Raw genomic sequence first — 71,008 nt, forward strand, 5'->3', positions numbered from 1 at the left:
ACAACAAACACAACCATGACAACCACCACAGCCAGCACAACCATCACAACCAGCACAACCAACACAACCAGCACAACCAACACAAACAACACAACCACCACAACAAACACAACCATGACAACCACCACAGCCAACACAACCATCACAACCACCACAACCAACACAACCACCACAAACAGCACAACCACCACAAACAGCACAACCAACACAACCTACACAACCAGCACAACGAATACAGCCCTCACAACCGCCACAACCAACATGCATGTGTAGTGGTTCTGGTGTCGTTCAGATTGTGACGGTTGTATTTGTTGCAATTACGCTAGCTTTGTTGGTTGTGGTGTTTGTGTTTTGAGGGTTAAGTGTTTGTGAGGGTTTTGCTGGTGTTTACATTGCTGGTTGTGATGCCACAAATACCTACGCTTGAGCCTTAAAATTTCCTGGTTGTGGAGAGTGTGTACAACCAGAACCACGACCTCTTCAAGTCTATCAAGAAATGGCCAGGTATAGCACTCGTTCTTGTTCCTCTAAGCAAGAGCGACCGGTTGGTGGTAATAGGAACAAATACATGCTGTTAGAAAAACGGGCACCGAGCGACTGTTTTCTGTAAATTATCTGTTCGGGGAAGCAAATATTGCCTAGGAGAATTTTCTATTGCTTGAGGAGGGCTAAACATTTCTAGATGACCGCTCCATTCAGGTACAATTTTAGAAGCTTATCTACTAAATCTCCTACGATTTTCTGAACTTTAATTTCTCACATTTTACTCTCCATGTTATGCTAATTGTCGTAGAAAAAGGAAACCTAAAATTTCCCTATTAAAACATGTGACCGAGAGAGGAATACGAAAAATTCCACTTTCATAAAAATTACATCTAAAATTTTCGGGAAAATAATTCTGAAGCCCTTGCAATTTCGAAAAGATTCAACTTCCCCTAGGATGACCGAACAGATACAAATTTCATTGAGCCGCTTAGAATGCTTCATGAAATGTAAAAGCACTCTGGATAGCCTAAAAAGTGTTTTCAATGTATTTAGGAGGAAACCGTCGTTCGGTGCCCCTGGAAAGAGACGTCGGCCCTTTCCATGATGCACCGCCTTCAAGTTACGTTATCCATGAAGTTACAGTGAGTTGTCACATCTTCAGGAACACAACTTCGTACAATAAAATGACTGAGCCCGATTCAAAACAATATATAACAGTCTCAATTTCTCTTTCGAAGACAGATAAATATCACCGTGCAATAATCTGTCTGAATCTATTAGCAGGGAACACCTTTATCAGCAATTCGTAAATCTTCAAGCATGGCGAGAAGTGCAATCACAGCTTCGAAAGAAGGCGAAGGCACATCAGCTGCTGAGGAGACACTGCACTTTGATGATGACAATTTAAGAGGTGAGGAACAACATGCTGTTTACTTATCATGTCGACAGCGAATTTAGTTCGCCCGGCTAACGCCCTTAGCTATCTATTTTTACGGATGTGAGGGTAATAATATTGAGTTTAGGCCATTTTATTCAATATTCGTAAAAGATATTCTTACGGTGTCTTTTAATTTCATCTCAGCAGTTGCAGAAGTTAAAGAAGGAATGATATAAACACAGAAAAATAGACCATTTTCATTTTTTTAAAAAATTGTACTTGGCTCCGAGGCTTGGGGGAATAAAACAAGAGAAATGAATAATTCATTACCGAGCCTCGAGATGATTTCTTTTGTTTTTTTTGGAATTGGTCTATCTCAAGTGAAACAAACACGACTTAATATCACGCAAGTTCAAAAGTTAGAAATACACTGACTAAAATCATTGTAATTTGGTATGTTATATTCTTCGGTTTGCCTAACAGTCTTATCTTAAAGCTCCAGGGAACTCAAAACGCATGTGCTCGCCTGGTATATTCAGTGCCTGAATTCTGCCACGTCACGCCAAGATTACGGGATTTGCACTGACTACCTCTGAGGCAAAACATCGATTTTAAGTGAATTTTAATTACCTTTAAGATTTTAAGTAACATGGCTCCTTCTCATCTTTCTTCTCTTATTTGTGTGATGGAACCTTACTCCGCTTTCCTCCAGAGAAATCATCAAAGACCCTTGGTAACTGCAATTTTATGTTCGCTGCCCCAAAGTTGTGGAACAACCTACCACATGACATAAGGACAAACACGAGTCTATCATGTTTTAAAACTAAACTGAAAATATTTCTATTGTCCTAAGTTTTTTCATGACAGGGTTCTTTATTTTTACTCGTATGCACTTATGTAATTATTACTATTATTATTGATATTTTTAGAACTTCTGTGAAGCTAGACTGCGAGCAGTTCCTTATTTTTCTTTTGAGCCCTGAGTAGTCAATCGATAAAAATCGGTAGCAATCAAGTCGAAGGGGCCGGTGTCTGATCTAAATTCAGGTTACCCCAGATAGATTTTCACCTTTTTCCGTTATCAATCGATAAAAATCACTTGATTACTAACGACTTTCATCGATTTTGATTTTTATCTATTGGCTTCTCCGGGATGCAACTACACCCGGAACTACACCGGCGTTATTTTGAAAGGGTGGCAGGTGTAAATCGTGAAAAATTGAGCGCCTTTAAACCTGGCCAATATCAGCCATCAGGAGAAGTTTTTAAACCTAGTTTTAAGAAGCTGCGAGGAACGAGGGCGGAAGCCCGAGCGACTAAATTATAAGAGTCTTCTCTCCGCCCCAGTCTCTCCTCCTTTTTACCATTAATTTACGTAATTTCACTACTTCGCTCACCGCACGTGGCAATGAGGGAAGAAGGACGACCGCTCACGGTCTACTGTGGAGTGCAATTGAGCATTCATATGGAAATTGCGCCATGTAAGTGACAATTATTATTATTATTATTATTATTATTATTATTATTATTATTATTATTATTATTATTATTATTATTATTATTAATATTATTATTGTTATTGTAGCAATCGCTGAGGTCTACAAGAATGAGGGCAACGATGAGTACAAGAAGAAAAATTTTAACAGCGCCATTCACTTCTACACGGAAGGAATTAAAGTGAACTGTAAAGATGAAGAACTGAACGCCATACTGTACAGCAACCGGGCGGCGGCACGTTTTAATTTGGGTGAGAAGTTGCTGTTAGTTGTCTTAAATATCTTTAATTTCGTTTTGCCTATCGGATTGTTTTGGGGGCAGGGAAGAGTAACAACTGCTATAAGTATTAGCAGTGATTATGTGAGTACTGTGGTCAAATGGTCCTATCGTCTTTTTGCATTCATTCTTTCACAGGTAATTTCACTGAAACACTGGATGATGCAAAAATTGCCGTGGGCCTACGACCATCTTTCTTTAAAGCTTTTGTGCGAGGTAAGTTAGCTGTAGTCCCGTCGTCAAAATTCAGTGGCGAATCCAGGGGGGAGGGTCTTTGGGGTGTGGATCCCCCCAGTATATCCGACTGATCAAGTACTAAGCCAACTAGCTGCTATAAAACTGAAACAGTTACCCCTGCATGGTCCTGAATTGTTGCATACAACTTCCACTTCCTGGCTGAGAAACAGAACTAATGCTTTTTCATGTTGTCTTTTAACCTTGGGACTTGATCAAATTAATTAAATCTGAACAGAGAAAGTTCATCATTTAGCAATTTTAACACAAGAGGCGAATGATTTTATGAGTAGAATGTTCCGTGTTCACATGTACTGTGGTAAAAAAAAAACAGTGTGTAACGACGTAGAAGGATGGAAGTTACTGGCTTCAACTGGTGTTCAGGTTGGCCCCTCCTAAGCAAAAATACCTGGATCCGCCCCAGAAATTTCTTTCCAAGTTAGGCCCTGTTAACATGGAGTGGGGGACCCCGGCCTAGTGGGGTAGGTTTCTTTTGTTTTGTGTCCCCCAGAGCGTGAAAACAAAAGAAACCAACCCCACTAGACTGGGGTCCCTCACTCCATTAAACAGGTCCTTAATTAGCCATTGAAAAGCTTGTGGCCAACCAAACGGACTGTAACCATGGTAACCTAATGTTCATCACAATATCAAAAATTTCCGAACTTAGTAAAATATACTCCGTTGCACGTAGGTAAACTCTCCTCCAACACACCAGTCAACCTATGGAAAAGCCTCTCTTCTCTCCGAGTTGTTAACGATGTCCTCATTTCCCTCGCTTAACAACAAACGTGATGTTCTCCCAGTACTGTTTTAACGTTTAGCTGCAGCTGCATTAACTATGATTCTTTGACTCTCTGATCGGTCTGGTGTACAGTAGGTTAAGCCAGCTTATATCTCTTCTCTATCACAAGCTTCCACTAAAATTAAGCTGCTGCCGCTGTTTATAACATGATAGCGTAGGATATCATAACAAGAGTAATGTTTGTAAAACTACGCAGTTATCGCTACAAAAAAATGCTCATTAGATCGAGGCAATGTTGGCTGTGCAGTTGTGCAGTTGAAAGGATCCGTGGACTGTTCCATGCACATGATTTTTTTTCGCGTAGTTTTCTCTTGACTTTCATCACCTACACAAATTTTCAAATAGTCCTTCCCTTGGTACAACAAACAAGATAATCAGCATTGAATACAGCAAATGTGTTGGAGCTAAACTGTGCTTTGTGTATTCACAGGTGCAAGTGCCTGCGTTCAGTTGAAAAAGTTTGACGAAGCCATCACTTGGTGTGATAAGGGATTAGCAGTATCCTTTCCTAAAGTTGATAGAATAGATTTGGAGTCAATTTCCCTGACGTAACCAAGAGATCTCTTCGAATCTTGCCGCCGCCCGTTTAAGAGAAAACACCGCGCGCTTAGCGCCTGCGCCCTAGGATTCGAAGAGAACGCTCGGTTTCTAAGACTTAACGAAACTGAATCAAAACAAAGGCTTTGGTACAAAAAAGTGCATATATGTGAAAGAGTCAACCAACAACAACAACAACAACAACAAGTTTATTTCAAATTAAATATAGCTTACAAAGCTTGTGCCCGCAATTAGCGAAGGCTATTCCAGGCGGGTACAAGAGAAAAAAGAAAATTGTATAGATATATATATATATATGTTAAACGAACAATCCGAGAAGCAATCTAGTTTGTCGTGTGGTTTATAGCCAGAATGAGACAGGAAGGCAGACTGTACTTCATACGGAAGTACACCATGTTACGATTTTGAGAATTGCCCTCTAATTTCAGAAACTCTGATATAGTCGTCCTCTTTTTCCAGTATTTCAAAGAGTTTTCTCTTTAGTTGGCTTTTGAATTGATTTTTTTTTAAGTGTTTTGATAGAAAGTGGAATACTGTTCCAAATTAAAGCACCGGAAATAGAGAAGGCTCGCTTCATATTTTCAGTTCTAACTTGTTCAACATAGTAATTTTCATTAGTAAGAGATCTAGTCCGGTAACTGTGGACAGAAGACAGAAGACTAAAAACTATCTCAATGTGAGAGTGCAACTGTATAACACCAAAATTTCGCATATTTTTTGCCCAGTTCGGTAGGGATCACGGCATCACAAAAAAATGCACTTGCACTTTTATTTGAGTGTCAATGTATTTAGCACGAAAGTACTAATTGGGACACTATATTTTACATCTCCAACTGGAGACGCGACCGCCATTTTACGCGGTCATCCGAGCCACGCGAAGGTCTAGCCGCTTGCAGTGCAAAGGGAGTACCTTCATTTCTCGGTTATTTTAAGACCCTGAACCTGCCGCGGTTATCAGCAATATCTCAGCGTTCGATTAAAGCTCGGCGGCGCCGTTTCACAATACCAGTTTCGATTCAAGGACGTGCACGAAGTTGATTTTGTGTTAATTATTTGACCGAGATCTCGACATACTGTTCTAGCTCGGCTCATGAAATCAGCCCCTTTCTTACGAAAGTAATAGATTCTTACAAAAAATGACCAGTAATTAATTGCGTTCGAGGTACGAGAACGCAACCCCTAATTTGCGTTGGGTGTTCTGTGCATTATTGGGTTTCCTGTGCAGTTAATAATGGAGGTTTTTTCGAGATTGCATTTGTCGTCGTCGTCGACACACATTTGCCTCGCTTTGAGGCACTTGCTTACGTTTTGCCTCACTTGGACGAACTAACTCACGTGGTGATTAGTGCGTCCTCAAGCGTTTGTCGAGGTCTTTTATTCTGTCTTGGTAAATCTTTTAAAAGTTTGCTGAATCTTCGTATAGCGTACATATTTCAAGAGTATGCTGAAGGTCTACTATCGATCTGTCTTTGCTGAATCTTTGAAAACGTTCATCTTTAAAAAGTTTCGGCGGCCGTTGTGCCACAAAGTAAATCTACCGAGTTTTGTAGCTCGGCGGCCGTTGTGCCACAAAGTAAATCTACCGAGATGTGAAGCTCGGCGGCGCCGTTTCATCATGACTTGTGACATTTTCGGCACCGGACAAACGAACATTTTAGGTCTACGTTATTTATTCGGAAAAACTTATAAACAGCCCACAGTAGCTCCACTCAAGTCACTGAAATCAACACACTCGACCAAACTACTGCACTTACTGAGACGGAACATACGATATCACTAGCCTTCAAGGCTTTTTCATGATGATACACAGTTTAAACAGAGGTTTTGCTTTAAGCAATCCTTACGTTTAAAATATGCCATGATGAAATTAAAGCCCGGTTTCCATATGATCGCTACCATCGATGTGATCGCTGCGATCCTGAGGAAAAAAAACTTCCGGATCATAACGATCATATGAAACCATTCTCCAGCGATCTCAGCTACAACAATCGCTGAGATATAGAAAGTTCTATCTCAGCGATCGTTGTCGCTGCGATCGCTGGGGAGTGGTTCCATATGATCGCTGAACTTTTTTTTTCTCAGCGATTGCAGCGATCGTAGCGATCATATGGAAACTGGGCTTAATCTATCGCAATAACCATCCACCCTACCTGTACGCCTTACAAACATATCGAACGCACTCTTCTAAGCTCCGATTACTCCTAGTTTTAAAAGTATCTTTCATGTGTGAGGTCACGAGCAAGTATATCAATCGGCTGCTTTCCAGTTACTGTACAGATTTCCCCTTTTTTGTATTATGACTATATCCTTTTCTATCACACGAGGCGTCCTCAGGCAAGAAAATGTATCCTCTTATCAAATTAGCAAACTTAATTTTGATAATCGGGACGCTGCTATAGAAAAAGATATTATTATATTGAAAATCATTTGCAATCAGAGACACTTAATTTGGCGTTATATGACCAACGAAACGTTGCGTAATTATAAATAGTATCTTTCAAGTTGGGTAGCTTTGCAATTTGTAAAATTATATGAAAATTAACTGAACAATTTAACTACTTAAAGATTGACCCGAATAACCAGAAGTTGTTGGGAATTCGGGGCTCGTCCATGAAAGAAAAAAGCAAACTGCAAGAAAGCCACCAAGAAAAGGTAAGGAGGAAAAAAAATATTACACTCTTGGTTGTAGGCGGATACCCAGTAATCAGTTTCGGCCAGTGAAACAAAAACTTAGCAAGACGTCTGCACACGCATGCCGGGTTAGAGCGATTTTAATTCGTATGACCTTGAAATGAAACCACGCGAACATAACAAACAACAAACGAACGGAAATAGAGCGATTTGATTGGTTTATCGAACGGATACGGTTGGTCGGTTGGTTGGTTGGTTAAGCGAACCGTCGGGTAAAAAAACTTCATGTCCGAAAACGTTCAACAAATTAACCAATACTTCGCTTTGATGTCATACTGCAACACGATTGGCCAATCGAACTAGCGTGTTCTTTTTTGGCGGGAAAACAAAGAGGTCATATTTTTATCTTTTCATCCCTTGGCTGATAAAACAAATAACGAACACTTGCCGATTTCATTTTTCAAGGTCACACGAAAATCACTCTAACTGCACAAGTAGCGGTACACAGTAGGCGACAAGTCGAAGCAACGGCCTCGTCCTCAGTGTTGCAGCAACTTGTCGCTCGTCCTGTAGTGTGTTCCGACCATTATCTCTTTAGCGTTGGAATGAATGTGCGGGAATTTATGGGGAATAAGAGACAAGGTAAGGAATTTTGTATAACAAGAGAATAAATTTTGACTTAGAAAATAAAGTTTCGCCCTTTTTTATTATTAAATGGTCAATAATCCCTAACATGAAGGCTTAGAAATATTTAATATGCTCCAGAAAAACGTTTCTGTTGAATTCAGTCAAAGAATAGGCAAATAATTGTGTGATTTTCATGACGTACTGAAAAGATTATTCTCCTTGTTCAAACATATGTGTTATATGTGCAGAATTCCGATTCAGATCCAGCCTCTTCGCGAATGCGTCTCCGTTGAGAGAGTGATTTTGGTATCATTACGCCCGATTTTTCTTCACTGTCAAATACGACCACAAGTTTCAATGTTTCTATCAATGTCGCCTTGGGGAACATAGATATTCACCAGAAAAAATAATTACTGTTCCCCTTGGGTTAATTAATTATCAAGGTAATATGTAGACTTAGCCAGGGGTAAAAACAAAATATAAAATCGTGTAATGCTACGCGACGAAGGCAAAGAGAACGGTGAAAAAACAACAATTGGTCTTAAGCAAAAAAGCAACCTTGCATGTACACCAGAGTCTTTTTTGGACATTTCTTTGCCGTTGTTTTTCACGACTACAAGTGAAACTTCTAGAAACTTCCTAGTTACAGTAAAAACCCGCAACTAAGAACCTACATTTTTAGGAGTTAGGCTAAACAGGTTCTTATATAAATGGTAGTTAAAAGAATTCTAGGCTATTTAGGTTCTTAAAATGGGTTCTTATGTCTGGAGAAAAAACAATTAAAACATTTACATATTGCTTAGTATGCTTTGTAAGTCTACATATCTTGCACTCATTTTTCTTTAAAAAACATTTTTACAACAATGGCAATCTGCTTTTTTTGCTTCATATGATTCTTGCAATGCAGCTGTAATGTACTAGTATGATTTTAGAAAATAAAAACCTGTTTTACATTTCTTAGGCTAAACAGGTTCTTGTTTATAGGGGGTATAAATGACCAATTTTAGGCTAACAGGTTCTTAATTTGTAGGTTCTTAGTTGCGGGTTTTTACTGTACACGTTTTATGGAGGAAATGTCGTAAGCGTTCTTGTCCACTTTTTTTTCACTGCCGCTCATTTTTCATCATGGTGGCCGCTAACATTTCTCATTTTCTCACCGCCGCTACAAGTTTTTCATGTTGTTCTTCCAACAAAAAATGTTTCCTTTAGTAGATCAAAACAACTTTTTTTTTACTTATTGCCACAGTTATTAGGAATGTTATTAGCTTGACATTGACAGATATTAATTAGTTTTTGCAGGTGGTCGTGTTGGTGGTGTTAGAGCTGGCCTAGGTTCTTTGGTACTTGTCTTGCGGCTGTGCGTAGGCTAATCTATTCCCTTACAATAGCAAACCTGTTGCAATGTTAGCGATAAGATATACAATAGAAACTCTTCCGGTCAGCTAACCCAAACATGTCCAGCTTTGGCTATAAAAACCGCTACTATACTTGAACTAGTAAGTAGAGAAGAGTAGAAAAGTAGGAAAGGGTTACAAGAGTAGGAAAATTAAGATTGTTAGCAGAAGTCAAAGAAGAATAAAGGCCGAGATGTAAATCAGATTCCTGGTACCTCATCGTGTGGCGAGCGAGTTGCTCGAACACAACCCCACAATAGTTTGCCACGAACATCTATCCTCCATTGCATTTCTCAATTCCTCAAACTCAAGCCCTGCGTCCTCCTTAAGCACAATGTGTAGTTCTTGGGTAGCCATCCCATGTCTTTGTTACGGTGTCTAGGACTTACCAAAAGATAACAACTGCTAAGTATCTGTAGAGTTTCAGATTAAGCATCAATGATACAAAAAAATTTGGTACCCGACTTGCAATGTTTAAAACTTGCCTAAAACGGCGAACATAAGACTGAATGGGCGGCCTGTCGGAAATGGGCCTCGCAAAATCAGAGTAACGACCTACCAATAGAAGAGAATTGTGGAGTTTTAGGTCCCTACTCTACAACAATTTCAAGGCGTTCCAAAACTAGGCGTGCTATCTTATAGAAATTTGATGTTGGGTTTTTAGGCAAGCCATTTTTGCCACACTCGATTGAGAAAAAAAAAATCAGTTTAATTGTTTTACCTTTTACACATAACAACTGAAACGATTGGTCGCTTACGGGCTGCCAGTTAACTTTAACTCACACTCCCTTATAAACCCGTTCCGTCTTTACGAGTTGCAAGGCACCGAGAATGGAGTCTATAAGAATGAATAATATACACTGCTTGTCATCGATGAAACTTATTATAAACTTAATCCAATCAGAACACCGACTTGTACTGGAATGTTTATTAAACCTTCCTAAATGCCTTTCAATATCTGCCGATGTCTGTAGTATTTCTTCTTTGACTATTTGCCCTTACCACGTTAACCCTTTTGGTTGAATTTGAAAAACTAAAAAGGGGGTTTTCGGCCCAACAGGTGCCTTACAGCGTATAGTGCCGCAGTTATATCCAGGTATAGATTTTAAATTTAAAAAACCATAATGTAACATGTGATTTCATACACTTTGCGTGATTTGCTTCGCAGAGAACTGACGCGAATCCGACACACACCATTGGGAGCACTAGTAGTTCTAGTAGAATTGACAACTTTGATGGCAGATCGGAAGAAGGAAAGGCTTATGGCAACCATAGAAACACTTTTGACAGTCTGGAAGATTTTACATCTGCCAGAGACTACTATAAACGTCGCCTAAAAACTGCGAAAACATTGGGTGACAGATCGGGTGAAGGAGCGGCGTATGGCTGTCTTGGCATCTCCTGTCAAAGTCTGGGAGATTTCAAAACAGCCATAGACTACCATGAACGTCAGCTGAATATTGCAAAAGAACTCGGTGATAGAGCGGGAGAAGGGACTGCGTATGGCAACCTTGGATGCGCCCATTACGGTCTGGGAGATTTTAAAACGGCTGTAGACTACCATGAACGTTGCCTTAAAGTAGCAAGAGACTTGGGTGACAGATCAGGAGAAGGAAAGGCGTATAACAATCTTGGCAATGCCCAAGACAGTCTGGGAAATTTTAGAACAGCTATAAATTACTGTGAACGTAGCCTGAAACTTGCGAAAGAGCTGGGTGATAGATCCGCAGAAGGAGCGGCATATGGTAATCTTGGTATCTCCTATCACAGTCTTGGAGATTTCAAAACAGCCATGCACTACCATGAACGTAGTATGAAAATCGCGAAAGAATTGGGTGAAAGATCAAGGGAAGGAGAGGAATATGCCAATCTTGGCATCTCCTGTCACAGTCTGGGAGATTTTAAAACAGCCTTAGACTACCATAAACGTTGCATGAAAATTGCAAAAGAGTTGGGAGACAGATTAGCAGAAGGAAAAGCGTATAACAATCTTGGCAACACCCAATACAGTCTAGGGAATTTTAAAACAGCCATAGACTTCCATGAACAAAGTCTGAAAATTGCCAAAGAATTGGGTGACAGATCGGGAGAAGAACAAGCGTATAGCAATCTTGGCGGCGACCTCAACAGCGTGGGAAAGTTCAAAACAGCCAAAGACTACCACGAACGTAGCCTGAAAATTGCGAAAGAACTGGGTGACAGACGGGGAGAAGGAAGGGCATATGGCGATCTGGGAATCGCCCATCTCAGTCTCGGAAATTTTAAAACAGCAATAGACTATCATGAACGTCATCTGGAAATTGCGAAAGAATTAGGCAACCGATCAGGAGAGGGAATTGCATATAGCAATCTTGGCGACGCCCATAACAGGCTGGGAAGTTTCAAAACAGCCATAGACTACAATGAACGTAGCCTGAAAATTTCTAAAGAATTGGGCGACAGGTTTGGAGAAGGAGAGGAATATGGCAAACTTGGCATCTCACATAGCAGTCTGGGAAATTTCAAAACAGCCATAGAATACCACGAAAGTCATCTGAAAATTGCCAAAGAACTGGGTCATAGGTCGGGCGAACAAACTGCGTATATCAATCTTGGATCCGCCCATGAACGTTTAGGAGATTTTAAAGCAGCTATAGTCTACCATGAACGGCATCTGAATATTACGAAAGAGCTGGGTGACAGAGCGGAAGAAGGATATGCATATCGTAATCTCGGCACCTGTCATAGCAGTCTGGGAGATTTTAAAACAGCCATAGCCTACCATGAACGTCATCTGAAAATTGCAAAACAGTTGGGTGACACATCTGGAGAAGGAGCGGCATATGGCAATCTTGGCTTTTCCCATCAAAGTCTGGGAGATTTTAAAACAGCCATAGACTGCCAAGAACGTCATCTAAAAATTGCAAAAGAGTTGGGTGACACATTCGGAGAAGGAAAAGCGTATGGCATTCTTGGCTGCGCCTTTCTCAGTCTGGGAGATGTTAAAAGAGCCATAGACTACCTTGAACGTTCTCTTAAAATTGCGAAAGAATTGGGTGACAAATCGGGGGAGGGAAGGGCGTATGGCAATCTTGGATGCGCCCATGACAGTCTGAGAAATTTTAAAACAGCCATAGACTACCATGAACGATCTCTGGAGATTGCGAAAGCTATGGGCGACAGACCGGGAGAAGGAGGGGCAAATGGCAATCTTGGCATCGCCCATCAACGTCTTGGAGATCTTAAAACAGCGGTCGTCTACTATGAACGTGGACTGAAAATTGCGAAAGAATTGGGTGACAAATCGGGGGAGGGAAAGGCGTATGGCAATCTTGGCCAGGTCCAGTACCTTCTAGGAGATTTGAAGACAGGCATAGACTACTTTAAACGTAACCAGGAAATTGCAAAAGAGTTGGGTGACACATTGGGTGAGGGAACAGCGTGTTCGAATCTTGGTCAATCGTTTGAATTACTAGGCCAATTTCCAGTGGCTATTGAATATTACCAGACAGGAATTACTTTCTTTAATAACATTAGAGAGCGTCTTCAATTGAACGACGAGTGGAAAATAAGCTTGCGTGATCAATACCAGACAGCATACGCAGCCCTTTGGCGCTTGAAATTAGCAGAAGGTAGCGTTACGGAGGCTTTGTTTTCTGCCGAGCAAGGACGCGCACAAGGTTTAAAAGATCTTATTGAATTAAAATATGCCTTTGAAAGGAGGTATGCTGGACCAGGTACAGCCAGAATAAAAACGGTCAATGAACTGCTCAGTGACCTTCCTCCAAATACAATTTTTATAGCCTTTGGAAAGAGTGAATTAAATTTCTGGGTCTGCCAGAAAGGAAAGTGTGTTGAACTAAGAAAGAAGCAAATCAATTCACGGGATAAAGTCAACATTTTCTTTCAGGCTATTTTACAGATTTTGCAGCAGGAAATTGGAGCAACAGATTTTTTGGAGTGTGAAGATCGATCACTTGAATTGGCGAGGGATAAAAGACTAATAGCTAAAACATCGCTCCAGGATGACAGACAAACCCAACTCTTGGACCTTCATAGCAGTGCCTTGAGTACATTGTATGACATGATAATTGAGCCTATTCAAGATCTACTTTTGGGCAGCGAACTAATATTCGTTCCTGAAGGTTCACTTTGCTTGGCCCCTTTTGCTGCATTCCAGAACCCAGATTTCAAGTACCTTTGCGAGTCATTCAAAATTCGCGTGGCTCCGTCCCTCACCAGCTTGAAAATGATTGCGGATTGTCCAGTAGATTATCATCACAAGTCAGGCACCCTTCTTGTGGGTGACCCTTTGACAGAGCTTCCACCGCTACCATGTGCCAGGGAGGAAGTAGAAATGATTGGCAGAATGCTTGACAGTACACCTCTAATTGGAACACAGGCCACAAAGGATGAGGTTTTAGCCCGACTCGATTCTATTGCCTTGGTGCACATCGCTGCACATGGCAATATGGAAACGGGCGAGATTGCCCTAGCGTCAACAAAAGGTGTGAAAAAGAACATTTTGACGATGAGAGATGTACTGGGTGTTCAGATGCGAGCAAGACTAGTTGTACTCAGTTGCTGTCATAGTGCTCATGGTGAGATCAAAGCCGAGGGTGTGGTCGGTATAGCACGGGCATTTTTGGGTGCTGGTGCTCGTTCTGTTCTGGTGTCGTTGTGGGCGATTGATGATAAAGCCACTTTGGAATTCATGAAAAATTTCTATCAGCATCTTGTGAAAGGGATAAGTGCGAGTGAATCCTTGAATCAAACAATGAATTGTATGAGAGAATCTGAGGAGTTTAATGCAGTCAAGTATTGGGCACCATTCGTGCTTATTGGTGATGACGTCACCTTGGAATTTGGTCGGAACGAATAAATCACCTTCAATGCCGAGGTAACGTCAAAAATTTTGTAATCTATGAACAATATTTTGTCAAGCTTTGTTTCAATTTGTAGAGTTCACTCAAATATGCATTCATCTACACATCCTATTCTCCTTTCTTTACATTCACTATTTTCACATGGACCATAATGCACCTTGTTTGCAACCACCCCCAACCCCCCGCGCCTCTCCAAAATTTTCCGGAAATTATTTTTTCCAATTTTTCGTGGTTGTTACAGTCGTCCTAAAAGAAATCGAAGACAATGGTTATGCCAATTTTTGGAGGTAAACAAGGAAACATTAAAGGTGAATTGCAATAAGTTAGGCACCAGAAAACGTGCTACCAAGTGAACACAAGCCAAAAAGGAAAATAAATTAGTAGTGCTAGATAAATTACACTTGTAGTTATAGATTAATTATATACGGTGACAGCACTCTAATTGTCACTTTTTTAGCATTTTGTGTTATTGGGAAAGGTGTTAAATAACAAAGACGCACAGCTTTATCAAAGAGTGAGAACGAATGTTATCCTTGCAGGGGCTTTTAACCATCCTAACGACTATCGTTGAGAACTATCAATTCCACAAAACCGCTGTGCTGTGAAATGATGGGGTCGAATTAATCTTAAGTAGCTTGAGTTTGAGTAAGACTGGAATGAAAAGTCATGACACCAAGTTGCCCGCCCTGTTACAACATGAAGCCGTCATCTCTTTACGGTATTTTTTGCCTTTTTTCTCCCAGAGGACTCTTTACCATTGAAAAGGTACTTTTGGAAACGTACGTTTATGTTTAAATCTTATTCGCAGTTTTTAACTTAAGTTATTTCTAATTGATCAACTGACCCCAATAACGTTCCTCTTCCTTTTTAATCAAAATGACAATGAGCAAAGTAAATTGGTTTCATATCGCTGTATGTCCTTTCTTCAAGATAACAACTTGCGGAAACTGTTTACTGCATAACCATTTATCTTGACAGGACCCGCCTTAGTCTGGATCTAATAGCTAATATTTGGCAATATTTTTATTTTTGCAGTTCACTGATGTAAGTTTGAAAGCCACCAGATCTGCTGTTTCTTGGCATACTCTATTAGCTGATTGTTTCAGAGGGCGCAGCGTTACCACGACAGATGCTGACACCAATAGAAAAATAAGGATTCCAATGCTGCACCTGAGGCTAAGGCAGGTTCTAAAGTTTGCTTTTCATGTCCTCCCTTGTAGTTGCAAATAAAGGATTTCCAGTACTGTTTGAAGCACCAGCGAAGAACCACGTACAGTATTAACTTTTAGTGGTTGCCCTGTGGATGAACCTATTTAGCTCAATTTTCTTTAAGTTCAACCCGTAGCAAAGACGTTTACAAACTCCTTTCGAGTTTTACTTTTTAAGGATTAGACAAAGTGTACATTTTTATCGTTCATTTTAAAATGACACGAAAATAGAATTTTTCTAGTTGTAGTTAACGTTTGAACGTATGATTATAACCGTTTTGTAAGCGGATTGGGTAAGAGGAGAAGTAACTCAGCGAAAAGACACACGGCTTGGCAGCATAGTCTCTCTTTGTCCGCGCAAAGTCTGGCAAGCAGCGGGCGAGTCTCTCTTGGTGACGTCACAGCTCACGGTAGAGTCCAGAAGAACTCCTAGTGACTAGGCTGGTGGCGTGGCATGAGGAATGGTATAAATTGTAAACTATGCGTTTAGGGTTAGGGTTTCATTAATTTCTACTTTATGTCAAGTTATCTATTCCGCATCCAACAAGCTATCACGTGAACTCATTCCTCATTCTACTCCCGTTTTTGTAAGAGGTTTAGGCGATTCTATGAAGTATGTAAAATTAAGCGGAAATTTAGCAGGTTTTTGTTTATAATAGCTCAGTTGTAGCTTTATAATCCGATTACCTACTTTATGATCAAGTTTCCTAAACGCCTTTTGTAAGAGCTATTTTTAGCTAATACGTGTAATTCAAAAAGAGTTGTAAACAGACCATACTGACTCCTGTTTTGTTTGTACCAGAGGGTTTTTCTCTTTCGTGAATGCTATTACGACTATATAATATTAGTAAAATCCAACTAGTGGTCTATCATCAATGCTGCGTTCTGATTGGTTGAGCTACTACTGGGCTAATATATGTTATAGCCGACTGGTAGCGAAAAGCGCCTGCTTTTCGACGGCAAAAAATAGATGCAAGTCTAGCTTTAACTAACTAAAGTTCTTTTGTCCCGATATTTTTGAGCAACTAGTTGGATTTTACTAAAACAATTATTCCTTTCGTCCTCATGGCCTCATGGGCTATTGACTCAGAGCCCATTCGGGCTCGACGAATAATTGTTAAGTAAACGATGGCCGTAGAGACGTTTGACGCATTTGAGACGCCTAGAAAAAATAAAGGACGTTGAGGCAGACGCTTTAAGATTCAGACGAATTAAACGTCCTGGTATAGCGGACGCTGAGGGACAAACTCAAATAGCTCAGCCTGTTAGTCGTTTTGAAGTTTCCTTGCAATGTATCAAAGACTAGCCTAAGAAACCAGCCGACATTACACGACGCCAACACTGGTTTCCCGCGAAATTACCTCTGAGAAAGGAGCGCAGAAATTCCATACCGATGACGCGTCGCTAGGCTGATCTGGGTAGTGACTCCCAGTCGGCTGAAGCAAATTTTTAGTCAATCAGATGCACTACCCAGATCTGGGTATTGTCGCGTCATCAGCATTGAATTTCTGCGCTTGTTTCTGAAACGTCATTTCACGGGGTAACCAGTGGTGACGTTGCAAAAATGTCGGCTGCTTTCTCAGGCTAATCAAAGACAAGGGAACCTTTTTAATCACGTATCCAACAAAGAGAAGAGATTCGGTTGGGAGTATTTTTGATGAAGTTCGAAGTGTTCATTACGAGATGCAACACCGTTTCTCATGTTTGATAAGAGGTCTCTATAAAAGTGATCTTGGAGGAGCTATTGCTCGTTTTCAGCTTATGTCACGGCAGCCATCTTTTGTTGGTAAGAACAAAGCTGCGAACTTTGCCCTTTTTTCAAGTAAATTCTGCGAAAAAAGTATATGGTTTTGTCACATAACAAAGCCGTTTTACTTTTACAATAGCCTGGAAGATGGATGCTTTCTTTCGTTACAGTGATTTTACTTAACCCGTGAAACAGATACAAAAACTAATGCCAAATAGCTGCAAGTAATCAAAAGAAGACAATGGAATTAGTGTATAGTAGTGTCATAGTTAGGGTATTGCGTAGCAGTCTGCTATCTGTTTAAAGTCACCAGTCTAATGCCCTGCGCGTCTGGCGCAAAAAGAGAAAGGGGAGGTGGAAAGGGAGAAAAGCGCGGAAGGGAAACGGAAGGGGTGAAGGCTAGTTTGAGAAAACAATGAATAAGTGCTTGTGTTGTGATTGGTCAAGAAAAACAATTTCATTATATTCCATAGAGCACACATTACGTTACGCTGTTAGCTCATTATGTATGCACCTCAGCTCTTGCACCTTTTTAAAAAAAATCATGATTAACTAATCTCTACGATATTGTGTGTAGAATTCTGACAAGTTCAGTACATCGGTTTAAGTGAGATAGTTCATGTCGTGAAATCTGTGGTCATTGTGACTAGTGAACGCGTTTTGTGAGTGTTTTTTTTTTTTCGTGCAAAGGTGTCACCCAGAAAATGTGTCCCTTTCCCCTGAAAGGAAGTGACCCTTCAATAGAGGTAACAGATACAAAGATTATGTAAAAATTTTTCTGGCACCAAATTTTGTGTCCCCTGAATAGGTGTCCCTTGAATAAAGGTGTCTCCAAAGAGAAGTCCCATTATATTTCCTTTGTCCCTTTTACCCTCCAACTCTAGGGCGCCTTCATTTGGTTGTGGGATGTGTTTTCGCCTTTCCCTTGTAGTATCAAAAGATTTTTTCAGTTAAGGCTTTAGCCCAAATTTTATACATGTATAGTTGTCAAGTTTACACTTGTGTAGATAGTCAAGTTGTATTTTGCAGACGGCATTTAATAAATATCCAAGCTTATAGTTCGCTCTGCACGCCTCCTTGCTACGTTGTTCGTGCGTATAAATAGGAGTGCACGCGATCTTTTATTATGAACAGGATTAGCACGCGATAGTAAAGAAACGTTTCTCACGCGTTCTTGAGTTACATGAGCACTTGAGAAATTTAAGGAAACACTCGAGAAGAGGGAAAACACGCAACATTTCTATTGTACACGTTTTATAAAATGCTTAGGTTTATACAATTCAACGATGGACTGAACGCCCTTCGACGCGTTGCTTGTGATGGTTTAGCGAGTACACAATGTTTATTTGCATTCGTAACTGAATTATAAAACATTTAAGCCAAGCCTGCAAATAGCAAAGCTAGTCGAGGGAGGCCAGGCACCATAATTATTTCACAAGCTGAATAAATAGAAGTTGGCAAGTGTAGCCTGTCTTTGCCCATTAATAATTTCAAATTTTAATACATAATCAAAAGCACTTTTTTTCCCTCAAATTTTAAGCCATTTTTTGCAATGACAGCTCCAGCCTTACTGCTGTTACATTAATTTTACTGAGGTATTTTTTAGATCAAGTGAGATCGCACTGAGATGTGAAAGGAAAACGCCCACGATATCTAAAGAACAAGACATTTGTTACCACAGTGCCCCTTTCAGAGACCACGTTTATATCTAGTTATTTCGACGGTAATTTTAAATGCATTTATACACTACAATAGGGAAAGCATAATGTATATGAATTGGTACAAGCGCTTTACAAGTAAGGTATTTTACTTGAGTAAAATAGTGCCCTTTTACGCAAGCTAAAAATTTGGCAAACGACCAGAATTGAGCAGATTTGGAATAGAGAATGTCTCCGTTTTTGAAACTGAAATCACGGGGTTGGGGAGGGTGAAGTTAAATAGGCTGCTGGGGCCATGAATCAATATTTACCATAAATTAAGAAAGTTATGGATTGTTATAAGCTGTGATCATTATCTTGATGAGTAAGGCTTTTATGGAACAATCGAATGGCTTCCCATTGTCGAGAAACAAGTAAGATGTGAGGTCTTCGACTTTTGATGTACTCATGTGCTTTCTCAGGAGTAAGTTTCTTAGCCTGCAGTGACAAAAGAAAACAGTGAGAGCTTCTTCTACATACAGCTTAATTATCATAATTATCCGGGAAAGAATTAATTAATTTAGGAAAGATGTTTTTACAGTCAGCAACACAGGTGGCTTAGCCTTCCAACCAGGCGTTTATAGGGGAGTCATATTTCCTCCCTCCCTTTGTGTAGACGGGGGAGGAAGGGAGGAAATATGATGCCTTGCATGGGAGGCGACAGCTGGCTGAGAAGAGAAAATCCGAGTACTCTCAAAAGGAGTTGATCCTATGACCTTGTTGTTACAAGTCCAGATGCTCTACCACTGAGCTACAGGAGACTTGTAAGAGCCGAGGCCGCCAAACTAAATTCATGTGACAAACATCCCATCCTCGGAGACACAAAAGTTTTCTGGCACTAATCAGAAGGCAGAATGGCAGCGACCGTTTGGAACTGGTCTGGTAAGACATTGTCCCCAGGGACACTTCTCGCCGTTCTTTACTTTTTCTTCGTGCAATACTTTTCACCCCGTTTAGACTTTCCCTCGCCCCCACTATCTGCCCCTGAGTCTCTGAGGATACAAACATCCCACATACTGCTTGAACTAGAATGTCGTTATGTGTTTATGCTCAATGATAATGATGTGATAGTGAATTGTAAGCCTGGTGAATACATAAGAAAGATGATTTTTCTGTCATTAACACAGGCAGTTTGAAAGAAAACATCTGAGTACTCTCAACAGGAGTTGATCCTATGATCTTCTGGTTACTAGTCCAGATGCTCTATCACTGAGCTACAGGAGACTCATGAGATCCAAAATCACTAAACTAGGTTCATGTGACAAACATCCTGGATACTACTAGGAATAGAATGTCTGTATGTGCTTATGTGCAATGACAGAAACATGAAAGTGAATTTCAAGTCAGGTGAATACACGAGAAAGATGTTTTTTTTCAGTCAGTGACACAGGCTTGATTTACTCCTATCGGTCCCCTCCTACTCCAAGGTTAGTCTGCTTTTAGACAGTCGAAAGCCAGCGATACAGTTAGCAGTAAAAGAACACACCTTCATTAAGTAACAAGCCACAAGTGTAGTACTCCGCCCTCTTCCTGCCTTACAGTGGACATACACAGTTTTTTCATTTTGGTTCATCTCTTCAATAAAAGCCACACCCCTTTGTATCATCTCCTGAGATGGTGCATTGTTAAAATCTACAGTTGACAACTGCAGCTGAGTAACACCCCATTCAGCCCACTCCTGTTGAGGACAACAAAAAAAATTCAAAATAACCACTATCCACGAGCATATAAGATGATGTGAATCCTGGGTTTTGATTGGCTACCCAAGTCCACAAGATGAGCCCATCTTCCTGCTGTAAATTTTCCGCAATGGTCCCGCTAGAAAAAGTTATCTTTTTGGCCATATGATATATCCATTATTGACCAAGCTTGTTTGGTCAAGATGGCATGCATGCCAACTCTCCTGAATTATCCAGGAGTCTCTCGGAAAAGGCACATATCTAACAGCCTCCCGTACAGGTCACAAAATCTCCTAGATTAAATGGACTTTTGAGCTATTCTGTGCTTTAGCTTGAAACTTAGCCCATTTTTTCTCAAAATTTGAATGAACTTTTATCATTCATTGTACAGTTTCTTGGACATTTTTGCTTGTATTTATTCACTGACACAGATTATTACGTCATTACAATCATGGAAGCGAATTTTGATAGCATGTCCTTCATGCAAGACTTCATATGATGTCCTTATGGCAGCTGGGTCAATTGGTGGGCAGGGGGGTGTGGGCGGTGGTGGATTTGTTGACATTCAAGGGGAGGGGGTGAAGTGCAAAATAGACAGTCTCCAGATTTTAGATCTCAGGAGGTTGGCATCTCTGAGATGGCTGAATATTGGCCGCATTCTTTTTTCACATTTTTCTTGACCTAGACTTCGTATCATTCCATAAATGTGCCAAATAAAACTTGGCCAATATCCAGCCATTTTGACCTCATGCAACTTAATTAAAACATCAAATTGTGGGCAATTACGAGGAACAATATGAACAAATTAGAAGACTTTTAAATAACGAAAGTGTCACCCATACAAATGCAAGTACATGTAATACAGTGTATGATGTACTTCCCTTTTATCATTCCAGAAATTTGTCTCTACAGATACATTTATGAACTTTTAATAACCTGCTTGCTGTTGGCAATATATCTTGTTTCATAATCTTCATTCATCGTTACAACTGCTTTAACATTTTCATTTTCCACCAGCTAAAAGAAAGAAGGAAAATATTAACCTTATAGACACTTGGAGGTGGTGAGGGGGATAATCAGTAATAATCAGTTTGTTAAACCCTTTTGGTAATGTAAAAGACTAAATTACAAGGGAGGTCAAGAATACGCAGAACACATAATTACACATGGCACAGAAGGCAAAAACAATTAAATCCTATTGTCACTGTGGGTAACAAAATTACTAAGGCAGTCCGTTCTGACAAAGTGGAATTCAGAACGAGAAAAACCCGACCTCAACCCGTACCCATGAGAGACATTTATGGGCTGCGGCAGCAGGTGTGAAAGGAACCCGGACTCCTTGATGTTAGATATAAAACGCTTGCAAGCCTCATCACGGCGCGACAAAAGTGTAGGCAAGCCACAGCGGACGAGTGCTGACTCATAAGAGCAATCTGGAAAAATTATTCTTAGTGCAGACTTATGCACGCTTTCCGACAATTGAACCAGACTGAGTTGGGTAACGCGGCCCACACCGGAGATGCATTTTCTAAAATGGGCTGCACAAGGCTACAATAAACCTTAATGAGATCAGCTGGTGGGAGGCCTGATTTCATTAAGACACACAAAACGTAGAGACGCTTGCGTGCTCTCTTCTCAATATAGTCCAAGTGAGTAAACCACGATAAATTGTGCGACAGATGGACACCGAGCAACTTATAAGATGGCACCTGCTCTATAATACTGCCCGACATCTGTAAGGGAGGTAGGTCGGAGGGCTTATACTGTAAGAAATCTATGCGTAACTCTTTACATTTGGATGGATTTAGCTTCATGCCATGACTACTAGCATAAGAACAAATATCCCTAGCTTATTATAAAGGGCAGCATGCTGGTTGAACATCTAGGAATAATCTCTAAGACTGAGAGATCGTCCACATACTTAACTCTAGTTTGCCAGTCCTTCACTAGGTTGTTGAAGAGGATTGCAAACAACAGGGGGGCTAGTCTTGTCCCCTGGGGGATACCGCCCCTTGGAATAACGCTGTTGGACAAAGCACTACTGATTTTGACTTGTTGTGACCTTCCCGTCAAGAAGGCCCCAATCCATCTAATTAAGGCCTCATGCACCCCCAAACCGCGAAGCTCAGATACCAAAACAGAATGATCCACCAGGTCAAATCCTTTGCTAAAGTCGGTAAACAAGATGCGAGCATAGCAATGGCTGTTGTCAAGCGCTTCTAGGATACAGTGAAGTAAGTAAACGAGCGCATGCATAGTTGATCTGCCTGGGAGTGCAAACTGTTTTAGATCAATTTGTGATTTGCAGTTCTCAGACAATTTTCTTTAGTCTTTTAAGATCATTCAATCATCATATTGTGGACAAAAAGAATTAAGATAAATTCCATTTTAAGCTTTCAAATCTGAAATCAAATTTCACACTCCTGACATTACCCTGGCTTATCTTAACCCAGCTTTGAACAACTCAGCCCTGTTGCCCAAAATTTATCCTCTTTTTTTCTCCTTTGAGCCACCCCAACATTGGTCTCCCTTAGGGGCTTAATTTGAATTTTCTGGCAAGCATCGTCGTCAATTTTTTATGGGAGTCCCCCCCCCCCCCCCCCCCCCCCTTCCCAGGGTAATCCTGTTAGTTTGAATTGTTTAGTCCAAATTTCAAAGAAACATCACCCTCAAATAAGCACCACATTTGAGGTGTGAGAAATAAATGGCGATTATTCAGGTAAATACGTTTTTTCTTGTTTACAAGTAGATGGGCCTATATAGGTGGCTAAGGCAGTGTTACAGTGATATCGGTATCCCCATGTTTTGGGCATCCCCATTCCCAAAACCCTTATGATAAAGGCATCTCCTTCCCATATCACCTTAGCGATATGTGTTAGGGTTAGGGTTAGGGTTACAGGGGATGCCTATATCACTTGGGTTTTGGCAATGGGGATGCCGAAAACGCGAGGATGCCCATATCACTGTGACTGCGGTAACGGTAATAGAGAGTCGCCCCATACCCCTTTGTTTCAGAGGGAATAAATATTACACTTACTTCCCTGGTCTGACTCTTAAACGGCAGAGCTCCTAGTATCACATGAGTGTCTATTCGGTCGTACCATCTTTTAGTGGAGCTTTCCGTGGCTATGCCCCATAAAAGCGATGGATAAAACGCTATTCTTGCGAAAACCCAGGAACTCGGCAACATCATCGGCAGAAACAAGTCGCTCTCGGTCGTTATTCCTCGTAAGCCTCGCGTGCACTGAAGGAAATAGGAAGAGCCACTCTGGGAACCATTAGATCACATAATCAGCCAATGTTAGGAAATTACACTGAGGAATTGAAGCCGGCTGTATATATTTGAGCCGGTTGTGTAAAGGAAAAGGAAAACATTGTGAACCACTTGGTGTAGCCTGGGCAGCAAATGATGACGTAGGAGGTACCAGTCCTTCTCTAATACTCCTTGATCCTTTGCGGTCACTCAAAAACAATAACAATAATTTTTCCGTGTGATTTTGCGAAGAAATAGGTAAAAATTGCCTTTGAAAGTCTCCAGCGTCTAATGGTTCATCGAACTTATCCACAAAGAGAGGTAATGAACCCTTTTAGGCAACATTTTGAGAGGTTCAAAGCGCGTGATTGGCTTACTTTCGCGGTTCATTGCGTGACTCGCATATGAATGAGCACAAAAAAACTGTGTCAAGCACGATTTGAAAGTTCAGCAAAAAATGTTCATTTCTGTACTTGAATGGTCAAGCTTTCGTCTAATAATTACTTTTTACTCTTTCTCGGTATTGTAGTGATAATGGATTCTCAGGCCTTCAAAAGACAGCTTTCTTTCAAAGATGCACTGTTGAATAAATACAGCCTTGAAGAAGATGACGAAGAACTTTGTTTTATACACATAAGTGGATCTCCAAAACACAAAGGTAAACGAAGCTTAGGTTTTAACAAAAAAAGTCTTATGTGGGCAATTACTGGCTTCTTTCCAGGCTTATTATTTCGGTGCCAAAATTTTTAAAAGTATTCACCATTAGATTGAACAAGATGCCTACAGCTACAGTTGTCTGAAAGGAACGGTTTAATTCGAAAAGCCATTGATTTTCTGATACTCTTCTAAAGTTGACGATTAAGTTTATTACTTAGTTGTAGCGTTGTAGGTTAGATAAATCGTTTTATCCAGGGAAACCAAAGAGAAATTCCATTTTTAAATAGAATATACATTTTTTTTGTAAAATTTACATTTAAATTAATATATTTTAAATTTCATTGACCTTGCAGTTTTAATGGGAAATGCCAAATTAGTTTGTTTTTGCACATAAGTTGGTTAACACACTTACTCCTAATATCAAAATTTAAGTTCTTTTATATCTCTACATGTATGCTTACATTATCAACATACAGATTAGTTAGAAGTTATAAGTTATTGTTAATGCTTATCAAGAGAATTCCATTGGTAATAATAATAATAATTCTTTAAGAATAATTTTTGGACCTTTCTTCTTGATTTTGCATTGTTGTCTGAAGGAGAAATTAGATACTGGTGAGGCTTAGCGCTTAAAGGGTTAGTGCAGAGTATAAGTGTAAGGGACAGTATCAGAAAAAATTTTGTGTGATCTATGCTAGAATAGTGAAGAGGTCACTTGCTGATGTATGAGTGACCACATTTAACTGGGGGAGGGGAGAGGGGGGACTTTAGAAGTCTTTGGATGGGGATGTGCCTCTGGGACCCTGAAAGCCATAGCCTATGCCAAACCCAGCTGAGGCTGATTTTTGCTACCCCATAGTAGACCAAACTCCCAAAATCCCTTCCTATGATCCTAGATTCACTATTAGTAAATAATATATTTCTAGAAACAACTGCCCCCCCCCCCCCCCCCGGGTCACCAGCACCGTCCACCAAAACGAAAGCTTTCTGAGTTGTAGGTTGCCTTTTTTGGAGGGGAGGGAGGGGTGGGGGGAGGGGGGCAGTTTGTAAAATGCTATGCAGCAAAATCACCAGACACAAGATAAATTTTGCTTCATCATTTCTTTGTAACTCTATAGAAGGATTTTGCATAATGGTAAAGGTACTTTTAGTCTTATGACTTCAGGACATATTTCACCTCAAAAAGCAATTTCCTCTTGAAATATAAGTCACTTAACCTCCTTCAATACTTTTGCTCTGTTTTACATAATTTACAGCCCCTTTTGACCAATCAGAGCATTACCAAAAGAGAATCCTCACCCTTGATGGCTGTGGTATCACATGCGCTGGCCCTGACCGGGAGATCATAACAACCTGTCCAAATGTTGAGGAGCTGGATCTGGCAAAGAACAAGCTTTCTAACTTTGAGGAGGTGAGAAACAAATTTAAAATAATTATAAACATTATTGGATGAGGTTTTTGTGATATCCGAAATTAAGGTCGAGGTAAGTGTTATCAGCCGAGCCGAAGGCCGAGACTGATAACACTTACCGAGACCTTGATTATTTAGGATATCACAAAAACCTAATCCAATTATTGTTTTATTATACAGTGTTTTGAAGAAAATAATGCCAAGCACACTGTCGCAAGGAACCTGAATTGATGTTGTTATTGGACATCATGCATTACATGGGTAACCTACAGATTAGTCAGTCATCTGCTGGCAGATAACTATCTTACCTGTAGGTTGCGGTGATTTCCAAAATTAGCTGTAGGCTCTCGGCCAATGAGAACACAGATAGTGAATGCAGTGTATAATAAGGTTAAATATTTAATGCAATACCAATAAAGTATTGTCTGGGCCTCAGTTGATCAAAAACCAAACACTGCTATCCACTAGATAAGTCACTATATCCAGTGAATAGAGATTTACCCTGCCTTTTGAACAAGGTTAACTGGTGCCAAGCCTAGCTGATGTAAAGTAATGCTACCGGTATTTAATAATTGTAGATGATTACAGGCTCAAGGCCTCAGTAATTAAGGTCAACTGGCGTATCGCACAAAACATTAGGATATACATGTACAGTGTACATCAGTTGAGCGTCGTTACTATAAAGGAAGAGGATTAAGGGCTAGTCCCATATGTACTCTTGTGGATACTGCAGTTCTTTGCAAACTAATAAGTGACCAGTGTAATGTACTTTGCTCCTTCTTGTTTCACAGGTGTTCCGTATAATCAGTCAGCTACACAAGTTGGAGTTCTTAAACCTGAGTGAAAACTACTTGTCACAAAGGATTGGTGATTTTTCTCCATTTATTGAAGACCAGGATAGAGATGCTTTACCTTCAATTAAGAAACTTATTCTCAACAACACCTCTGTCCCACTAGAGACAGTTTACTCTCTTCTGACCTGTCTAACTGGGTAAGGTTTGTGTTATGTTAAACTTAGAGTACCGTACCTGGTGAGCAGAGGTTTCTCTCTTACATGGCTTTTAGCATTTATGAAGTCATTCGCATGGCTTGTCTGTCGCGTATTTGGTTTGTTTACTCCCCGTTTCTCATGGGGAGTATTTTAACAAACCAACTACGTGACAGACAAGCCACGCGAATGACTTCATAAACGCTAAAAGCCATGCAAGAGAGAAACCTCTGCTCGCAGGGTAACAGTACCTTTAACCTTCCTCAATTTCCTAATTCTCCAGGAGTAAATTTTTTAACAAGTCAAATACTTTTCACAGAAATAAAATCCTAAAACAAATAGCTATAGGACCATGCAAAAGTTCTCCCGAAGAGGTTTCCTTTGAAATTGGTATAAGACAGTAATATTTCAAAGTTTGTGAGTAATAGCCTTACATTTAAATAATCATCTTTAATTGCAAGATATAGGTTTTTTTTTGTCAGCTAATAACAGTCAATTTTAGAGGGTGGGTGTATTTCTGTGAATTACCCACCTGTGCTAGTGCACAGTGTCCAGGATAAGAATCTCCACACCCATCCCACCCCGGTTATGTGACCAGCAATCAAGTTTTCAAGGTTTAACAATAACCTATTGTGATTAGCCTGAGGTTTACAATAATTCATGATCGGCTTCTTGTTTTGTTTCTAAATTGCAGAGTACAAGACCTGTATTTAAGTCTTAATGGCTACGACAACATTCCTGAAGCACCAGAGCAATACCCCAACATAAGAAGCCTATCAATCAATAAGCATGATATCAAACAGTGGGATGAGGTTGGAAAACTAGGATTTGTCTTCCCAGGATTGACCACTCTACGAATGTCTGAGTGCCCCCTGGAAAACATCATGCCTACAGAATTACCCAAGCAGTTTCCTGAGCTTAAGATTCTTAACCTGAATGATACTCTTCTAAATACATGGGAGGACATAGAAGCACTGAAATGCTTTCCCCAACTGACGGATGTCAGTCTCATGGGAATTCCCCTGTTAAATCAGTTTTCCGATCAAGAGAAACGACAGTTGTTGATTGCAAGACTTCCCAACATTGAAAAGCTCAACAAGACCAAAATAATGGAGGAAGAAAGGGAAGACGCTGAGAGGTTTTTCATTCGACACCATATGGATGATGAAAACCCACCGTTAAGATACTCAGAGCTAGTTGAAAGACATGGCATGTTAGATCGGCTTGCTGATGTCAACCTTCGAGCCAAAACGTCTGCCATGATCTCATTTATATTTGATGACCAGCCACTTTTCAAGAGGGAGATAAATCTTATGCAAAGCACGGCAAGTTTAAAAAAATATTTGAGTAAGTTTATTGGAATACCACCTCCAGGCTTCAAGTTACTTTACCATGATGTTGGGTTTTGCGTTGGTCTTGAAGAAATGTGGTTCGGGGCTAAGAAGCTGTACACATTCAAGATGAAAGACGGGGATGAAATACATATTTGGAGCAGATGAACCAAAAGAATACAAACTTTTAGCACTTAGTTGAACTGTAATTTAGTTTGGCTAATGGGCTTGACGGAAGACTAGGGGAGGGGTTTTGACAAAGGCCAAAAGTTGTGGAAAATACACAAAAGGTGTGACCATTGGTAACACACTCCAATTTCTCCATAATTTATGCTTTATGTATGTGGTACAAAAATGAAATTCAGTAATACATGTACAGTGTATATCATTGTTTTACTATTTGTTCAAAAATATTCCAAACATTTAATATTTTACCAGGTCCTTAGCAGATTCAGATTTTTCAAAGAGCATCTGACGTTCCTCAGTTGGTCTTGAGATTTTTTGCAGTCTTCGTAAAATTTGGCAAAAGCTAGCTGGTTTTAAGCCCAGAGTTTTTCCATATGAAATCTTTCGGTAATAGAGAAAAGTTATGAATAATAATAATAATAATAATAATCAAAAAAATTATCTTTGTGTACAACTACTGTCACAATTTTCATTGATTTGAGTGATAGTTACTGATAAGAATGAAGAAATAGCTAGAAATAAGATGTAAAAACAATTAAGTTGTCTAGATAGAGAACACTGGTGATAAGGAACATGATTGCTTTAAGCCTTGGACAATTAAGGCTCTGAAGGCTCAAAAGGAAAACTGAAGGAAAGCCAGTGCTCTAAACCAGTAAAATCTGCATGAAAAACTAAGATTTTCTAGTTGCCTAAGAACAAAACTTAGGTGCCAGGTGCTCCCAGGCTCTACTAGTGCATGTAGCCCTGCTTTGGGTCTGCGATAAATCACTTTTCTTGCCCTTTATAAACCACAGTATTTTCATTATTCATCCATCTTGTCATTTTTTAAAGGACAAGGTGACACTGTTCGAACTCTTCCATACGTATAATTATTTACATTAGCATTAATGCTATAACATTGTACAGTTTTTGGCAAGCAAAATTAATGTAACATCTTGTTATAGCAATAGTTAATAGATATTAATTATGATATGCAAACCAGACACTTATTGGCTCTTGAAGAAATTCTTTTTTCAGTGGTTGGTGCATTTCAATAATGAAAACAATGTTATAAACTTGAAATATTATTTTAATACTATTAGTAGGCTTATCTTCAGTCTTTTAAAAATAGTGATTTTGAATTGCCCTGCATGTTAACATAAATATTTCACTTGAGTAAATAATTCATTCAGACAAATGCCTTCAAATCATTGTTGCATGACTGCATAAACTTACTGTAGCTTGGACTTTGAAGAGATTCCTGAAAAATCCTTTGAGTACAAAATACAGTTGAACCTCCATTAAACAGCCAACCTCTATTGTACATGAAACCTTTATACCAATTATGGACTAGTAATGCTGTTTGATCCCCTTCATGTAATTGTTTCAACTAAAAAGGTGATGTTTCTGCTAAAGATTACGCTATGACAAACCTCTATTGAGGGGCCAGAGTGTCTGCTTAATAGAGCTAATTAATTCAACTGTAATGCTATCAGCTATAGCAGGAGAGTACATTTTGAAGAGGTCTTGCATCATTCCCCTACTCTACATGTACTAGAAATACGTTATCACAAAATCCTCGAGAAGCTTTAAACGATTACCAGTGAGAATGAAGAGAAACAAGCAAAAGGGAAAAAAATGATAAAAAAACTAAAGGGGAAAAAATGCACAAGTTAAAAAGGTATGGCTTTGCCGGGATTCAGCCTCGCTCCCTCCAAATTTGCTATAAGTGAAAATTTATCCTTGACCACTGCGCCACGCACCCAGTGTCACAACTGGATAAGGTCAACTGCGGACACCCAAGAGATCTATAGAAATATTCGCAACTCGAGTTTCTTCCTCGCTGTGCGATCAACATGTGAGGCACGTGCGCACACACGACAAATTTATAAACCTTACTAGGCAAAGTGCCTTCGGTGCCTTGCATCACTTGGAATCACAGTTCACAAGGCATAGCCTCCAAGCAAGCTCTCCATTAATTTTGGGTGAGTTGCAAGAAATTGCACGAGAGGAGACACAAGGGGCAGTTTCTCTCACGGCTCCCTTTGCTTGCCATAAATGGAGAGAACAGGTCATCACAGGATGCAAAACGTGAAGGAGCATTGACAGCCACCCTGAATCCAATCGACAACACCATATGGGCTGTGTAAGACCATTCAAGAAGGGAATTGGCTTTAGCCACCATACTGGAGTCTGTTCTAAGGGTCAAACTCATAACCTCATCCCCAGTGTTTCGAAAAGGAACAGGGTTCAAATCTTGTACAAAAAAGGATTGAGGTTCTTCCAAGGCTTTAGCCCAGTAGGTGTCTGGTTGTTCTCACTGTGAGGAACAAGTTTATTCACTATTAGAAGTGGTTATTTAAGAGGTGTGGTGGGTTCCCCCTGCATGTATAATATCAAGCTAAAATTCTGGGTTACTTACATTTTATTTGTAAGATATTACACTTCCACTACCACTTTTCAGGATAAAACTTCTATTCTAGTCTAGCTTTGTAGTCAAGAATAGTTTTTCTGGATTATCAGAAATAAATTATTTTCTGTGTTTTTATAAACGTTTATACTTTGGAGGCTCCTTGAGTCATGCCCTCTAGCTGTGAGAGTGGGTACCCTGTGAGGTATGTCTTTAACCACAGCATTCAAGGACTAACTCTGAGGCCAATATTTTACAACTGCAAATCTCATTAATACAGCACTTCAAAACTAACATCACTTTAGTAATAAGACAAAAATTAAATTTACTTGATACACTGACAGAAAGTGTTAGCTAACATCAGCCATTGTTACCTGAAAGAGATAACAGATAATAGTTCTTTTTCATTAGACATACTTGACTCTCACAATAACCCTGACCATGCTCAAAATAGCATTTCATTTTACCCACACAGGGTTCGTACAGGTCATTAGAAAACCTGGAAAATCATGAAATTTAAGAATTTAATTTTCCAGGCCTGGAAAGTCATGGAATTTAGTAGTCAGTCATGGAAAAGTAAAGCTGTATATGTTAGATTAGTTATTGAAGTTGTCAAAGCAAGGAAAATTATGACAAAGACAAGTAATTTAACAGTGCGAATGCCACATATTTTGGTTTAGGCCAGATTCTCTATTTGTTGAACAGAGTTATTTAAAAAAATACCTTTAAAACAAGGATAGTTTTGAAACTAAGAGGGTCATAGAAACCTGGAAGAAGTCATGGAATTTGGTCATGAAATTTGAAGAGCTCAAAGGAGTACGAACCCTGCCAGCAACTCCCAAAATAAAATATTATAGACTTGTGACCTAGTGACCTCATCCTGGTTAACTTTTTGATACAAATTGAACAGAAATTCAGTGATGCATCATACTCATACTGGTAAGAATTTACGTCAAGATTTACTGAAAAACTTCCAACTGTTAACCTACATCTAGCTGAGTAGAATCTTCAGCATCCCAAAGTAATCACTCCAAGTTAGATAGAAGTTTGGCATTACTATTAAAACACACCTCAGCAGAATTGCTCTTTGCTCCATTTTCTTGATGATTACTTTTGGCCTTTTTCTTACTTTTCTTGGGAATATTTCTTTGGAAAGCCCTGGTTGATCCTCTACCAAAACAAATTGTCCTCGGAAGTCTGGAAGTAATTCAAAGATTTGTCTCATAAAGAATAAACCAAGATGGAATATATTATTACATTCAAATATTAGTCATAAGTAACGTTTGCACATTAAAAACAATGCTGAACAGGCCCAAATTGATCTACATTGTATTGTCAAATTTACAAGCCAGTTACTAGCAATACAAGGCAATTTGGCATGAGAATTAATTTTAAAAGACGATAATTATCAGAAGTTGCCAATGGCCGCTTCAGTATAAAGTAATAGTCAAGGATTAGACTCAAACTTTAATAATAATTTAAGGGCTGTAAATCAAACCAACTGAACAAAGTGTTGCACACAATTCGACTGTACCTTTGTTTTGGGTTTGGACTGGCTGAACTTGGCTCTTTTTCCTACAAGTAAAGAGGGAAAGTGAAATCTACCAAGAGGAACACAATCATTATTCACCAAGGAATCCTTTTTTAAAATTAAGGATCTCCTACAATGCATTGGGTGATACACGTACATACATGTGTTTGTTTGGGCCTTTTTAGCATTTTCAGCTGAATCATGTAAAATAATAATAAATTTTCACTTTTAGGTCAGAAGAAACCCTGAAAAGTGAAAAATACTGATTATTTTACAACATTAGTAAAAGTTGTACATTTCATTATCTTAACTATCAGGACATTTTATCCTTTTCAACTTTAAATTTAGTTTGTGTTCCATTGGGATGTCAAGTACTTTTAATAAATGACTGTAATACAACAAACATTTATTTTTGGTACTACTATTGTTATTATTATTATTATTATTATTATTATTATTATTATTATTATTATTATTATTATTATTATTATTATTATTATTATTATTAGAATCACCATTATTATAATTATTACCTGTGAAGCTGAGGATGTTTCCATAGGTTCTTCAGAGGATGGGGAACTAAATCAAAATGGAATAAAAAGTGTAACTAGGCAGTTTCAAATAGTGAGGCTCATTGATTACTACTGTCTTGTTTTATTTCTCTCAGCCTCGGAGCCAAGTCTGAATTTTGTCAATTCAAAAGTGGCCTATTAGCCTGTTCCACGCATTCAGATAGTAAGGGGCAGGCGGGGCCAAAGTAAAGAAAGCAAGAAAAAACGGAGAGAATTCTGGGGAGAGCCACTCTTACATTTGTACAATCTGAATGCCTGGAATAGGCTGAAGTGTAATAAATTAATATTTTACTACTGAAAATTTTCTAAGGCTGTCTATTAGAGGGCAACCACTCTTAAACTAGAATCTTAATTTGAGTAAGATTAGTTAAATATAGTAGAAGGTTTAGGAAGAATTTAATACGATTTTCATTATTATTAATTTTATTTCATGGTGCTACGCTGTGCCTTGGTTCAAACCTTGGAGTTTTCTTTTTCCGCTGCTGTCTACTTGGACGATTAAATCTGAAGTCCGCGGGATACTTGTGAAAAGACACCAGATGGTCCTGTTGACAGATTACAAACAATCTTAATCAGATTCATATTTCTTTCACTACCTTCCAAAAATAGGCAAGAAACACAGTTCTGTAATGGTTACCTGTGCTGAGAGCACACTGGTCGGACGTGTGTAGATTGTTCTTATAAGCCTTAATCTAAATTTCTTATTTTGCACACATTGTCCCACCTTGAATAGCCTTGCTAGCTGCGGGCAATGCTTCTGTTATATTACCTCCTTATTAATAAAATTTGTTTGTGTTTGTTTGTGTGAGTAATTTATGAAAGTTCGCGTCATGTTATCATGTACATTTTATAAACCATCTTTCTTATTAAATAAACTCATTCATTATTATTTATATCTAAAACATGCAGGAATTGATGTTTAATGAGTGTTTGGAAATCATGTTCGAGAAGTAAAATCAAACATTTGACACAGTACAGACTGTATTTCAAGACAATTGTTAAACACTTTGAAGTCCATTTATAATATACATGTAAATTGTAGGTCCCACTCATTAATAATATATTATTTTGTACTTTTTTGTGCATTTGTTGAGATGAGTCAGTTGATAATATAAATTATTACCAAAAAACATTATTACTGTTGTGGTTCAATTTTATCCTTGGTTTAAATTTTATTTTCTTTTGTTTCAAACTCATTATCATACATTACCATACCCAAAGCAAAACAAATAAAATTTAAACCAAGGATAAAATTGAACCTCAACATTACCATTTATAATACTAGCCTGTGTACAGCCACCCCTTTGACTACCAAACAAAAAAACATTAAGATAGTTTTTAACATACTTTTATACTAAATCACCTTTCTCTCTTTATCACTTGAAAATCTATCAGGACAGCTCTCCACAAGACATCTGTACTATTTCACAAAAGTAAAAAGCAATTGTTCACAATCTTTTGCTGCTGTCAAACTAAAGTGTACATGTATACAATCTGGGTTCAAATTCCTCACAATAATTATTTTGACAAAGCTTTGTCAGTCTAACTAGCAAATGAAAAACCTGCCCCCAGTTATTCAAACATTGAATGGTGCTATCCACCAGATACACTGTAAATCATTATCAAGGGACCATTATACATTTCTGGGAAACTGCCCACCTACCTCTCCCCTAAGCCAACATTAACACTTGCTTCTCATTTAGGGCAAAATGTTGCCTTAGGGAAGGGGTAGGTGGGCAGTTTCCCAGAAATGTAATGATCCTTATAAAGCTATTATATTAAGTATTATAGAAATTAATAAGAACTGCATTATCCAGCAAAGAGAGATATTTATCCAGAGGATAATACTATCCACCCTTTCAACAACTGGGGCCAGGTGTATAAGTTGACCTTTTAAGTCTTAAAAATAAGCACAAAAATGATCGACCTCTACTAATAATATACACTGGCCAAAAACCATGGAGTAAAAATATCACTTCATTGGCATAACAATTAATCGCAGAGTGAAAACATGACAAAGCACTACATGTACAAAAATTTTTGTAGGAATTTACAAATTAAAGGGATAAAATTATAATTTGGAATGTTTGTGAATTTTTCACTTTGGTCATTTCTACTTTAAGCTGTTCAGGTTCTAATTCGGGTCCCCGTTTACCTTTGTTTAATATATTTTTCATGAATAAAAAACTCAAGTGAAGAGACCATCAACTGTTCCCCATACATTTCTTGCAGAGTAAGTGAAGAGAATTTGTTACTGCAAGATTGAAGCACTTTATAATCCCTTAAGGGCAATTCCACCGTTACGGACATTACACTCACAGAGCATTTTTTAACTTTGATCTCCTGTCCTGCTCACAATGTGCAGTATCTTGCTGTTTTGTATCAACCACATTGCACCATAATGACTTGCCTTTTGCTCAATAAAAAAATACTTGGAGAACAAATTTTTAGCTCCCTCTGATTTTGACTGAAAGGCCTGTTACGGACATTACAGCTAAAACAACCACCAATTTTAATCACGACTTTTAAGGCTCAGTTCCTGTGATTTATGAAATGTTTGAAGGAAACAAATGCATATTTTTTATTGGCAAATGCTCAAAGTTTTCTTTAGTTACATTAAATTTCTCTGAGGTCTATTCTATCTGTTTTGGTTCCCTAAAAGGTTGTGTTACGGACATTACACCAAGTGTTACGGACATTACTGTCTGTGAATTTTTTCTTGAAAATTATATTATTCGTACTATGATGCTAAAAAAATTGCTTATTTCATTTATTTTTATGTGTTAAGTTTACCATCAGCAAGATATAGAAGCCCTGAAAATTAATGAAAAGAAAAGCACACAAAAGATGTATTAATGTAATTATAGCTGGTCAGCTCATTCCTTTTCAGAGCATGCTCTGAACATTCTTTGAAAGAAAACCACTGACCAGTAGTTTTAATCAAATTATGACATCTCATTGTACTCTGAAAGTTACATGAACTGACCGACTGGCCCAGCCGGGATGACGTTGATGATGTTCACATCTCTTGTGTGTTTTATGATCCCATCACCCTAGAGAGTGCTGGCCCATTTGCTGTTCCAAAACAGCAAAACATTGAAAAAGTGTTTAAAGAAATTAAAAAGCAAAGAAAGTCTCATTAAGATGCTACACGGCTGATCAGTTTTTAGGTGAATAAAACAATTTTGGTCTTTTAAGAAGAGCATGTTTTCTTACTCAGCACTGTTTGAATTTCATGTTATGCAAATCTGAAACTTCTGTTTAGCTTTAGCATTATTTCATTCATTGTGGATAAATTATAGAGCTCAGTTGGTACCCTAACTGTCACTTGGTTCAATACCTTTGGATATTTGTATAAATTGATGCTTAAGAAAACTTCTATTTCATTTTTCCTTAGAGACGTGTATTGTTATGGACATTACGTTACAGACATTACCTATCTTTGAAATAGTTTCTATGATTAAAAAGCCTATTAGAAATAAAAAGCTTATCAGACAAATGATGGTACTAACAAATCCAAGGAGTAGGAGAGGAAATTTTGATTAAAGAGTTAAATCCTGTCTGACACAAAGAAAGAAGTAAAATTTTTGTTACAGACATTACTCATCTACTTAGATATTTTCAACTAACCAAAAATGGAGAAAAATTATCGAAAACCATCAAATTTTTTTCTCGTGTTGAAAAAAGGCTTTTGGTCTAATTATACCACAGTTTCAGTGGACTGGATTGATTTTGATATTTTGACAAATTGTTTCTTAACTTGCACCTGTGGGTCCCATGTTTTCCTTGTTTATATGACCTATTGAGTAGTAGACCCCCTGCGGAGTGCAGAAGGGCGAAAACAGAAATGACATGTATGTTTTTAAAACAGTGATGTGTCTTCTCTTTACTGGCACAGAAATTAATTCCAATATCCTTCTTTTAATAATTATTGATTTTTCACTTCTCATGTGGAAATGCCCTTAAGTGATTATTTCATATATTTGAGATCATAACCTTTCCTCTTGAGTATGTAGTGATATTGTTCAGAGAAAATGGATGTTGGTCAATCTTGGGACTTGCAATGTATAATTTAAGGGTTAATATGGGGCACAGGCATATCTTACACATACTTATTGCAGGTACCACAGAGTATACCTTATTATAGGAAATCAAGGCTCCATGAAATTAAGGTATTGGAAATTAACGCAACTTAAATTAACGCAAATTTAATCGAAAACGACTTTCAAATAAAGAAAATTAACGCGAAAGAGGGGGTAGAATTTCATTAAAAAATTAACGAGATTATCTTGGCTGAAATTAAAGGAGAAGATATTGACATCACTTCTCACAGTGACAACGATGAAGATGAACTCGAAATATTGTAAACCTTTGCCTTAGCTTTTGTGAAAGATGAAAAATAAAGGGTAAATGGAAAGAAAGAAAACTTGTAGTTAATGTTTCTTAGGTGTCAAGAATGTCTGGACAGGTTCCAAAATTGGGGTTAAAATACTGGAAATTAACGCTCAACAAAATTAACAAGACTTAAATTAACGCGAATTTTAAGGATTCGCGTTAATTTCATGGAACTTTAATTACCTATAGTAAGGAAAATATATTTCTGTAAACTGTTACTGGCATTACCAAGTTTTTTCTTGTGGCAATCATGCTGAACAAAGCATCATGATTCTCAAGGACATGGATCTCCAGGAGATGTGTTGATGGAAATGATCTCTGACATTTAAGACAGGTGTGACGGTGCAAGCTATTGTAGTGTGCTTCATAGCTGCAACAAACAAGTGAGGACAAAGAAAAATTAATACTGAGTGTTTAGCTAAATGGACTTGAGCACGAACACTGTGCGTTGTTTCCTAGTTATAAAAATACATTGTATGGAAAGTTCTAAGCGCGAACTAACATCAAATGTAAATAAGAGTGAGATCAAAAAGGTACATGTATTGTTGGTTTACTGAGGGTAATCCAGTGCTCACTTCTGTCCAAGTGGCCTCCTGTTAAAGTGTTAAAGTAGTCGCACTGTTATATAATTATATAGAGAGGATATAACACAGTGGCGCGAAGATATGAATTTTATTTTCGAAAGGCAAAAAAAAAATTTACGAACGAGCGCAGCAAGTGAGTAAAATATTGTTTTTGCCGCGAGAAAATAAAATTCATATCTTCAAGCCACCATGTAATGTTATTTTTATTATATAGACAAAAAGACATTGATAAAGTAATGGATTAATAATTGTGATGGCTCAAATTTACAATACAGCAATATAAGACGTTGTTTACATGTACAATAATCTTGAGAAATAACACTGAACGGAATAGGGCTCTACAATGACAAAATATAAGCAAAGCAATTCAAAAGACGCAAGACGCCTACAAATTTCAGAGGCAAATTACCAAAATTACGTCATCGATAAACTCGTGTGTGAGATTACGGAAAATAAACCACTCGGGTCCTGGATGTAGTTTTTATGAATTTTACAAGTGGTATATTTTCCAGTAAAACACTCACGTCTATATAATAAGTACATGTATTTTACTTTGACTTATTAGAGACCTTAAGATACACTGCTGTTCCTGTGTGTACAGGTATGGGAAAATTACTCCTATCCATAGCCGTAAGAAAAAATGAGAAATGGGTAGGTTACTGGGTAAAAAGGTGATGTCATAAGCACATCTGAGAAATCATGGTTGCCCTTTATATAACTATGTGGCAAATATGATGGCCTATATGTTGCAGCTGTAACCGTAGGCAGAAATGGTATATCTTAAGGTCTCTTTGGTATAATGGGAACCACATTTAGGTGGTAGTTTATTCACAGAGTTGTCATGGTTACCTGCTAAGCTGCAGCACATGGCTACACACGCCTTGCAGGTACTTTTAATGTACTCACTTGGTGTTATTCTCAAGTTTAAATTTAACAATTTGCCTTGATACCTTGGTACACTAGAAAACCATTCTCCACAACTGTCGCACTTGAAGTCAGTTCTAAAAAGATTCAATTCAAATATTTTGATCATTAAAATATATATTTTTGTCAATAAAATTGTCTTTTCCAGCAGCAGTCAGGATCACTTTGCATTAAACTCATTAATTTTTATTCCCCATAATATTATTATAACTTGCTGTAAATTATGTTTTGTCTCAGAAAAGAGCAACTTCAGAATACCTTGCCACTTAACCGCTGTAGCATAAACAACATCTATGGGGTAGTGTTGTTCAACCAGGGGAGGTACTCCAGAGTAAAGTCATAGGGATTAACAAAGAATTTTTTAAGATCTGAAATTTTTTATTTGAGAATTTTTAGGGGAAGGAAAATGTGTCAAGTATATTTTGGCTGCCTCAACATTAGGGTTTTGGGGGTATTCAAAACAACTGAAGATAATTTGGTGTAGTACTGCGCACATTTGTCAGCTGCAAGTCCTGGACTACCAAAACGATATATGGTACGATGAAGAAATATAACCACAAACGTTCGATTTCTATTTTTGCCCCCTCTCAATTATCCCCCACACCATAAAGTTCTCTGGAGTACACCCCCAGTTCTTCAATGAAATACAAAGTTCTAAGTAGCTACAGTGTAGGCTATCAACTGTTTAGCAAAAAGAAGAGCATCTGTGTGTTTTTTGAAAGGCCACATTCTTGATTTCAGTTACTTCACTGTAATTAATAAAAGTAAACTTGCCTTTGAACAAGATGTTCCACATCTTCACTGTTATCCAACTGCTTCCTTGAAATGTTACAAAGTAACTCTCCTTCCTTCATTTTAAAGATTAACATACAAAAATATTATTGCAAATAAAAATTAATTATTAAAGATGAGAGCTGTTTAATTAATATTTAAAAAATATTAAATTTATTTCTTCATTGTTTTTAAAACAACTGACAAGCAGGAAACAAACTAATATCATAAAATCTTTGTTTAAGCAGCTGATTTTTAGCTTTTTCCTTGAGTTGCTCTGTTGAAATTCAGGGTAGTACATCAAGGGAGTTTGGGCAGCCAGCATTGCGAAGAATGCAATAGCTGTCTTGAATCCCACATACTCTCTACAAACTGCGTTTAATGTTGTTGAAGATGGAAAAAAATACTTCCTACTTTAGGCAAGGCAACTATAATCGGATGTATTGTTAAACATTTACAAATTAGTACGGTAAGGAAAATAGCCCAACCTCGAAAAATGGATCATCTGATAAGAGGCATCGCTTGAGTGGAGTGTACGACCAACCGGGTATTGAATTCATGCTCTCATACATCACTCGCTATATATAAACATACTTCACATGGTCGTAAATCTGCATAACCATCTATGATACAAAGCCAAAAATTGTGTAAATCCCTCGCTGTTTATGGAGCTTCAAAAAGTACGCCATTTTCAGTAAACGTGACGCGAGTGTCGACTCGTAACCAGGGCCCTCGCGATCTTGTTAAAGGAGAGAACTCTGGGTTGATTAGTCAATATTAAGGTGGCTCTCAACGATTTCAATCATCAACATTACTCGTGATTAAAAACATCCAAGTTATGGTTATTTTCATTTTAACCTTATTCCAAGTCTTTACTTCTTAGTATAATAAAATCTTATGAAGAGAACTTTGAAAAATTTAATTTCCAAATTCCCTAAGATATGCATTATGCATCGACGTTTTGACTGGAAAATCTTTCTTGCTGTGCAGTCCAGGGTCTTGAAAATGCCTAGTGACAGAACTAGGTAAGTGAGCATTATTGATCAGTTACCTGTCGTGAAATTTACACGGCCCTATTTCATGGTAGCTCACTCATGACTTCACATAGCCTGGTCCAGGTGATCAGATAGTAGCTCCCAGCATTCAGAGATGATGGGGAGAGAGTTAAATCGTATGAACGGAAAACGAGGGAAAGAAATGAGGCTAGGGGAGACGCCTGGCTCCCTAGTTTTTTTTCGCCCACTCTCTACTATCTGAACGCCTCGAACCGTCTAGTTTACACAATCAGATGTTGCATTTTAAAAAACATTTTCACTGTTGCCTTTTCTAGTAATTACTAAGAATGGTAGCCTGTAAAAACAGCTGTTTCAGATCCTTGCTGTCTGCTTCCTGGGACACTTCGAAACATCCCAAGCAACGAGGAGTGAGAAGAAATGGCTGTTTTCGCCGGGCTATAGGAATAGAAACTAGAGCTTTTTTCTTACTTTTTGTCCATTTAAATTCAGAAATCAGAAGCTTGCAAAAAATATGGGGAGGTGGAGGCAACAACATGGATCAGGAATATGGGCAATCAACAAAGTTTTATACAGGGAGGCTCCGCCCTGAGGTCCAACCTATTGGTTTATATACCATTTTTGACTGAAAATGTACCCCTTTCACGTAATCCCTTTTTACTGCTGTAAAATGCACTGTCTTTGAAATATGAATAAACCACAAAACCATGAGCACCCTTTTGGCCCTTTTTGCAGACCAAAATGACAGATTTCCTCTATCTTTCATATACTTCAACTGGTGATGTTCATACCTTTTCATACACCTGAAACCTGAAAAAGGCGTGCAGGTGGAGTTCCCTGTAAAGGCCATTATGGGGAGTAATTCCCTGGAGCTACACCTTGATTATAGTATTGTTAGGGTGTATGGTCATCAGTGTCACTTGCTCTCTTTTCAAATTCTCCCCTTGTTTAACAAAAAAATATGTGGTAATTTGTGAGGAGAAACTTAAGCACTTTATCAGAAGTCACTTGGGTCAGCCCCTTGATTTACTTAATGATTATTAATTGGATACTTTTAAAGTAGCATTCGTGCGTGATTTGTACATAATCCAGCTATAGACAAATAATGATACAAATAAAGTAATTATTATCACATTATTTTTATTCTCACACACTATTTCATTCCTTTGTTATTCATCAAATATAAAAAAAGAGAATGAAAGCATCTACTAGGGTGCTTGACTTTAAAAATGGTCTACATAAATAGAAGACAAAACAATATTTAAAAACGACGGCAATTCTAAAGGGTTATCTGTTTATTCTAGTGAGAATTAGAACAGTTAGGAGAAAGCTCTCTTGCAGTTCGTGACTTGACTTAACCAGTTATTGACTATAGCAAGAGAAAGTTAACAGCCAGCTTGTTTGTAGGCTATTGATTAAAAAACATAAAACAATAAGTTGAATCTATGTATGACTGGGTCTGATTTCCATCAATCATAGCACTGCATTTTCGCATTTTAATACCAGGCCCCAAATAATAACTATATAATTATTATATGTCAGCAAAGAAGACCCACAAGCCCCAGTCCCTTTTTAGCATTTTTGTCCCTTCTCGCTGACTGTCTAAGAACTTAACAGATCAAAGAAAAAAGGAGGACTGCAAACCGTCTATGTGACATGGAAATACGTAAGTATCCGTAATGGAAAAAATACCTGATTCAAAAATCTACCATTCCAAGCCTGTTCAACCCTGTTTAATTACCCATCTTCAGTTGGTTTAAGAAATAGACATACTACTACCACTGTGCTTTATGTACTGTCCTAAGTGCATTGTATAGGTTGTGTTTTCATTAGGACAATTTCTTGACTAGATAAAGCCGGAAAAGTCTGGAAATACAGTGAAACACCTTGTCCTGTTTTCAGCTACTGGGTAGTTAGCCTCCCTGCAGACGTCCTTTGGAGTTCATTTGTCACGCATTCATTTCTCCCCCACGGAAGAAATGAATGCATGACAAACGAACCCCAAAGGACGTCTGCGGGGAGGTTACTGGGTACTTAAAATGCAAGCTGTTTCCACAAGCAAAAACAGGGATTTTCTCACCTTTATGAGCAGAAATTCACGCAAAGTTATACTACCTAAGGAGATGGTATAACTTGTCCTGATAAATACTGCAGCCAATCGGGTCATGTTTAGTGACAGATGCTTGCCGAATAATCTAGTAATATTATTTGCCAGACAATCACCTCATAGTTGAGCTTGGGAACTTCAACATGGCAAACAATTCCAACAATCATTTCTTTCTACTTACAATCCCACCGACCCCATTGCGTTTTTCTAGTTCTTCGGCCAGGTCCTTAAACCAGATTGTGGTCTTGGATCTTGCGCATACGAAGAATGTTGTTTTGTTGTTGTAGTGACATAATAAAAACATTTCGTTGCATCCTCATCTTTTGTAAGGACATAAGCCCCATTCACTGAATAACAGTTCTTTTCCTTCACAAATATACTGTGAGGATAATCACAACAGAAATCATTACCAGAGCTTTGTCCCCACCCATTTTTGGTTATGGTGGCTTAGATGCAGGTTAAAGTTCACAGTAAAAATAGTTGTCAAGTTTACCTAGTAAAAGTCGGTTTGTAAAAAAACCCTAGAAAGAATGTTCAGCTAGTAAATCGGCCTAACGAAAACACAACCATAATAGAGGTGGATTCCATAGGCGAATAAAGCAGTGACTAAGCCTATCTGTGAACGCGTACTGCCTATGTATTTACGTGTCTGGGTCCAGATAGGAGTTCCATATTAAAATGACTGGGATGCTTATCATCCTGCTTAGGGGTAAAATTGAAGATTTTGGTCGCACAGGGTATTCTGGACAGAGAGCCAATATATATTTTTTTTTTCAGAGAGCCAATTTTACCCATAAAGGTATTGCTTAGAGTTGAGTGAAAGGAAATACATATGTAACAAATGCTATAATGCTGTTTGAGTTTGGTTCCTTCTAGGGGCCAAATCATGCCCAGAATGTTATCACTTCCAACAAGCATACCTGGCATTTTCAGACAGGAGCCCCCATCCCACCCTCCTTAGAGTCTGGATACCCAACATTTTTCCGAGCAAGGCTCGTCGCAGAGCGCCGAGCACAGCGACTTTATAATCATGTAGCATGCAAAGCACGCACGCAGTAGGCTAACCGCGCATGGTCTTAGCCAGCTGCGAAATTCGAGGCTTCATAAATCTCTCTCTGAATATATGCTTGGTACCCGCCAGTGACGTCATGGAGCATTTTGCGTTTCCAGGCAACATAGACTTCGCCGCTGATGACCAAGGCGCATTTTGAGGTGTTTATTCATCATCTGTGAAACAAAGTTTACCATCAGTGAATCACGAACAATTTCCCATGCAAACGACACAAGCAGCACAAAAGTGGCTCCAAATCCTTGCCCAGGAAGATTTTCCACCGAAACTCTTCTGGAGCGAGAACACCAACTTCAAATTCAGTGTGCGTAGCAGAAGGAACATCGCTTAGCACAGCGAAGGAAACACCAGCAACAAGAGATTGGAATCAGAGGCATTATGATTGTTTTACACTGTCGAAAACCTATCTATCCCACTGTTGGGCCTTGTTCACAAGCTACAGCTGCAGAAAACCCTTATGTATGTGTTACATACACAATAGGTCGTAGTTCCACATCCCCTGTTGGCGGAGGTTTGGTGCGAGGTGGCGATGGAGCTACCGCGCTAGTCGAAATTGGACTATCTGATATTGGTTTTTCTGTTTCCACTCGAAAAGGCCCACTCAAATCCCCTGCGTGTCTTGGAAATATCTTTTTGAGCTCCTCCTCAATGTGTATTATCTGATCCTCATGCGTTTTCTCTTTGTGCTTCTCGAATAAATGGTCAACAAGCTGTTTCGCGTCTTGCTCTGCGAGAGGTTTTATTTTCTCGTTAAAAAGCATCACAGCTTTGTCCGCTTCGTATTCGTGATAGGCGCGTTTTCCCAGCAGTTTTGGGTCAATTGGCATAAAAACGCGATAAATTGTGACAAATAATGTAGAAACTAGCGCAAGCCCAAGCAACAATCCCCATGCAATTAACTCCGACAAAGTTCTTGCTTGAGAGAATTCTTGGTTAATAGCATTTCTTTCTGCGCTTGAATTTGCCCTAGCAAGTGCTGCGTTCAGAGGCCCAAGTTTAGCACAGACGTAGTAGTCTTTTTCCACGAAAGCGTAGATTATCCATATCACTGGCGGCATGAACGCAACAAAAACACCGCTCTTCGTTTTTGACCACAAAATCTTCTGTTCGCGGCATCTTAGGAGACAACAACCCGTAGCAACTTGCCAAAACGGAGTGGAAGCTAATAGCGAGAGACAAAACAGGAAGATCGAAGGACCGAAGATAAAAAGGCTTCCATAAATCTCGAAATTCTTGTCCGGGCAAGAGAAGACGATGTCGTTCAGAAATTCTTTAACGCCGTACAGCAACAAAGCCGCAACGATGGTTTTCAGGGGAGCTTCGTTCGATTGTATTGTTGATTTGAAGGTATTTACAAGTCCAGTTAGGACAGTGACTGTGGAACTTGCAAAAGACATTCCGTCGCCAATGCCAATACTTTACCTGCGTTCACTTTGTAGATTTTTTTCCTGCCTTTGATTACTTTGATTGAAGTCAAGAAGTTGCACAAAAGGTAAACAGCTGCGTGACATTGCGCATGATTCTGCGTTACAAGAGGGAAAGCCCGGCGGCGCCCTGGTGACGAGGTTCTTAACAAGACGCTGTGAGAGCTTAAATGTCAGAGCAATTGTGAGAGCGTACATTTGGGCGGCGTCATACTAAGTGCAAGTGAAGTTTTTATGTGTTAGGGATGTGTGAGTAGGGCATTAACGTTGTATATTTAAAGGGTTGATTGAGATGCTCGAAGTGGGATGGCTGTAGTTTGTTAATCAATGAAACTAGTTTCTCAAAAAAATTGATAAGAAGTGACAAAAGAAAAAATTTTTTTGGAAGGTAAAAGTCATATTTTATAGGTGTTACAGTGAGCTAGTTGTGAGAGTGCTAATTTGGTTATGAAGGGATAGTGTAGTTACGGTCTGTTGAAATGAAGTAGTGGTTGTAAAAGATTTTATCAATAGTCAAAAACATATTGTACTTATTTTTAAATGTTGTCAGACTTGCTGTTTAGGATTGTTTTTCGGCTATTTTTGATAATATTTGAATAGAAAGTACATGGATAAGGGAAAGTTCATTTATAAATATGGAAAAGGAGGTATGAAGATATTTAGGGGGACTGAAATTGTGGGCGTGTGGTATCGGGGGCTTTGAAAATTTGGAGAGGTCAGGGGAGGAGTAGAATCTTGCTATAAAACTAAGGGCCTGGGTCGGTTGCAAAAAACATCTTAAGATTAAGGGAGCTCGTAACTATTATTTCAAAACAATAGGTTATTGTTCCAGAAGAAAAGTTAAGAGTTCTCTTATCTTAAGAGGGTTTTATGCAACCTGGCCCTGATTACATGAGCTGGGCTCAGAGCTCGCTTGCAGAGATCTCGATACCTTCGTTGAACGCAATTAAAAAAAAATCAACTTTGCGATTACATGACAACTGAGCGGAACCGGTTAGCTTGGATCCCAGTATTGTGATACCGCGATCCCGCTGGAAATTTTCCAAGTTATCATGCTTGCCGGGTGGTCTGGTGAATGAACCAATCGAGAACCAGGGCAACGGGTAATACATCGCTTTTGCGCACTGCTTCCAATCCCTATACAAAAATGGCGGCTCCGGGCTGGCCCGGTTCATGTATTACCGGGATAAAAGTCACCTTGGCAGAGCTAGCCGTCCCCCCTCCCCCCGCCCCCCCCCCCAAAAAAAAATTAGGGACCAGTCATAATTTAAGTTGGAGGAGGGAGTGGAGGAGAAATTGTTTTTTTAGTCCAAATTTTTTCCAGACCCCCACTAATAGCACCCATTTTTTTTAGGTACCCCCCTTCAATAATGTTAAAAGATTTAAAGGGCCCCCCTTTCTTATTTATACATAATACCCAAATGGTAATAACAAATAACATTTTCGTTACTTTACCGTTCTTACTCACTGTCACTTCCGAATGTGCCAACTAACAACAGAGAAGCACTTCACACTAAACTGAGAAAGAGCTTTCACCTAGAGCCTCTCAAACAGCTTATAGAGCAAGGATATATCAGTGATTGTGTCATAATTGAGATAAGACAAGCCATCGAAAGGTGAGGCCGACAGGACCGCTTCAAGGAAGAAAGAAGATAATCAGCCAAAGCTTATTGCTTTTTATATGAGCAGTACATGCTCTAATAGCAAAAAACTTGACGGTGACACAGACAGTGAGTCCACATCAACCTCATCTACAAATATTGATTCGGATAGTGAGATTGCATAACATGACTTTATGAAAATGTAATCATTGATGAAATTGTTTCAGTGTTACACAATAATGGATGTTGTGTTGATGCACCTACTATTTGAGCATTAAATCTTTTTGTAAAAATGCTGATTAAATTGTTTTAGTATTACACAATATAGGACTTTGTGTAAAACTGAATCAAAATCAGGTCCTTTAATACTCAAACATCATGCTGCTCAGTAGGGATGCTACTTAAATGAAACTTGAAGACCCCCCAAGGTCATCTTTTGGCATTTTAAGGCCCCCCATATTCCATCAAAAAAAAATTGAAGGCCCCCCAATTTCTCCTCCACCCCCCCCCCCCCCCCCTCTCCAACTTAAATTATGACTGGTCCCTTATTATAATAATCTGGACCCTCGAATCATCCTCCCCCAGAAAAAAATTCCCCTCCGCCACCTTTTAAAAATTTTTAGAAAAAGAAAGACCTCCAAAGCCAGGGTACAGCGCCCTAAGGAAGAGGTGGTTTAATAAATGGTCGTACAGGTATCAGGCTCAGGAACATCAGGACAAATCTAAAAAGTAAACGTCGCGATCAATATCAAAGTGACAACCTTGAGACAAACTATAAACTAAACCCTTTATCTTCAAAAGTATTTTGCCGCCCACTCCCAACCCACCTCCACCACAAAATAGATCGTCCCCCGAATCTTTTAGTAAAGAAAAAGAAACGAGAAATCATGTTTTTTAGGGCTCACAAAGATTAGGGACAAAAAGAAGTCTGAAATGTATCCCCCCAGAAAAGTCCCACCACTTCAAAAAAAAACTGATTCTCAGATAATCAGATAATCAAGTAAACAAGAGCGTGTCGGATATTTTTGCTCAATTCGGCATTGAAAAATCATGTGGATTTTAAACGTCCCCGGGGGGTACTCCCGTATATGAGCCGTATAAGTATGTGCCGCCCAAAAGGGTAGGGGTTTTGGGCCTTTTTAGTCTGAAAACGGGTATACACTTTGCCCATTTTGGTCTGGAATCGGGTGTGGTTTTCGAGGGAACTAGGGGCGTGTATGAACGTATTTATTTTTTCAATTCCAAATGAGTAGAAAGAAAGAGAATTATACAAATTCGAAATGGCTTTGAGGAGTTTTTTCAAATGCACTCTAATCTAAGTAATGATGACATTATGATAATTTCTGCCTAAAGGCCAGGTCTAAAAACGAGTATGGATTTTAGGGGTCATGAGGTCTGAAAGCGGGTGTGGAAAAATGACAGTTTTTAGTCTGAAATAGGGTCAGGATTTGGAGAACCGGGCGGCACGCCCTCACCAAGAAATCCTAGGAGTAGTACGAAGGCGATAGTAAGAAGGTGCACCTTGTCTTCGCGCGTAGATCAGACAATGGGAAACTATTATGCGCTAACCCTTATCAGCCGTTAATCATAACGCACAGACGGTGAGAAAAAAAAGGCAAAAAGTAGACAACAAAAGATCACAAGAGATAGCAGTGGAATAACTTGTCGGTGCCCAGTACCCCTTTTCTGCAGTACCAGACATGACAATTAATCAATAAGTAATAAATCAATAAGTTTTCTTTATTGAAAAACTCGCAAAAGATCAACGACCAAACACTGATGAACAGTGTCTACATGACATGCAATTACAGATCAGATCAGGCTATAAGTCTTTTATTTCCGTTGGGTTCATAAGAAAAAATGCAATTTTGTGTACATACACGCGTTTAACTCATGTATTTTTTATTTAACATCAATGATCTACCAGCTCTAAAAAAATTCATTGCCTGCATCGTTCGAAAAATATTCAACACTCTAAAAGCAAGTTGTATAGACTAAGAGATGAAAGTAAGTGTAATTAAAACTAAAAATCGGAGTTGATTGCATCCACGTTTGGCCATTACCACTAGCGAGAAATCAAATTTTGATACATTTAATTTGCCATGCCTCGATTTAAGTGTCACTGATTGATGAAGAAATTGCTACAAATTGGCACCGTTTTAAAGTTATGCAGCGGTGCCAAACATTGTTTCTTGTTTTAAAAACAACCTGGAATCTCTGAAGTTATTGTACTGTGTCATTAGCAAGTTAGAGCTGGTTATTTATCAGTGTGAGCGGTCAGATTAAAGCGTGCCATAAAGCATAAGGTTAAATCAGAAGTTCCAGATTGACAGTAGTCCAATTGGCCGGTGAAAAACTGTTTTCATTGAGGGTAGACTCTTATCAACGTTATTTTGTCGGAACTGAACTTTCCCACAAGTTTCGAAATTTCTCAATTTTTAATTATACTTAATTAACTCACAGTCAGAACTTTCCCTTTAAAGTGTTGCATGACAAAAGAATCAGTTACATTTCTCATTCTGTTTTCGAGGAATTCTGTACGATTACATATTTCATAAAGTTTCTAAGCCTAAGGAAGTGTTTAAGTTTAATGGGTCTTCCTACGTGGTTAAATAATTATTTCAAAAAGTTCATCTCCGCCGAAGTTGAATGACTGGTGTCCATCCTGTGGTTCCTTCCAACAGCCCTGCAGTCTACAATGCACTGCTTCGGCTGGTAGCTGTTAAAAGGAAAAAAAATAATGTATTTATGATGAGATAACTATTCTGATCCGTTTTAGGTTTAGATCTCGGTTAGCGCTTATTTCCTTCTGCAATCCCTTGTAATTCCAATATTTTTAATTTTGCTTGAATTTCTTTTAAGCTCATCCCTAACACAGAGTTTTCTACTAGAGTTCACGGTTCTTGTTTAAGCAGCGACGTTTTAAAGCGACGCATTTTCTCTTTTAATATGCCTTGACGCTATCAAATTTGTATTACTAAGTGCCTTTACTCTTCTAGAGAAGATTTGCCCAAAAAATTGTTCAATTCCACGGTTCAAGAAGGCAAAAAAAACATTTTCGGTTGACTCGCGTAGCTCAAAAACGTCGCTGCTTAAATTCCCAGGCAATGTCTGACCAACACTGACTGCGAACATTGTTTTCAGACGTCATTGGTTTATTCCAGGAACAGAGGAGCGAGCTCATCATCTCACGAGAGTGACAAATTTCACCTACACTCGCATAATTTGCTCGTCTTACTATCTCTCCGGAAAACAAGGGACTTATCAAGTCTAGACTTTGCCCAGTAACAACTTAAAATGGTGCTTCTCGCGCGGAATCAGGTCAAGAACAACAACTGCAGATATCTAATTCTTTGTACTACTATATATACTGACGAATGACTACGAAATTTTTTCTCCTGCAATTGGTAAATTTAAAATATCCTACGTCAAAGACATGAACAAAGTACTTACCAATGTTGAACAGGGCTCATTCAAATTGACATCCTTGTTAGCTGTCCCAGGAAGCGACCGTTCGACATGGCTGAACTGAATCCAAATGCCGAGCTTCTTGATCTCGCTACAAAAAAACGACACAAAAGATTATTTATAATATAAGTACGAGTTTACTTTTGGTGTTCATTATTTTGCGAAGCACAAATAAAATTTAAAAAAACTTAATTAAAGGAAACCTGAACATATGAACTTCTGGTTAGGTAAAATAGCTGTAAAATTGAAAACTTAAGATAAACAAACGAACAAACAAACAAATAAAAACAAAAACAAAAACTGACACAAAAGGCCTGGAGGTAAGGGATTGATATGGATCAGTGACAAATAATTCTAATCCTGAGAAATAATGAGTGTAGAGGAAGCATTAGTGTGTCCTCATGACGAAAAAAAGTTAACGTTCCTAGTATTGTAATTATCGAGGAGTCAGTTCTTGCATTAAAAGTTTTTTGTCATTGACAGTTTGTAGTTTAATTCTAATGGCATTACTGAGGGTTCAGCTTTCATCATTCGCTCTTTGAAGTTTTGAGTGAAATAGTTTACAGAAAGATATTGATCTTTGGTTTTAAAAGTTCATACCTCTGGTCGAAGAGGAGGAGCGAGTTTGATCTGATTTCGCCCGATGATGTCACCAGTCAGATAAGGATGGCTGCCACGGGACGAGCAGTAACCAGGGACCTAAATGGAAATACTTTGAAAAGGAAAAAGTTAGCAGCACATGCAAAGACTTTTGCGAATGCCCTTTGCTATCAAAAAAAACACGCGTACACCGATCTGATCTGGCCCAGGTGAAGATGACGAGTTCAGTATAAAAAAGAGTTGAATCAGAGAGCCAGCGCGGCTACCGCTGCCATCTTCGACGTCATTAAATCCCAAAGAAGCCTGGGAAAAAGCATCCTTATTTTCTTTGCCTTATGAGCCCCTGTCGTGCGATTTCCAACAAATCGTGGGTTATTCAGGCGAAACGGTCGCATATCAAGAATTATTTTGCGTGGTTTTTACGCTACTAGTGAACGTACTCAACTCAACCACAACGACGACGGTAATGAGGAAATTAGCAAAACAAAATCTCTGAACTTGCAGCATTTCTTTTTAGCAGGTTTCTTTGCCTTCATTGCACGACTAACGTTGTCTAACTTTATTGAAAAGGTAACGCGATTGTCACTTTAATCAGTCATCATTAACGATCGTCGCGACTAGAATTTCGTCGGAAATACCCATATACACTGTAGAGGCTCCCTCAAGTAAGCCCCTTAAGCCAATTAGCTAGTTCAGGCCCTGGCTCAATCCTGTGATAAGGTCTCAAAACGTACAAAAGGCTTCCAAAAGCAGCAAAAAGGATATAACCAAGAAACGAGGATTAGCTTATTACATTTTCAAAGCAATTCCGAAAGCTCTTCACAAATTTCATTCGTTTTTGATAAATCTGCATTTTCCGTGAAAATCAAAAATGACGACAGGACCACGTGACTGGCTCACGGCTTCTCCACATTCCATGATACTTGCGCTATCGAGAACACTGCAAGACGATTAAGCCGGAAGTAAGGCGTGAGATTTGCATCCCCCTCCCTAATAACCTCGTAAACTACCTGCCAAGAACTCTCGTTTTTCTTTTGCTTTTCTCCGTGACAAAAAACTGAGGCAATAACTGTTATTTACAGCGTCTCAGTACCAAATTGAAATCAGTCAACATTGGAAAATGGTTAACTATTCACAATCAGCCCAGTTCACGAAAAAGCCATTTGAAATATTATCACCATCTCGCATCGAATTTTTCGGTCTAAAATTTTCGACAATTTCAAGCCACCCAAAAATATACTGAATCTGTGCTGCAGGGAACTTGAAGGGAATTGGGATGGGAATTATAAGGATATAAACGGTTAACATTAGAGAATGGAATACATGAAGGGCCTAAGGACAGGACACAGTTTCACGACATTGACACCCACGCGATAAAACCAGTTGAAGAGTAAAGTACAGAAAAATCCTCGTAAAATAAGCTAAGATGTAAACTGTAATATGTTCATGACCGGTAATTAATGCATGTACCTTCCTTATATTAATGCATGTACTTCAGTTATATATCAACGGACATTCTGCATTCTACCCTTCAACTGTGTTTGCAACGACACGCTCACTTTAATCCCCCTTGGAAAAAAATAGAAATTTTTTTTCTTTTTTTTTCGTTGGAGGGTTGAGGGGTGCGGGGCAGGCATACGCCCATCCACCGCTGTCCCTCCCCTCCCTCCCCCTAGTTGACGCTCAAGAGTTACCTACCGAGATTTCATTAAACGTTCTGCGTTTAAAATGAACAAGTAAAACTGCGTCTTCTCAAGTCATAAGATTGTTTTACACATACATGCATGATCTCATGAAAGGTAATCAGCAACAGACCAGTATAAGTTTGGTTGCATTTTAAGGCCAATTATATTTTTTTTTCCCTAATTGCAGTCTTTAAAAATTAGCGCAGACTGCATATAATGCTCTGGGCTAATTGTGCAAAAATTAGAAATGGAAAGAAAAAAGTTTGGTCCCCATGACATCTTGCTGTACCTTTCGACTTCTCTTTATTATCGTTTTATTAACGAAGGGTTTACATGAACTGTTGTCGAAAAACTGGTTCATAACTTATCTTTCTATCAATGGCGGAATTAACTGCATTTTTTTCTTTCGTTGTTCTTATTATTTTGAATGCTTTGAAAAAATTAACTTACTAAACAGCTGTGCGCTAAAGTCGAACAATTTTAAATTTTGCTACTTTTAGTAGCGTACGTTCGTCTGCATCAAAAAAACGCGGTAATTTTTCATGAAAACAGGTTGATTTTCACCTCATGCAGTTATACGATACTTAGGGCAACCAATGGTCAACAATAAATTTCAAAAATTTTCACAGTTAATATTGAGAGAACTTTGGCAGTTAACACTTTCGAAAAGCACGCGAAAAAAGCTATATTCAAAGTCGAGGTTTGCTTCTCCCTCCTCCCTTACCGTTAGAGGATTCATTAAATTTACGCACAACCAAAGCAATATTTCAATGTTTTCACTTAACCCAGAAACGAATGCCAGTTTAAATCATTAAAAATACTTTCACCTGTTGTCTTTTTAGTGTGCCCTTGATGTTAATCGCCATGTTTGGAGTTTAGGCCGGGCTCCTGGATTCCACGGACACTTGATTTATATTCAGTTTCCGAGTGAATGCGCTTATTGTTTTGGTTCATTAGTTTCAACATTTGATTACAGTACCTTACCTCTATTTGGCACGTGGCACGTCCTTTCGACCATTAAAAGATTATCACACAGGCAGACATGACACTTCATGATGGCTGCTATGACGTCTGGGAATCCCCGACTAAATATAATGCTTCTCAAGAACAAGGAATTTAAGCTTTGCAAAACGTACCACACTTTTCCTATAGTCACGGATTCCCTTAGTAAGGTAATTTGAAATGTTTTATTTCTTTTTCAGCCGTAGCTCACTTGTTTTATGACCTATATAAGCCATTTTATTGAGCCTTTATGAAGTTTCAGGGTTAGCACTCTGCTAAAACAAATCACTAAGGTGACCCATACAACTCGGTTCTACAACTTGGAGCGAATACCTTAGACTTGTGTCCAGTAATCGAGAGTTGTCGTCGTAAGTTTTGTCATGAACGAGTTCGCCCTTCTCGAGAAAGAATATTAATTTGTCTGATCTCGAACTTACCTCTGTCCTGTAAGAAAGGTTCATTCAGTCCATCACACATGCGTCTTTAAAGGCATTCAGAAGTTCCTAACCTACAATAAAATGTTTTTCACAAACTAAAATTCAGTATCGCAGCACTAAGATCAGTGATTGTTATATAGCTGGAAATTTTTTACCAACAGGGCGCGCTCTCATCAGTTACTTCGAGGTCACATTGCAAAATCTATGACGTCAGAGTGCAACAGTTCACTGTTACCCTCGAATGTTGACCGACGACCGCCGAGGTTTAATGAATTTCCAGCTTCAAAATTTTCAGCTGTATAACAATCACTTAAAGACCGGTCCCTCAGGAAACAGTTAATTTTGTTCCCCGAGGCGGAGCTAGATACTTTCTATGAATTTTATCTTAGCGAAAAAAAATACTTATCAATGAAAAAAAAAATAAACAGCTTCACGATAGTCAAGGTAAAAAACCGTGAGGATCTTAAAAAAAAATTATAAGGCTTGACAATTGTCAGTGAAAAGCTCCATTTGTTGTTTGCTATCATATACTCCATCATTTGTGTTAAAACAGCGTGTCTGCTTCCCTTGAATTTGCTGTCTACTGCTAATAAAAGATTTGACTCAATTTCAACAGCCGGTTACTAACGGCTGAAAGTTTGTTAAAAGGCGTCACATAACTTCTTTAAGTAGACTTACCACAAACTATAAGCCAGGCGTTGGGCTTGAATCACGTAGGTAACACTACCTCACTGAATTTTGAAACGGTACCTTCTCCTGCAAAAATAAAAAAGCTCAAAAGGAAATTAGTATGCTCATCAAAATTGTCGTTGATGCGTGTGTTCAAAATGTAATGGCATGTTGATGTCCTAGTAAGTTCTCGATTGCAGCGTAAAACCATCATTGGCTCGTCTATTACGGTCATGTTTATTCATTAAAAATTGTAAAGAGTGTATGGTTTGAAATTTCGTTCTTAACTGTTCAGACCCTTTTTTATAAAATACTTACTGTCACGTGACATCTCAGCAACCCTCCTCCCGTCAGTATGATCGTGAAAAGGGTGTCTGCTGTGGCTTCTTGCATTTGATCTGAAAACAACAAAACTAAATTGGATTTTAAAATACTTTACTTGCTCACCTTCAACGTGCAACTCCTGTTCCAGTCAAAATAACGAATAGGCGGGTTCCCAAAGATAATGGGAGTGACCTTGAATCTTGCCAGTGAACTCTTCAGTGCTCCTCAACTCTTGTCCTGAACTGTTTAAACGGTGGTTTTAGTCAAAAGTATTGGTCTGTGACTTCTCTTGGAGAAAAGTACCAAAATGAAAGAAAAAAACGCCACCTTGACATAAAAAGACACAACTTGGTGTTCATCTTGGCGACAGGGCTTTCACCTGCACCAATGTTGAAGAGGCTCCATTCAAATCGACATCCCCGTTAGCTGTCGCAGGAAGAGACTGTTCGACATCGTTGAACTGAATCCACATGCCGATTTTCTTGATCTCACTACAAAGAAAACGACACAGACGATTATTTATGACATTAGTAAGAGATTACTTATGGTGGTCATTACTTTGCGAAGCACAAATCAAATTAAAAAAATTAATTAAAGGAAACCTGAACATATTAACTTCTGGTTAGGTAAAAAAGCTGTAAAATTGAAAACTTAAAATAAACAAACGAACAAACAAACAAATTAAAACAAAAACTGACACAAAAGGCCTGGAGGTAAGGGATTGATATGGATCAGTGACAAATAATTCTAATCCTGAGAAATAATGAGTGTAGAGGAAGCATTAGTGCGTCCTCATGACGAAAAAAAATTAACGTTCCTACTATTGTAATTATCGAGGAGTCAGTTTTTGCATTATAATTTTTTTGTCATTGACAGTTTGTAGTTTAATTCTTATGGCATTACTGAGGGTTCAGTTTTCATCATTCGCTCTTTGAAGTTTTGAGTGAAATAGTTTGCAGAAAGACACTGATCTTTGGTTTTAAAAGTTCATACCTCTGGTCGAAGAGGAGGAGCGAGTTTGATCTGATTTCGCCCGACAATGTCACCAGTCAAATAAAGATGGCTGCCACCGGAAGAGCAGTTTCCAGGGACCTAAATGGAAATACTTTGAGAAGGAAAAAATTAGAAACACACGCAAAGACTTTTGCGAATGCCCTTTGCTATCAAAAGTCACACGCGTACACCGATCTGATCTTGCCCAGGTGAAGATGACGAGTTCAGTATAAAAAAGAGGTGAATAAAGGAGCCAGTGCGGCTACCGCTGCCATCTTCGACGTCATTAAATCCCAAAGAAACCTTGAAAAAAGCACCCTTATTTTCTTGGCCTTATGAGCCCCTGTCGTGCGATTTCCAACAACGCTTTTTCAGGCGAAATGGTAGCATATCAAGAATTGTTTTGAGTGGTATTTAAGCTACTAATGAACTCAACTTAAGCACAACGACGACGGAAATGAGGAAATGAGCAAAACAAAATCTCTGAACTTGCAGAAATTCTTTTGAGCAGGTTTCTTTGCCTTCATTGCACGACCAACGTTGTCTAACTTTATTGAAAAGGTAATGCGATCTTCCCGCACTTTATCGCTTTATCAGTGGCCATCGTCGCGACTTCCATGTCGTCAGAATACCCGTATACACTGTTGAGGCTCCCTCATGTAAGCCCCTTAAGCCAATTAGCTAGTTCAATCCTGTGATTAGACCTCAAAACGTACAAAACGCTTCCAAAAGCAGCAAAATATTATGGTCAAGAGAGGAGGATTGGCTTATTACATTTTCAAAGCAATCCCGAAATTCATCACATTTTCATTGGTTTTTGTTAAATCTGCATTTTCAGTGAAAATCGAAAAATGGTGACAAGACCACGTGACAGGTTTACTGCGTCTCCGCATTGCATGACATCAACATGAACCTCGCCAGCAACGTGCGCTATCCACAACACTGCAAAACGGCTCCCTAATAATCTCGTTAACTACCTGCCAAGAACCCTCGTTTTTTCTTTTGCTTTTCTTCGTGACAAAAAACTGAGGCTAATAATTGTTATTTACAGCATCTCAGGACGAAATTGAAATCAGTCAACAATGGAAAATGGTTTATTATACACGATCAGTCCAGTACACGAAAAAGCCATTTGAAATATTATCACCATCTCGCATCGAATTTTTTGGCCTAAATTTTCGACAATTTCAAGCCACCCAAAAATATACTGAATCTGTGCTGCGGGGAACTTAAAGGGAATTGGGATGGGAATTATAAGGATATAAACGGTTAGCATTAGAGAATGGAATACATGAAGGGCCTAAAGACGCAGTTTCACGACATTGACGCCCACGCGATAAAACCAGTTGAAGGAGTAAAGTACAGAAAAATCCTCTGAAATTAAGCTAAGATATAAACTGTACATGTAATATGTTCATGACCAGTAATTAATGCATGTACTTTGCTTATATTGATGCATGTACTTTAGTTATATACCAAGGGACATTCTGCATTCTACCCTTTAACTGTGTTTGCAACGAGAAACTCACTTTAATCGCTCTTGGAATAAAAAAATAAGAAAATAGCAATATTTTTTTCTTTTTTTCGTTGGAGTGTTGAGGGACGCGGGGCAGGCAAACGCCCAGCCTCCGCTGTCCCTCCCCTCCCTGCCCCCAGTTGACGCTCAAGAGTTACCTACCGAGAGATCATTAAAAGTTCTGCGTTTAAAATGCACAAGTCATGAAACTGCGTCTTCTCAAGCCATGAGAGAAAGGCTTGAGACATGATCTCATGAAAGGTAATAAGCAACAGACAGTATAATTTTGGGTGCATTTCAAGGCGAATTATAATTTTTTTCCTAATTGCGGTCTTTTAAAATTAGGGCAGACTGCGTATAATGCTCTGGGCTAATTGTGCAAAAATTAGACATGGAAAAGAAAAAAATTTTGGCAACCATGGAAACTTCTCTTTATTATCGTTTTAACGAAAGGCTTACTTAAGCTGTTGTCGAAAAACTGGTTCATAGCTTATCTTTCTATGATTTTCTATGATTCTGTCATTTGCATTTTTTTCCTTCGTTGTTCTTATTATTTTGAATGCTTTGAATTAACTTTCTAAACAGCTGTGCGCTTAAGTCGAACAATTTTAAATTTTGCTGCTTTCAGTAGAGCGTTCGTCTGCAGCCAGGAAAATGCAAAAAATCCGGGAATTTTTCATGAAAACAGCTTGATTTTCACCTCTTGCAGTTATACGATACTTACAGCAACCAATGGTCAATAATAAATTTACAAAATTTACACAGTCAATGTTGAGAGATCTTTGGCATTTAACATTTTGGAAAAGCACGCGAAAAAAGCTATATTCAAAGAGGAGGTTTGCTTCTCCCTTCTCCCCTACCGTTGAAGGATTCATTAGATTTACGCACATGCAAAACAATAATTTCATGTTTTCACTTAACCCAGAAAGGAACGCCACTTTAAATCATTCAAACACTTTAGTTCACCTTTTGTCTTTTTAGTGTGCCCTTGTTGTTCATCGCCATGTTTGGAGTTTAGGCCGGGCTCCTGAATTCCGTGAACACTTGATTTTATATTCAATTTCCAAGTGAATGCGCTTATTTTTCTGGTTCATTAGCTTTCAACATTTGATTCCACTACCTTACGTACTACCTTACCTCTATTTGGCACGTCCTTTCGACCATTAAAAGATTATCACAAAGGCAGACATGACACTTCATGATGGCTGCTATGACGTCTGGGAATCCACGACTCAATATAATGCTTCTCAAGAACAAGGAATTTAAGCTTAGCAAAACCTACCACACTTTTCCTATTATCACGGATTACCTTTGTAGTGTAATTTGAAATCTTTTATTTCCTTTTCAGTTGTAGCTGACTTGTTTTATGATCTATATAAGCCATTTTATTGAGCCTTTATGAAGTTTCAGGGTTAGCACACTCTGCTAAAGCTAATCAGAAAGGCTATTGAATCCTACAGCGACCCACAACTCTGTTCTACAGCTTGGAGCTAACGCCTTAGACCTGTATCCAGTAATCGAAAGTTGTTACAAGTTTTGTGATGAAAGAACTCGGAAAGAATGTTAATTTGTCTGATCTCGAACTCACCTCTGTACTGTAAGAGGGGTTCATGCAGTCCATCTGCTCACAGGTGAAGATAACGGGCATCCAGAAGTTCCTAACTTTGAATGAAATGTTTTTCACCAACTAAAATTCAGTCACCGCAGCGCAAAGATAGATTGTTATATAGCTAGAAATTTTTCCCAACAGCGTGCGCTCTCATTATTGGTTATTTCGAGTTCACATGACATCTAAGAATGAAACTGTTTCCAGCCAAAATCTCTGAGCGATTAACTTTGCAAAATCTATGACGTCAGAGGTAATAATGCACTGTTACCCGCGAATGTTCACCAACGACCGTCAGGGCTTAAAGAATTTTCAGCTGTATAGGAAATAACTCAAAGACTGGTCCGTCGAGAAACAGTACATTTGGTTTCCCTTGAATCTCAATGTTTCCCGAGGCAGAGCTATTTCCCATGGACCAGTCATTAAGTGTGTATTATTGCGGTTAGGAATCAAAGCACCGCTTTCTTTGTCTTACACTGCTGTTTTCTTAATTGCCTTCTTCCTTTAGTCACGATATTAAGCATTGATTTCTTTTGAGTGTTCGTTGAATGTTTTTGACAAACAAGTCACTAACCTTCAATAATTTTCCTTATTACCGGCTGCAATAACATCTCGGAGATTTTCTGACCTGCAAATAGTGATTTTAAGAACATTTCTTAGCAATTTAAGCTAGTCAATACAATCAATAACTAGTTACAAACGTCTCTTCCTCTCCTTATTGTCTTAATTAGAGTTGTTTTCTTCAGTTCTGTGTCGGATTATTTCCACAAAACTCTTCAGTGAGATAGAAACGACTGCCCATTGTTTAAGCTAGCTTTGCCAGTATAACTTCTACGAATTTTATCTTAGCGAAAAAAATTACCTGTTAATGAAAAAAACAAACAAACAAACAAACAGCTTCATGATAGTAAGGTAAAAAACAAAAAGGGTTTTAAAAAAAACTTTGAAAAATTCTTAGGCTTAACAGTACAATTGACAGTGAAAAGCTCCAACTGTTGTCAGCTATCATGTACTCCATTCATTTGTGTTCGTGTCTTCCTTTAAATTTCCTCTCTACTGCTAATATAACGATTTGACTCAATTTCGATAGCCGTTTACTAACGGCTGAAATTTGGTTAAAAGGCTTGACATAACTTCTTGAAGTGGACTTACCACAAACTATAATCCGGGCGTCGGGCTTGAATCACGTACTAGGTAAGACCACCTCACTGAATTTTGAAACGGTACCTTCTCCTGCAAAAATCAAAAAGCTCAAAAGGAAATTAGTATGTTCATCGAAATTGTTGTTGATGTGTGCGTTCAAAATGTAATGGCATGTTGATGTCCTAGTAAGTTCTCGATTGCAGCGTAAAACCATCATTAGCTCGTCTATTACGGTTATGTTTGTTGACTAAAAATCAAAAGAGTGTATGGTTTGAAATTCCGTTCTTAACTGTTCAGACCCTTTTTTACTATATACTTACTGTCACATGACATCTTAGCAACCCTCCTCCCGTCAGTATGATCGTGAAAAGGGTGTCTGCTGTGGCTTCTTGCATTTGATCTGAAAACAACGAAACTAAATTGGACTTTAAAATACTTTACTTGCTCACCTTCAACGTGTAACTCCTGTTCCAGTCAAAATAACGGACAGGTGGGTTCCCTGCAGGAACTCATCCAAAAAAGAAACAGAAACGTACAGGCCAAAGATAATGGGAGTGACCTTGAATCTTGCCAGTGAACTCTTGCTCTTCAACTCTTGTCCTGAACTCTTTAAACGGTGGTTTCAGTCAAAAGTATTGACCTCTGACTTCTCTTGGATAAAAGTGCCAAAATGAAAGAAAAAAACGCTGCATCTTGACAAAACTTGCATCTGGGTGTTCATCTTGCCGACAGGGCGCGCCCCAAAAAGTCCATTTTCTCCAGAAAAAGGCGTTAAAAAAGAAGAGGTGAAAAAAATCGCGTTCGAAGTTTCTGAAAGGAAATTTTTTAAGCTGTTTTAAAGAGTTAGTAGAAAAAATATAGACGTTCACCTGCACTGTGTGTTCGTATCTTTATTGATCATCAAAGTATAAGCTAATAACAATAATTACAATGCTATAAGTATGATCCATATAATGTTCTTTCAGTATTATTATAATGCAAGTACAAAGAAAAGAACACCCTCTTATTCCATGTTAATATTTGCAAAGCTTTATTGATCTTTAAGTGCAACTATCTTACAATCAAATCAAATTAATACAGTTTTTATCAGTATGTCGCGGGTGAATCTTGGTTCAGTCAGGATTGGATGGCTTCGCAGTTTTTTTTGAACGATGGCAAAAAAGAGACTGAAGTATCTTGAGAGAATAAGACGAAAAATGCTCGTTCTGTAAGTAACTTGTCCACTCTTGGGATTGCCGAAAAAGATAAAGCCGTTGACGTTCGAAGGCGATGAGGGCGCGCCCCAAAAATGTTCTTCCTCCATTCTTCGGATAAAAAAAATCATGGTGGAACGTATACGAAAAAGGAAAAAACCGCTGACGTTCGACGTTGCTGAAATAAAACAGCATTAGTAAATTATTTAAAAGATACTTTTTAAAAGACAGTTTAAGAAACCACACTGACAGCCTCTTAGTTTGTTGTTTAAATTTTATTTTATTAAATGTAAATAATTTCACATCATTCCCTATCTGTAAAGCTGTTTGTAAGTACAACTTTACTGACTCGATATTTTAATGTATATTAGGATTAAATACACTCCAACAGCACAACAACGATTGGATCTTTTATTAAATTTCATACTCCAGTTACAGGTGAATACTTAAATAATGGAAGCGCATTTAGCAGAAAAAAATCACTTTTTTCATTACCTATATCATCTTACAGAATTTAGTTTATATTAGAAAATAAAGTCACACCACAACAACACAGCATAATTGTCTTTTTTTATTAATTTCATACTCCAGTTACAGTAAATATCTCATAAAATAATGGGAAGCGCTCTTAGGAGAAAAATTTAAGACCCAGGTAAAACCAAGGAGTGTTCATATGTCCATAAAACTTGACACATCGATTGGACACCCCAGGGTTCCCCAGACCATGTATACGCAGGGGTCATTGGCGGCTTGCTATCGATACATTGTCGATACCAAGCCAGTTCGGAGACAGACCGGAAGCGTCGATCGAAAAACCGAAAAAAAGCCGAACCGAATTCGAAGCCGAGTTCCGACGTGAGGTATTAGATTTATCATATAAATAAAGGATTCCACTAACCTGGTGTCCCTGTGTATACTTGGGCTGATAAATATGGTTCAACGTTTGCATAACTTTCAACGTACCGTGCGAGAAACGTTGCTATGGAGCACTGCTATGTGCACCTTTTAAGCGTAGCAACGACGATTCTAAACAGACTCTGCTTTCGCAGTAAACGATAGCCTTACGCAGGCGCAGAACCATTTAAATCAGCCCTACCTTATATGGGTTGCTGCAATCCGTTATATTTTGTCACCACTCCTCCTTCATACGCACTCCTCCGTGGGGATCTGGTCTCCAAAGTCTTCATGACACAGTCTAGGCTCCAGGCTCCTCCAGATGATGATGGGTCGATGTTACTCTCGAAATTGAAGTCCAGCTGGCCAATTATATCAAATAAACCTCGGTATCCATTTCAACTAACATTAATTTTATCTCAGCGGCATGGAAACTATATTTCCTGTACACGTAGTTCTAAAGAGGCCCAAGGATGGGCAAACTTCTCAAAAGAAATTTTTTCAATTTAAGATTTTTACCTTGTACAAGTTGCGAAATAACCTTTGCGAGTTTAGTGCTATCTGAAAAGCTGATTCGTAACAATTTTCTTATGAAAAGATTTCTTAACTGCCCAATGAATTTAAGCAGCTGTGAATATCAATGTTAGTTGAAACAGCTTATAAAGTAATTTCTACCTGCTTTCTTCCCTGGCTATCCTTCTTCCTAACAAGTCGCGTCGTTTGTGCTTTAAGGCAAAATTATGATTTCGAAATTATCATCATCATCATCATCGTCAATTTTGTTCCATAAGGCACCTCCTTTTCGTTCGTCAATGGAAAATGTACCTCATCTACTTAGCTAAATACTTCAGCTTCCTACGTGAGGATCTTTATTTTTCTTTCTTCGGTCGGCTTCTTCTTTTTACCAACAATGGCACGCGCAGGGTGACCCAGTCACAGATCGAGGCAACACCAAAAGGCTTAAGACTGCTGCAGGACGAGGCAACCATTTCCAGTAGACCATTGATGTGAAGACTACCTACGCCTACGATTTGTAGACGATCAGTGCCTGCGTACTGCAATGCAGGGCTTCTAAACAAGAGAATTCTCCCGCAAGACAAGATTAACAAGAAGGCAAACCCAGTCGTCTTAGTGTCAATGATGTCGTAACGAAAGAAAGCTCCCATTATCTAATGCTCTTAATACAAATATCTATAACCAGTGAAGCATACACAAGAGTAACATCGGGTGCAAATTCAGTAACTCACATGCGAAGGAAAGGGGATCCTGCGCATGCGTGTAACCGAATTGTGGTTGCAGCCCATGTTATTGTTTTGCCTACCACACGGGTTACTGGCTCTTCTAACAAACTGCCAGTTCCATGTTGTTCCTCCAGCGATGAATCTGTATCATAGGTTGGTGAGTCGAAGATTACCTACGCTTACAGTTGTAAACGGTCTAGCCTAGGATGTGTGTGTTGTCCCATTTTCCCCTTGATAACTTGCAACGAGGCGTTTAAGCAACGCCTGGTCGTAAGTTTGTAAGACTAAACTGTACACTCCTCTACGCTCGCAAATTTGGTCAAATTAAACTCATCTGAAACTTAAATTTGTCAGTCATCGGTAAAAACAATTTTACTTTTCGTTAAAGCAGGCCAAATGGTTTACAGATTTAAGGTTTTGACGATTTTAGGTATACCACAACCAAATTTGCGAGGCTTAACTACTTACTACTTAACTGTCTGCAACTAGAGAAACCACTTAACCTGTAAGGGGGGGCTAAATAAGGTCCCCTACAGCAGTTAAGTGGTCTTTAGTCTCCAGTTTCCTAATTGTGTCATTAAGTAATCATTGTCTGATTGAACCTTACGAATGAAAGCTTCACTTGCTCAGCGCATGAGCTGTCAAGTGAAGTGTGATTAGTTTAATTGGATTTGGCGCAACTAAGCGGGAGACATCAGCGAAGACGATAAAGTTGACGACGACGACGACGATGACGAAGCGACAAAATGCATCCGATGAAAAAACGAATGAACACCGAATCGAAGCCGAAATTGCGTTTGAAAAGCCGAATCCTATCGTTGACCGAATACCTGCAAAGCAACCCAAGTTTGAAAAAAGGGAAGGGGAGGCCCTTACCAGCCCAGGGAACCCTCTAACTAATCTAACTACAATTAAGTTAAGCCGGAAAAAAAATAACCGAAGACTTCGAGCCGAAGGTGTGTGTGTGTTTTAAAGTGTGCTTTGTAAGGTTCATCCAGAGCTCTATTACGTTAACCTCCCGTGACCCAACCCATAAGGATGAACCTAACCTGGATGGCAAAATAGCTCATTAGCATCCTGTCTGGAGGCTGGGCTTTGGTTGAAACTGACCTTACAAGATGAAGGTGGTCTGCTCTGGTGGTCTCGACAGATGAAACGATTCTGATTCGTGAAATCTGAAATTCGTAAAAGAAAAGGATTAAAACATTACGGAGGGGAAAGTGAAAATATAATAATCAACTGTTGGAAATGCCCTGAAGAGGGGCAGGCGGCAGGGGGCAGGCGGCAGGGGGCAGGGGCCAGGGGGCAGGGGGCAGGGGTGCTCACCAAATTTTTATACGGGGAAGATTAGCCGCGAGGTATTGTCCCTTACGTTTTGCATACTATCTTTGACAAAAAAGTGCCTCTTTTGTATACCTTCTTTTGAAATATGGTACCCCTTTCACAAACCTAGTTTTCATCTTTGTACTCCTTTAACTGCTGTAAATATGAATAAATCACAAAACCAGAACTTGTTTCTCGACTTTTTTTACAGCGATAAAATGCTTCTAACGATAAAATGCCATTAACGAAACGCAATGACCGATTTCTTAAACCTGTTGATATACTCCAACAAGTGAAATTCCTACCCTTTTATATACCTGAAGCCTGAAGACTGTAGCCCTTTCGGGTGGAGCGATCCCGTATAGGCCATTATAAGGGTACCACTCCTCGGCTAGAAATGTCTCAATTAACCTACCAGATGTGCAACTTTGGCGAAACAAGGGAAATAAGAATATAAAGAACCATTCTACATACAAAGGAGACGGAGACCAGAGAAAAAGACCCACAAAAGACTAGACTCATTATCGCAAACGACTTAAAGCTACTCTTGTTTGACTATATATTGTGTTCTTTACTTCTCACTTTTTCTGTTTATTACGCTAAACAAGAGCTAGGAAAAGCTGTCAACAGCCCCGACATACAGTTGTTCGGCAAACCGAAACATAACAATTTCGACTTTCATTCAATGCAAATACTGTTTGCTTCGGTTTTTATGCACGTGTGGCGCATGCTAGTAAGAATTATGCTGACGCCGGAAATGAACTAACAGACTGGGTAGTTTTTCCTTCCACAAACCAGGAGTTATTTTTTTCACCTGAGTGTACAAATTTGATTTTGCAAAATCAAGTCGCTACCTGACACTACGCAGAGTAAACATTACAACCCCTCTAAAAAATAAATAACCGAAGACATAAAATAGACTTAATGATTCTATGAATTATTTGATAAAAAAACGTACCTCTCCTTATCTAAAGTCGAGTTGCTGAATTCGTGTGTGTCACGTGTATAATTTCGAGTGGGCCGTTGGCCATGTGGTCCGCGACAACAACTTTATTCAGAGTTTATTTTTCAACTTCCAATGTATTTTCTGGAACATAAAAATAATTCTTAGTAAGTATATATGACCATCAATATCAAATCATACTTAAACAGCAAACTTACCTTGTTTATCTACTTTTCAGAACACAAATTACAAACTGAAGTGAACGTGAATTACATGTAAGCCAAAAAAATTTTCTACCTACCTCTCCCGCGGCTTGTTATATCTCGTTGCGATGAGAATTCCACAATGTTTTTCCACAATGTAAGCATTTTGAAGTAAAGCCAAGAATACAGTGCAATGACAAAACGAGCTGAACGGCAGTGAAACGGTAACATTCCACAAGAGTTCACAGAATTGTTTGCAACAGAAGCGTACTTTCGCGTCTTCTGTCAACATGAATAATTATCACAGTATTTTAAATTTGAATAAGGCGCTCTCCAGCGACCTCGTGATTAGAAAGTGCTTCATTATTGGTTCTTTCCACGCACGTGGAAACGTATCGAACCAGTTGCATGTTTACCACTTATAAAAACAAATTAGAAACATCTGTCGCCGGGAACTTGTATGGGAATAAAAAGCGTAGTGACCGGATTTAGGGGAAGCCCAAAATTTCCAACAGTGTTCTGGAAAGGAAAAAAAATTTGTAACATCTACGCAAAACAAAGCTAACTTATTCAGAGGCACGTTTTTTTGACAGGGAGGGGAGGGAGGAAGGCGTCCGTCTTGCGCCAGCCACTGAAATTTTAATTTGGCAACAAAAAGTTCAGCACTTTTTACATGACTCTACTTTTTAGAGTGCAAAGCGATAGCCTTCGATCACTTCCTCCCATGTAACGGAATTAGTCATTTTCTAATTTTCTCTCTGCTCTATACTTGCTCATTAAATTACACAGTAAACCCTACTAGAACACGATGTATCACAATCGTTCGCCGCGGTAAGGCAATCCAGATTTGTCAGATTCTGGAATTCGGGAGATCAATCCGGAATATAAGTTCCATCGATTTGGAATCTGGAATCACGCGAACGATTGGAATTCTGAAATCCAAGATTCATTGTCAAGGAAAATCAGGAATGCAAGATCCAATTAATGACGTGGAATCCGGGATTCGATCCAGCAATAGAATCTAGAATCTGAGACTGTCTTTGGATTACCTTAGTACATTAATACAGGACCTAATCTCTGTTACTACAAACATTTGAGACAAATCACCATACTACAGTCGACTCCCGATAACTCAAACCTTCTAGGGAAATTGAAAAAAGTTCTAGTTATCGGGTGTTCGAAGCAAATGACCGAAAATAACGAAATAAGCAAGTGGATGAGGAGGGAATGCAAGTATCATGCACACTCAACTTCAAGGGCAGCAAGAGATGTGGATAGATATTTTGAAACAAAGATAAGCCCGAAAGATTGATTAATATATATAGGGATGTTAAAATTTGAACTGGAGTGACATAAAAGTAGAGAAAAAGAATTGACACTGTTGTTTACAGTTATTTCGAGAAAGCTATTCTCGACAATCCCGATGGTAATATAGGATATGACCAATACACTGTCCCCGACAACTGCAGCAGTCGAACCTACTTTTGTGGCTTTCCTTTAGCACTCGCAAACATACGTCCATGTCTCGTGCTATTCTTTCAAATTTCTTTGAAGAAAAGTGAACTCAAAATCACTCACAATAGCTATCGGGAGTGTCGCGTGCACTTTTTCCGACAACCTTTCACGAAATAGTTGTATACAGATTCAATCGGAAAAAGTGCAGCCGACAATCCTGAAAGGTATTGTGGGTGGTTTTGTGTTCAAGAATGGCAAGAGGGGCTATGGGCGTATGTTTGCGAGTGCTAAAGCAAATTAAACAGCAAAAGTCAGAGCTTCGACAGCTCCAGTGTCAGGAACAAAGGATTGATCGTATTCCATATTCCTATTCGGGATTGTCTCGTGCACATGTTTTCCTACAACCTCTCTCGAAATAGCTGAAGATAAGTTCAATGTCTCGGACTTCAGTACACTGGTTTTTTTTTTTTTTCGACTTTCCACGCACTTAAAACATGGTTCGAGTTATTCAGGGTTAAAGTATATGGGAATAACCTGAGGAGAAACAAACATTGCTAGGAGTTAGTGGGAGGTTCGAGTATTACCGAGGGTAAATTACTATAAATTTATGAAGGAAACTGCCAGAGCAAATCGATTTTGGTTCGAGGTAGTGCGAAGCTAGAGTTAACGAGGGTTTGAGATATTGGGAGTCAACTAGCCTGCGATTACTTTATTGTCCAACTCAAAGATTCAATGGAACATTGGCAGAATGTTTAAATTTAAATTTATTTGTCCGATTCTTTTGTCCGAGTTTTTGTCCGATTTATTTGCGCGATTTTTTGTCTAATTATTAGTCCAATTTTAAATCCGATTTTTGTCCAATTTTTTGTCCGATATATATTGTCCGATTATTTGTCTGATTTATCTGTCCAATTTTTTTGTCCGATTTTTTTCTCCGATTGATTTGTCCGATTTTTGGGTCCGATCTTTTTGTCGGTTTTTTTGGTCCAATTCTCTGTCGATTTGATTGAACGTTTTTTCGTCCGATGTTTGGGCCGATTTATTTCTCCGATTTCTTGTCCGATTTTATTTTCCGATTTATTTTCCGATTTTTTTTCGACTTTTTTGTCCGATTCTTGTCCAAATTTCCTCTTCTGCGTTTTTTGCCCGATTTCTTTTGTCCCAATTTTGTCCTAATTTTGTCCGATTTAATTGTTCGTTTTTTTTCACTTTTTGTCCGATCTTTTTGTCCGATTTTTGTCCAAACTCCTGTCAGATTTCTTTGCCTCATTCTGATGTCTGATGCCTGATGTCTGAGGTCTTATGTCCGATGTCTGATGTCTGATGTCCTATGACTCATGTTTGATGACTAATGTCTGATGTTTGGTGTCTGGTGTCTAATGTCTTGTCTAATGACTGACTTCTGATGTGTTATGTCCTATGTCTGATGTCCAAATGCCTAATGTCCGATGTTCTTATGTCCGATGTCTGATGTCTGATGTCTGTTGTCTGTTGTCAGATGTCTGATTTCTGACATCCGATGTTTGATGTCCAAATGTCTGATTCTCCGACGTCTGATGCCTAATGCCTGATGCCTATGTCTGATGTCGAATGTGATATGTCAGATGTCTGATGTCCGAAGTCCGATGTCTGATGTCCTGTCTGATGTCTGTTCTCCTATGTCTGATGTCTGATTTTTAATGTTATATTTTTTATGTCTGATGTTCGATGTCTTATTTCCTACATCTGATGTCCTATGTCTGATGTCTGAGTTCTGATATCCTATGTTCGATTTCTTGTCCAATTTTTCGTCCGATCTATTTGTCCGATTTTTTTTATCGATTTTTTTGTCCATTTTTTTGTAGTTTTGAGTGTTGACTCTCCGCCAATAAGTTCCGTTTACTTAGCATCTTTCTTTAGGCCTGGTTATTAATCAACAAGTTATTCAATGTTTAACCAAGCAAGCTGCGTTCTAAATCATTTTCTCTTTGTTTAAACCTGACTATCTCAATGCCATCTACTGTTAAGTGTTGTTAGTAGTGCCAAAAACTGGTATATGGCGCAAGCTTGAGTAACTTGTATGTTAATAATCCATTTAAAAAAGACCTCAACGTCAACCGATCTTAAACGGTGCTTTACAATAGACTTCGTTTGATGTATATCGGTAGTTAATTTCTTTATATAATTAATTAAATCCGGCGAGACTAGATCTACCTCTGCTGTCTGTCTGCTGTCGAGATGACCGTTACGTCCGTAAAGTTTCTTTCACTCCCACGGCACATTCAATCTCAGCCTCACTAACGAGAGCATTAGTTTAGAAACACTCAACATAGAAAAGACGAATGTGTCAGGTTTAGCTCTAACTACATAACGCGTGGTTTGCGAGCCATGCTGGAATAGCCTGCAGTACAGGTGCTATTTTTTTGTGGTTTTCAGGCAAACGATGCACGAAGCCGGCGTGGGGAGAGCGCAAGGAACGCTCCACAGGAAGAAGGGCGATGTCAACAGGAAGAAACAAACATAATTTGGCATGTCTAAACAAATTAAACTTTGGAAATAAAGACTGTCGTAATCGTAGTCAGATTCTGATTAAGGCTCAGATCGAAATTTAATGTTATCTACAATATAGAAATAATTTTAACAAAAACTATACCCTCTTTTTCGTGTTCGCTTTATCTGCTGTTGCTTGGCAATTAAACGATCTACGCTTGACTTAACGAAAGGTTCCAAATGCAGTCAGAACGTACCGTGCAAATGCCTAAGTGAAGCGTCTTACTTTGAGAATAGATTTAAACGCCAGTCATCCTAATTTGCCCGTTAAAATATTAACTAAAGTTCAAATCATTTGAATAACAGCAAAAGTAATTTCTAACTGAAATCAGGACTCCTGCTGAAATAGAAGCCTGGAGGCATTATTGTTCAGGAATTGTTATGTGAATTATAACCGTTATGATTGTGCTCTGGTCTTTTACAAAAGATCTGTTAAAAGAAAAGTGAAGTATGAGGAAAGAGAACTCTTAAAATTGTCACTCAAGTCTGAGCTGAATCTGACCCACCCCATTTAAGAAGAGTAAATTTTGCCTCGGCAGAAAATCCACATCCATTCGCTTACTCCGTTTTTAATCGTTCCATTTCCTCTCCCCTACCCCATTTCACAGACAAATGGTTTCTTACTATATAAAGTATCAATTAAAACTATTACAAATCTAATAAACTTTTTTCTAAGGAAGTTTAAAACCCGGTTAAACATGTATCGTAAAAATATAGTCAAAAACGTCACCCTAGTCACCCAACCAATAAAGGCAAATCTAATCACTAAAGTAACACGTTACCAAAACACCAAAGTCACACTAGTCGAAATACTCCCCATCGTCACCCTACTCAACCTCGTTAACCAAAACACACAGGTCCCCCTAGTAACCCACGTCTACCGTGTCAACCGAGTCACCCTAGTCACCCAAGTCACCCTAGTCACCGAAGTCACCCCAGTCACCCTAGTCATTAAAGTCACCCTAGTCACCCAAGTCATCCTAGACACCCAAGTCACCCA

General features: G+C 38.8%; 5 protein-coding genes across 9 annotated transcripts; 2 read left to right on the plus strand and 3 right to left on the minus strand.

Moving 5' to 3' along the window:
* Nucleotides 1-1,270: 1,270 nt before the first annotated feature.
* On the plus strand, nt 1,271-15,502 carry LOC140951285 (uncharacterized). Its single transcript, XM_073400526.1, has 7 exons — nt 1,271-1,396; nt 2,949-3,110; nt 3,275-3,352; nt 4,603-4,670; nt 7,296-7,382; nt 10,551-14,261; nt 15,283-15,502. The coding sequence occupies exons 1-6, from the start codon at nt 1,306-1,308 to the stop codon at nt 14,241-14,243; spliced, it is 4,179 nt and encodes a 1,392-aa protein (XP_073256627.1). The 5' UTR covers nt 1,271-1,305; the 3' UTR covers nt 14,244-14,261; nt 15,283-15,502.
* A 2,716-nt stretch (nt 15,503-18,218) lies between these two features.
* LOC140950363 (phosphatidylglycerophosphatase and protein-tyrosine phosphatase 1-like) lies at nt 18,219-25,904 on the minus strand. The gene is made up of 5 exons (XM_073399573.1): nt 25,788-25,904; nt 23,616-23,846; nt 21,515-21,595; nt 20,386-20,577; nt 18,219-19,337 (listed from the first exon to the last, which is right to left on the minus strand). The coding sequence occupies exons 1-5, from the start codon at nt 25,833-25,835 to the stop codon at nt 19,197-19,199; spliced, it is 693 nt and encodes a 230-aa protein (XP_073255674.1). The 5' UTR covers nt 25,836-25,904; the 3' UTR covers nt 18,219-19,196.
* Nucleotides 24,037-29,532, plus strand: LOC140950362 (tubulin-specific chaperone cofactor E-like protein). Of its 2 annotated transcripts, XM_073399572.1 has the most exons (5): nt 24,037-24,152; nt 24,361-24,489; nt 25,745-25,899; nt 26,691-26,890; nt 27,582-29,532. In XM_073399572.1, the coding sequence occupies exons 2-5, from the start codon at nt 24,366-24,368 to the stop codon at nt 28,384-28,386; spliced, it is 1,284 nt and encodes a 427-aa protein (XP_073255673.1). In that variant the 5' UTR covers nt 24,037-24,152; nt 24,361-24,365; the 3' UTR covers nt 28,387-29,532. The 2 variants fall into 2 exon arrangements, with proteins under 2 accessions (XP_073255673.1, XP_073255672.1); XM_073399571.1 differs by lacking the exon at nt 24,037-24,152 and having other exon boundaries at nt 24,252-24,489.
* A 143-nt stretch (nt 29,533-29,675) lies between these two features.
* Nucleotides 29,676-40,275, minus strand: LOC140950120 (zinc finger protein 511-like). Of its 4 annotated transcripts, none has more exons than XM_073399295.1 (10): nt 40,059-40,275; nt 39,574-39,647; nt 38,826-38,876; nt 37,520-37,661; nt 34,260-34,316; nt 33,356-33,441; nt 32,858-32,903; nt 32,328-32,368; nt 31,864-31,990; nt 29,676-30,699 (listed from the first exon to the last, which is right to left on the minus strand). In XM_073399295.1, exons 1-10 carry the CDS (start codon nt 40,140-40,142, stop codon nt 30,634-30,636), a joined length of 774 nt encoding a protein of 257 aa, XP_073255396.1. In that variant the 5' UTR covers nt 40,143-40,275; the 3' UTR covers nt 29,676-30,633. The 4 variants fall into 4 exon arrangements, with proteins under 4 accessions (XP_073255396.1, XP_073255397.1, XP_073255398.1 ...); XM_073399296.1 differs by having other exon boundaries at nt 31,864-32,013; XM_073399297.1 differs by lacking the exon at nt 29,676-30,699 and adding an exon at nt 30,727-31,167 and having other exon boundaries at nt 31,864-32,013.
* A 3,939-nt stretch (nt 40,276-44,214) lies between these two features.
* Nucleotides 44,215-45,233, minus strand: LOC140949572 (calcium homeostasis modulator protein 6-like). Its single transcript, XM_073398730.1, has one exon. The coding sequence runs from the start codon at nt 45,154-45,156 to the stop codon at nt 44,215-44,217; it is 942 nt and encodes a 313-aa protein (XP_073254831.1). The 5' UTR covers nt 45,157-45,233.
* Nucleotides 45,234-71,008: the final 25,775 nt, after the last annotated feature.

Source organism: Porites lutea, chromosome 10, assembly GCF_958299795.1.
Source record: "Porites lutea chromosome 10, jaPorLute2.1, whole genome shotgun sequence".
Taxonomy (NCBI): domain Eukaryota; kingdom Metazoa; phylum Cnidaria; class Anthozoa; order Scleractinia; family Poritidae; genus Porites; species Porites lutea.

What these genes read in the sequence shown, in the direction of transcription:
- LOC140950363 (XM_073399573.1), bottom strand. Translation starts at nt 25,835, where the DNA reads ATGATCTCCCGGTCAGGGCCAGCGCATGTGATACCACAGCCATCAAGG. An exon ending in ATATTGCCAACAGCAAGCAG is followed by an intron (nt 20,578 to 21,514) that starts GTTATTAAAAGT and finishes TGTCCTCAACAG; the next exon opens with GAGTGGGCTGAATGGGGTGT. An exon ending in TGGCTTGTTACTTAATGAAG is followed by an intron (nt 19,338 to 20,385) that starts GTGTGTTCTTTT and finishes TTGTCACTGCAG; the next exon opens with GCTAAGAAACTTACTCCTGA.
- LOC140951285 (XM_073400526.1), top strand. Translation starts at nt 1,306, where the DNA reads ATGGCGAGAAGTGCAATCACAGCTTCGAAAGAAGGCGAAGGCACATCA. An exon ending in CTTTAAAGCTTTTGTGCGAG is followed by an intron (nt 3,353 to 4,602) that starts GTAAGTTAGCTG and finishes GTGTATTCACAG; the next exon opens with GTGCAAGTGCCTGCGTTCAG. An exon ending in GGTGTGATAAGGGATTAGCA is followed by an intron (nt 4,671 to 7,295) that starts GTATCCTTTCCT and finishes AACTACTTAAAG; the next exon opens with ATTGACCCGAATAACCAGAA.
- LOC140950362 (XM_073399571.1), top strand. Translation starts at nt 24,309, where the DNA reads ATGGTCAAGCTTTCGTCTAATAATTACTTTTTACTCTTTCTCGGTATT. An exon ending in AGCTTTCTAACTTTGAGGAG is followed by an intron (nt 25,900 to 26,690) that starts GTGAGAAACAAA and finishes CTTGTTTCACAG; the next exon opens with GTGTTCCGTATAATCAGTCA. An exon ending in CTTCTGACCTGTCTAACTGG is followed by an intron (nt 26,891 to 27,581) that starts GTAAGGTTTGTG and finishes TCTAAATTGCAG; the next exon opens with AGTACAAGACCTGTATTTAA.
- LOC140950120 (XM_073399295.1), bottom strand. Translation starts at nt 40,142, where the DNA reads ATGTATGAGAGCATGAATTCAATACCCGGTTGGTCGTACACTCCACTC. An exon ending in CAGATGATCCATTTTTCGAG is followed by an intron (nt 39,648 to 40,058) that starts GTTGGGCTATTT and finishes TTTAAAATGAAG; the next exon opens with GAAGGAGAGTTACTTTGTAA. An exon ending in AAACATCCTCAGCTTCACAG is followed by an intron (nt 32,369 to 32,857) that starts GTAATAATTATA and finishes CTTTACTTGTAG; the next exon opens with GAAAAAGAGCCAAGTTCAGC.
- LOC140949572 (XM_073398730.1), bottom strand. Translation starts at nt 45,156, where the DNA reads ATGTCTTTTGCAAGTTCCACAGTCACTGTCCTAACTGGACTTGTAAAT.